This window comes from Capricornis sumatraensis, chromosome 1, assembly GCF_032405125.1.
Source record: "Capricornis sumatraensis isolate serow.1 chromosome 1, serow.2, whole genome shotgun sequence".
Taxonomy (NCBI): Eukaryota; Metazoa; Chordata; class Mammalia; order Artiodactyla; family Bovidae; genus Capricornis; species Capricornis sumatraensis.
The window spans coordinates 158,084,168-158,156,256 of record NC_091069.1 but is presented as its reverse complement, the minus strand read 5'-3'; positions in this window follow the sequence as shown (position 1 = coordinate 158,156,256).

Here is a 72,089-nt window from a genome sequence, read left to right as displayed (position 1 = left end):
AAAATGAAAGTTTGTGGCAATCCCACATTGTCAGATGATGATTATAATTTTTTTTAGCAACTAAGTATTTTTAGTAAAGGTATGCATATTGCTTTTTTTTTTTTTTAATATTTATTTGGCTGGACCAGGTCTTAGTTAAGGCACACAGGAGCTTTGATTTTCATTGTGACATACAGGATATTTAGTTGTAGCATGTGAACTATTATTGATAGTCATGGCATGTGGGATCTAGCTCAGACTTGACCCCCTGCACTGAGAGCACAGAGTCCTAGTCACTAGACCACCAGGGAAGTCCCTGTGTATTGCTTTTTAAAAGCTTAGTGCTATTGCACACTTAATAGACTATAGTGTAAGCATAACTTTTATATGCAATGATAGACCAAAAACGATTCATGTGACTCACTTTATTGCACTATTTGCTTTATTGTGCTTCTAGAACCAAACCTACAATATTTCCAAGATATTTCTATGTATACACCACTATTTCTTATTCCATTTATCTGTCAATGGACACCTAAGTTGTTTCTATATCTTGGTTACTGTAAACAGTGCTGTAATGAGCATGAGAATATAGATGTTTCTTTGGGGCATGTAGCTGAGCCAAAACTCACATAACAGCCCCTGGCACATTGGCGCTCAATGAATATTAGCCGTTACTATTAACTATTTATTCATAGAATGACCATATAATTTATCATCCATGTTGGAACATCTCTGGAGGTTGCAAGAGGGCACTATGAATAATTATGCAGGAACAACAGAAATTAACAAGGACCGTCCCATGGCAAACAGAAATGTACCCTTTTTACTGAGCCATAAGTAAAGCACCCTGGTATCATCTTGGGATTCTTAGACTATTTCTAAGTAGCGAGTTTATCCCATTTGCCTTTCTCCAAGTCTTTGACTCACTAAAAAGACAGCACTTCTCTGAGACGAATTCTGGCGCTCTTTCATTTTCCTTACTTTTTAGGATCTTGGTGTCTATTGCCATTTATAGCTTCTCTTCTGAAAATGAAAGTTGCTCAGTTGTATCCGACTCTTTGCAACCCCATTGACTATACAGTCCATGGAATTCTCCAGGCCAGAATACTGGGGTGGGTAGCCTCTCCCTTCTCTAGGGGAATTTTTCCAACCCAGGGATTGAACCTAGGTCTCCCACATTACAGGTGGGTTATTTACTAGTTGAGCCACAAGGAAGCCCTCTCTTCTATATATCTTTAATAATTGATAATGGTGTCCAGGTTTTCTTTATAATTGTTGTCCTTGAGTTGCTCAGTCATGTCCAACTTTTTTGCGACCCCATGGACTGCAGTGCACCAGGCTTCCCTGTCCTTCACCATCTTCCAGGGTATGCTCAATCATGTCCATTGAGTCAGTGATGCCATCAATCCATCTCATCCTCTGTTGCCCCCTTCTCCTCCTGCCCTCAATCTTTCCCAGCATCAAGGTCTTTTCCAATGTGTCAGCTCTTCACAGCAGGTGGCCAAAGTATTGGAACTTCAGCATCAGTCCTTCTATTTAGAGTTGATTTCCTTTAGAATTGACTGGTTTGATAGTAGTGTATATATGTCAAGCCCGATCTCCCAATTTTCCCCATATGTACAGTACTATATATAAAATTAAATTTGTCTCATATATATATACACTTGCTGTTCAGTTGCTAAGTAGTATCTGACTGTTTGTGACCCCATGGACTGTAGCATGCCAGGCTCCTCTGTCCTTTTCTATCTCCTGGAGTTTGCTCGAATTCATGTCATTTGAGTAGGTGGTGATGCTATCTAACCATCTCATCCTCTGCTGCCCTCTTCTTGTATTGCCTTACATCTTTCCCAGCATCAGGGTCTTTTCCAATGAGTTGGCTCTTTACATCAGGTGGCCGAAGTATTAGAGCGTCAGCTTAAAATAGGTAACTATTGAGAACCTACTTTATAGCATCAGGAACTCAATGATCTGTAGTGACCTAAATGGGAAGGGAATCTAAAAAGAGAGGGACTATATGTATAATTGATTCACGTTGCAGATTCACTGTATAGCAGAAACTAACACAACATTGTAAGCAGCCGTTGTTCAGTCCCTTAGTTGTGTCCAACTCTTTGTGACCACAGCACTCTAGGCTTCCCTGTCCTTCACCATCTCCTGGAGTTTGCTCAAACTCATGTCCATTGAGTCAGTGATGCCTTCCAACCATCTGATCCTCTATAATCCCCTTTTCCTCCTGCCTTCAGTATTTCCCAGCATCAAAAAGCAACCATACTCTGATAAAAAAAAATATTAAAACCAGAGAATTTAGGGGAAAAAAACCCTCACAGTCAAATCCTAAATAAGCTTATTTTTGCACATTTTTTCTTCTTCCTTCAAAAATAACTTTCAAAGATATCAGAAGGGCAAAATAATACAACTTGCATTTGTGGTGTCCCCTCCATCTGCTATGCCCAGGATAGTCCTCAGATGGCTCACCAGTGGAGGAGTGGGAGAGCATGAACTGAAGACAGCATGTGTGCACAGGCTCCGTGCAGAGCTTTCTGAATCCTGTTAGAACCTTTCCCCATTTTAAAGGTGAATCAGTGAGGAGTGTGGACTGGAATTAGACATGTCCTAATTGATCTTCAACTTTACCTCTATGATGATGTCTTTTATTATTAATAACTAATTCTGGCTTACCTGCTTATCTTCTGTATGAGTTTGAAATTTTTGGAGAAGGGGCTGAATAATCAATATCCAATCCATTATGAGGTTCTAGTATAGGCCCCTCAGCACTTTCTCCACATTGAGCAGAAGTTCCTAGTGAACTTCAGTATTAAATTTGACTGTTTGGAGCTAGAATCCACACATATTTTCTTAGAACAGCCTAGATTATAGCGTAATTAGTTAGAGATGCCTAGAGCCTGGTCTAAGATAGTGAAGAACAAGGAAGCCTGGTGTGCTGTAGTCCATAGGGTCACAAAGAGTCGGATATGACTTAGCAACTGAACAACAACAAAAGATCCTAGTCCACATGACTAGATTAATAAATACATATTGTTACACAGAAATTCTTGATTAACCTCTTGGTGGCTTTCCAGGTGGCACTAGTGGTAAGGAACCTGCTTGCCAGTGCAGGAGATTCAAGAGATATGATTTCAATCCCTGTTTCTAGAAGATTCCCTAGAGGAGGAAATGGCACCCCACTCGTTTTCTTGCCTGGACAATTCCATGGACAGAGAAGCCTGGTAGGCTACAGTCCATGGGTTTGCACAGAGAGTTGACATGACTGAGCATGCACACACTGTGGTTGGTGTATGCTTTGGTCCTCTTAAATGTTTTTTAAAGTGTTGACTAAGGATATTCTGCATTATAGTTGTCTGGGTAGATTTTTTCCTATCTTATCACAAGAGTAACCAGAGATTAGTCCTGGAATTCTCAGTCATGTCCGACTCCCACTCCAGTATTCTTGCCTGGAGAATCTCAGGGACGGGGGAGCCTGATGGGCTGCCGTCTATGGGGTCACACAGAGTCGGACCCGACTGAAGCGACTTAGCAGCAGCAGCGGCAGCAGCATGCCTGGAATTCTGCATTTTATCAAGACCCTCATGAAATTCTTATGCTAAATAGTGTTGAGAACTAACACAATAAGATGGTAATTTCCTCATACTTAAAAAATACACCAAATGACATCACTATTAATGGTAATAATAATGCTGTCTAAATTTTATTGAGTACTTGTTAGGTACTTAGTAATGGTAGTAAGATCTGTTACTATACTGTAATTTCACAGGTGTAATATTACAAGGATTAGAAATTAACAGACTTGACTGAAAGACACTACACAGCAATGAAGTACAATTTTCCCTTTATGTCCATTATATTATAGAGTGATTTAGTAGCAGAATTTAAAACTGAATCCAGGAAATTATTTTTCTTCCACCAAGGCTTAATAGAATGACTTCCGTGAATAAAGATAAAACATGATTTTTAATACCCAGCTCCCAACATTATCTCATTTTTAACTGCTTTCTCCTCGTTCTATGGGTCTTCCTCACACAGACAGCCAACTACTCCATGGATTCTCATCCTTTTGTATTTCCCATGGAGAAGAAATGTATTTGCATGGTTTAAAAAATACTCAATTCTTTGTCATCAACATACTGTCATCACTGCCACTTGCATGGCACAAAGGACTTATTCATTCATTAAAGTGTGAACCTTCTAATTCATTATTGTGTGATTCATAATGAACAATTCATGAATGTGTGAACCAACCTAGACAGCATATTAAAAAGCAGAGACATTACTTTGCTGACAAAGGTCTAGTCAAAACTATGGTTTTTCCAGTAGTCATGTATGGATGTGAGAGTTTGGCCAGAAAGAAACTGAGTACCAAAGAACTGATGCTTTTGAACTATGGTGTTAGAGAAGACTCCTGAGAGGCCCTTGCACTGCAAGGAGATCAAACCAGTCAATCCTAAAGGAAATCAGTCCTGAATATTCATTGAAAAGACTGATGCCGAAGCTGAAACTCCAATACTTTGGCCACCTGATGTGAAGAGCTGACTCATTGGAAAAGACCTGATGCTGGGAAAGATTGAAGGTGGGAGCAGAAGGGGACGACAGAGGATGAGATGGTTGGATGGCATCACCGAATCAATGAACATGAATTTGAGCAAGCTCTGGAAGTTGGTGATGGACAGAGAAGCCTGGTGCTCTGCAGTAGATGGCGTCGCAAAGTGTTGGACATACCTGAGTGACTGAACTGACTGACTGAACCTCCCAATGGTAATGAACCGACCAACTCATGATGGTGAAACTATCGAAGAGCTAGAACGTTGACAACAGATTTAATTTACTTAAATGCTCTTCCCTTTATGTATTTCCATAACTTAATTTTGTCTCTCTTATTTTTGTCAACTTTTATCCTAAATTTACATGCCTAAATAAGAAATTATTTAATTTTAACTATTTAAAAATCCAAGAAAATTATTACAGACTCATAAAATATCTTATGTAATTTATATTAATGTACTGTGTTTCATCCCTGTTCTTATGGGTGCCTTAGTTTTCTTTTCACTGCAGGATTAAACCGCATTATTGGAGTATATGAAAATTTTAATTTCATTCTTTCTGCAATTTGCATCTTTTAAATATTTATAGTTTTGCTCTATTACATACATTGTTTCCATAAATATACATGCATTTATCTCCTGTTGTGCATGTGCACCAGAGTTCCTCAGGAACAGAAGTTCTGGGTCATAGTATATACATATATTCAAATTTATCTAAAAATATCACACTACTTTCTGCCAGCAACATGTAAAAGACCTTGTTTATTTCATCTATTTTTCTTAGTAATGTCTGATTTTAATTAGAGAATCTCTAATCTCTCCCAGAATGGTACAAGAAAATTGAAAAACTTTTCCTCTAGTCATTTTCTCTATATTATATATTGTTATTATCTATATTTTAAATAATTTCCTCTTAAAGATATCTCTTGTATGGTGCTAATTCATAGTGGCAGTACAAGGTACAAATGAAGAGCATAGATTCCCTAGGTTCAAATTCTGGATCTTCTATTTGCTAGCTATGACTTGTTAGGCAAGCTGCTTATTCTACTTTGGCCTGGTTTTTCTGTCTGTTAGTGAGGATATTATACTAACTATCCCATAGATTTGTTATGAGAATTAAACTAATTAATATATGTAAAACACATTAAAGAATTTGCTGTACATAGAAATACATTAGCTGTCACTTTTTTCATATTTGATTTGCTCCTAAATTTTTATCCTCAGATTAGTAATTATTGTTAGTTTTTGAACAATTAATGCTTGATTAGATTTATTCATGCTTGTTAATTTCTTTGCCTACCACTGCTTCTTGCATCCTACAACTTCCTTTATTAACACAGATTTCTAACCTTCTCCTGAATTATGTCTTCTAATCATTTCTTTAATAAATATGCATGAGTGATAAGTTTTTAAAAATCTGAAAAAAATTTTTTCTTTACTTCTGAATTGTAGTGTAGCTAAGCATAGAATTTTAGGTTGAATATTTTAACTCAGCATTTGGAAGATTCATTGTCTTCTTCCTCTATTACTGCTAATGAGCAGTATTCTAACAGTCTGTTTTTGTTTGCCTGCAGATAACCTGTCTTTTTTCTTTGGCTGCTTAAAAAGGTGTTTTCTTTGTTTTAGTGTCTGGTTATTTCAAAATCTTATGTTTATATATATATATATATACACATATTTAAATATAAGACTCCATGTTTTCTATTAATTGTGGGTTATTTTTAGTCATTATGTCCCCCCTTTCCACAAACTAGTTTATCATATATTTCCTATAACATAACAAAGCATATAGTTGAATAGTGTTAGTATTCAACTGAGGAAACTGAAACCCAGAAATAAATGCTTTTTCTAACAGCAGAACTAATTTAAAAACATTATTATTTAACATTAATCAATAAGTGAATAACTTAGTAATCATGATAATGATAATTATTATCATCACAGAAATGAACTCATTTTTTTCGGAGCCAAAAAAAATCCATGATTTAGTTTTATGTTATAAAATGACAAGCCAAAAAGAAAAAGTATTTGAAAGTGAGATTCTCCTGAGAAAATAGATCTATTGAATGTTGTAAACAACTTTACTGTTTCTGGTGTCAGCATGCTGAAGTTATCTCGGGGAGAGATTGATTCCAGTGGCAGGTTGTGGGGAGGTTTTATAAGGTCCTAGGAGGGAAGTCCAGGCTTCCCTGGTAGCTCAGGTGGTAAAAATTCTGCCTGTAATGCAGGAGACCCCAGTTCAGTTCCTGGGTTGGGAAGATTCCCTGGAGATGGCTTGATGGCTCACACAATAAAGAATTTACCTGCATTGCGGGAGACCTGAGTTTAATCCCTGCACTGGGACGACGCCCTGGAGGAGCGCATGGCAACCCATTCCAGTATTCTTGCCTGGAGAATCCCCATGGACAGAGGAGGCGGATGGACTACAGTCCATGGGGTCACACAGTCAGATATGACTGAGAGACTAAGCATGCACTGCATGCAGGGCCAGCAGCTCTAAGGTTTGTGTCTGAAGACTCTGGCTAGAGTTTTTTTGATGTTAGCTAATGATTTGACTTTAGGCATTCCAATGATTGTCCTCTACAATAAGCTGAATGGTGGTTCCCCAAAAGACATATCCATATTCTAATCCCCAGAACCTGTCAATATTACTTATTATGGCAAAAGACATGATTAAGAATTTTGAAGGTAGGAACTAAGCCTAGATGATCCAGGTGAGCTCTAAATGCAGTCACACTAGGGATTAGTATAACTAAGAGGCAGAAGACATTTTGAGACAAGAGGGTAAGGCAGGGTGACTACAGAGTGAGGTGGTCATAAGCCAAGGAATGCCTGGATTCAACAGAAAGAAGAATGAATTTTCCCTTGGGGTCTTCAAAGGGAGAATGGCCCTGGAAGACACCTTGATTTCATAATTGTGAACTTCAGAACTGTGAGAGAATACATTTCTATCATTCTGTCATTTTAAGCCACCAAGTTTGAAGCAATGTGTATGGGAGCCATAGGAGACCAACATATCCCCTCTCTGAGACACTATGTATTAAATATTCTGGGGCTGGGGTTTGGCTATAGGTTGAATGTTTGTGTTTCTCCTCCCCACCCCATTCATATATTGTGACCCTAACCCTCAGTGTGGAGATTGAACCTTATCTTTGGGAGGTGGTTAGGTTATGAGGGTGGATTCATCCACTTATGAGATCCCAGAAAGCTCCTTTGTCTCTTCTGCCATATGGGGTTACAGAGACAAGACAGCCATGTATGAATCAAGTAGTGGCCCTCACCAGAAACTAGATCTGATAACACCATCATCTTGGACTTCCCAGCCTCTAGAACTGTAAAAAATAAAAGTTTCCTTAAGCCATCCAGCCTATGTTTTTTGTTATAGTAGCCTGCATGGAGTACTTATTTCTTCTGTATTTTCCAGTGTTTCACCATTACTCCTGGTATTACTGCTGCAGCCTGGCACTGCTGAGCTTAGAGTAGGGGGTACTATCAAATGAGGGGAATCCTCAACCAGGGAGCTTGACAGTAGGTCTGATATGAGGAGACTAGATTGTTGTATATTGAGGTGTCTCTCACCCACATTCATGCAAGGACAAAAAGGGTTATTCCATTAAGCAGCTATAAGTTGTGTTTAAAAGATCAGCAAAGATGAGCTGATTTTAGAACTAGAAAGGGTAGCATTATAGGTAAGAGGAATGGAACACAGGTCAGTAGAGACATATCTTGTTCTGTAGTTTGTACAAGGTCTTGGCTGCTTTTAATTGACTCAGTCTTGTGTTTGGAGACTGATATATCAGAGTGTACCTGCAAGGCATTTCTCAGATTCTCACAGTTATATCAGAGGAGAAAAACATGTCAGCTTCTTAAACTTGGGAGGTGGATTCATGAGTGTTATTGCATGGTTTTTGTGTCATATAAATTTTATAAATAATCATATATGTCTTTGATTACATATTTTAAAAATATTTTCTACTAGCCAAGGAGTTATAATAAAAATTGACAATATTTACTATTCCTTTAAAAAAAATAGTTCTTGCCTTTAACTAGACTGCTCTCTATGTAGCATTGTTTGCACGGTGCTTGACAGCAAGTTTAAATGAATAATGTTGAATAACAATATCCTACTTCCTACATCACTGCAGACCCCAGATGTGGATTGACACTTTCGCTTCAGTTTCTGATGTTGGAAGATCTCCCTGGCTCACCTCTGCAGTTTAATCTGACTTAAAACGAGCATCATGCAGAACTATCCACAAACCATGAGCATGACTTATCTGCCTATGCAAGATAGTTTCATGGAGAGGCTGCACTGATTTTCTCGAAGGGTAGTAATGTATCTTGATCATGACACATGCAGTGAGACACTCTGGAGTAAATGCACATGATTAAATATAACTTTAGTCATCACACAAAGTATGAAATAAAACTAACAAAAACTATAGCATATACATAACTATTCATTTTGACAACATTGTCAAAAATCTATGTTAAGGGGCTCAGAATGTTTTCAGAGTGAAAAGGATATAAACTACCAAGGCATATGCCAGGATTTTTGGCACAACCTGTTGAACACTGGCATTTTGCTCTGAGATGTGACTAAGAAGACTTATTTTTTTTTTAATGGTTAATTTTATTTTTATTAATTAATTTTTTTTAATTTAATTTTAAAATCTTTAATTCTTACATGTGTTCCCAAACATGAAACCCCCTCCCACCTCCCTCCCCATAACATCTCTGTGGGTCATCCCCATGCACCAGCCCCAAGCATGCTGTATCCTGCGAGAGATGTGACTAAGAAGACTTAGTATAGAATTACATGGATTCTGAATATCTTTCATAGGGAAATTTGTGGATTGAGGCATCATTTTGGTGAAACATATCAAACTGTTACTAGAGAAATCAGTTCATCCCATTCTTACTATTCAGATCTTTTCCAGTATCCCTGCTGAGTGATGCTCCACTCTCTCTATGCATTACCCATCTTCACAGTAGAGCTCTCAGCATTCATATTTCCATTAGTGGAGAGCTTGATGCCTCTCCTTTCAGTGAAGTAAGTCCTTTGATACATCATCTCACAGTTTTTGAGAGCTAAGGGCACATCTTAGCTATGTCCTCTGCTTGGGGACTCACAAGGCAGTAAAAGAGGTGTTGTCCAAATGATATTCCTTTCTGGAGCATGGGGTTCCTTTGCAAACTTATATGATTGTTGTCAGAATCAGTTTCTCGTGACTGTGGACGGAGGTTCTTGTTTCCTTACTGATTGCTGGCCGTGACTGTCAGTTAGAGGTCACACAATGATCCTTGCCACAGGTTTTGTCACAGGATGGCAGTTTACTTTCCCAGATATATTTTTTTAAGACAGTGCCTCTCCATCATTCTCTTGCCTTTCTTTTTTGGTAATACCTTTTAGGTGTATATTGAATTTTTAAATTTTGTTCTCCTTGTCTTTTTATTTTGTTCTATCTGTTTTTATCTCTGGTCTTCATTCTGGACAATTTTTTCTTATCTATTTCTCAGGTAACTAATTCTTCCTTAGCTATATTTAATCATTTTCTTTTTGTTAACCCATCCACCAAGTTTTTAATTTAAATGCCCATATTTTCCATTTACAAATATATTCTCCATTTGTTTTAAAAGGATCTATTTTTTATGCACCATTCTTTTTTTAATTTCCCCTAAATATTTATATATTTCTTACCTTTAAGTATGCTTGTTAGTTTCTCCTTCCATGATTATACATAATTTTAGACTTAGCTTTAAAGACAAGTAAATGTTAGTCACAAGATCATTAAATTGTTTCCTACTTTAAAGCCCCAAACTAAAACTATTAAAGTAATAAATTTATCTTAAGTTAATGATTTATTTGAAATTGTATTTTATTTTGTCTAAATAAAAGCAAACTTACTATCTTCTGTATTTTCAAAAGCTCCTCTTTTTCCTAGATTTCCTCTCTTGGTTAATGGCAATATTATGTACTCAGTAGCTCAGCTAGATATGTTTAAGTCATCCTTAACTCTTTCTCTATATTTCATGTGATGTCCTTTGTTCTCAACCTTTCCTGAATCCTTGTCTGTAAAGATAAAGGACAAGCTCTTCAGCATAGCTTAAAATGTCCTTCATAATATGATCCCAAACATCTTCCCGATTTGTTTTATTAGCACTTGCATGTCGTCTATGACCTCACATGGTAAATATTCTATGGTAAATAAATATGCTATTCTGTATATCATCATGAGCATCACTGTCTTTACACTTGCTATTCTCTTTGATTGAGATAGTTTCCTTTCTTTTCCAAGTAGTGAACTATTGTTTATCCCTTTTTTGACAATTTTTAAAAATTGAAGTATAGTTGATATACAGTATGGGTCTTCCCAGGTGGAACTAGTTGTAAAGAACCCACCTGCCAATGCAGGAGACGTAAGAGGTACGGGTTTGATCCCTGGGTCAGGAAGATCCTCTTGCCTGGAGAATCCCTTGGACAGAGCAACCTGGTGAGCTACAGTCCATGAGATTGCAAAAAATATGGACATGACTGAAACGACTTAGCATGCATGCGTGATGCACAGTGAAAGTTACAAAGGTACAATATAGTGACATAATTTTAAAAGGTTCTACTTCATTTGTAGTTATTATAGATATATTGGTCATATTCCCTGAGTTGTATGATATATCCTTGTAGTTTATTTTGTACGTAATAGTTGTACCTCTTAATCCCCGTATCTCTATATCCCTCTTCCCCTTCTGTTCATTCTCTAAGATCCAGCCTAAAAAAAATGTATCTTGTGAAGCTTTCCCTAGTGCCTATTCCGTTCTGTACTCACATAACACACATAAAGAACATTGTTTAACATTGTATATTAGTTGTTGATTGTCTATTTCTTCCATTAAACTGCAACACCACCATATCTTACTTTATTTACCTCTGTATCTCAACGTATTCATTTAGGGCTTCCCTCATGGCTCAGATGGTAAAGAATCTGCCTGCAATTCAGGAGACCCAGGTTCAATTCCTAAGTGGGGAAGATCCACTGTCAAAAGAAATGGCAATCCATCTAGTGTCCTTGCCTGGAGAATTCCAGGGACAGAGGAGCCTGGCAGGCTACAGTCCATGGGGTCGCAAAGAGTGGATGCGATTGAGTGACTTTCAGTTTCATATAGTAGATACTCTATGAGTATTTTTATTAAATGAAAAAAATGGTAACATTTAAATTAGCCTATGTTGTGTCCAACTATTGCGACCTCATGGATTATAGCCTACTCCTCTGTTTATGGGATTTCCCAGGCAAGAATACTGGATTGGGTTGCCATTTTCTTTTCTGGAGGATCTTTACAACCCAGGGATCAAACCCACGTCTCCTGCACAGGCAGATGGATTCTTTACCACTGAGCCACCAGGAATGCCAATTCTACAAAGTATAGAGTACAATTAAATAGTTAATTTTATTCTATACTCTGACACATTTCACAGAGATAAATCTCTTGAGGAAAATTGTTTGTAAATGAAATTGGAAATTGGACCATAACTCCATATTTTCCAGGTTGCTATATCTCTACTTTTGATAAATTTTCAATCATTCCTATCAGAGTTGTATCTGATCCATGACAAAATAAAAAATAATCTTAAAGCAAATATTTAATGCACTATGGGGTTTGCTATATTTAAAATGACCCTGCTATGAATCCTTTCATAAACTTCAAAATTATATGAATAATTACCTCAAATTGTAGCTTCAGAACTTTTTTAGGCTGTGGGATATAATAGCAAAATGGGCTGCGTTTACTTTTTTTTTCAATCAGGACTGACTTGAAACAATTTTCTGCAATGATTGATATATTGAGGACACTGAAACTCTATTCAGTACTTTAGAAATTTCTAACTTTATATCATAGATTCTTGACTTATTGACAATAGTTTTTTTGTTTCTCACTGTTTTTCTTCTTGAGGGCAACTTATATTAAATTGGATGATTCAAAGTTCAGGTTGAAGAGTTTTGTACTTATGAAATATCTTCTCTTGTTTCACTCTTATTTTCTTTCTTTTTTCCCCCTCTCTTTTAATTCTCTTCCAGATTCAATACCAAATATGATGCCATTAAAGGGAGATTTTTTAAAACAATTGTTAGAAAATCAAAGCAGGCAATTATGTTGGAATATTAACTTCTACTGACACTTAAAATGTGAAATACCCATGTGTCTTTGTAGTCATTTGAAGAAAAGAAATATTTGAATATCAAATGAAGGATGATTTAGTACATTTTACATCAATGCAATAAATGTTAATTAGCGGATAATACTTAAAATGACTTCAAAATATGAACACTAACGTTAGCTCTTGCAAGCAACAGTAAAAGATGACTCATAAAATTAATCTTTAGGGTAAATTTTTATGTAAGTTCTTCTATATTTGTGAAAAATAGGGAACATTGCTTCCTAGCTAAAATTTAATAAAATGATCAAAGAAAAGTCTTTTTGAGAAAGGGTAAACCCTTAGGTTGTTTAGGTTAAAAAAAAATCAAGGAAATGAACTCATTGTTACTGCTGCTTCTTGTCAAAATTTCATGGAAATGAATATAGTTCTCATATAAATAAACGAGATGAATTGCAAGGTTCACTGTTCATTTTCTTGCTGTTGGAGGTGCTGTTGTTGTTATTGTTTTGTAGCTGTAAATGATGCTAAAAGAATGCAGATTAGAATATAATGAATTTTATGCCAAGCATTCACAGAAGCAAGCAAACTTTCCTCTGTCATCCTATTTATGGAGGGATTTTTTTGAAGCTATTGATACAGAAAAGTCTATAGAATTCATAATATTTGAATCAATCTGTCAGGCAAAGTCTATGGTTTTGAGTATTACAGGCTCTAGTTTCTGTATCTGTGTTTATTTTGAGAATATTAGAAATTATAAAGAACGGGTACCTTTTAGGTGAGCTAATACTTGTACTAGATTATATTTAGGGGTATTTGCGTAAGCGCAGATCTACTGATGAAATCCCAAGTGACTTATCACTCAGTAAAAATATGCAGTAACAGCTTTTACTCTGAATGCACTGCTTCAATATGTGAAACAAATGAAACAAAACTTATCTTTTTAAATAGGGGAAGGCATTTTTATTTCCACAAAGAAAGAAACCTAAAATACTAAGCTTACTTATCTCAAAAAGGTCTCAAAGCTCCAAACAGCCTTTAGTCAAAAGTAATTGTTCAATACATAACCGTGCCTCTGTGACTGTTCTGTGAAGGGCCAGTCACTTGATCAAATATTTTGTGCACTCATCTTAGAAACAGAAACTGAAAATTGCTTCAAAGATACTAGTTTTGGATGCTTTAAACAAAGCCACAGACATGCTTTATCTGGTGGCCATAATGTGCCTGAGAGAATATCTGTTTGCATTCAGGGGTATTCTTTAAATGGATTTAAATGTGGTGTATTTGCATACGGAAAAATTGAAGAGGAATGGAAGTAGAGCTCTACACAAATGTTGGTTCAATGCACTGTATTAAGTTATAATAAAACTTTAATATCTATTGTAGGTTTGTTTGTTTTTTCAGTTAATCATATGTAGAGCATTTAGGTGTGAGGCACTACAGGGAAAGTAAAATAGGAAGAATATGGTCCTGCTTTTGAGAAGTTTGTGATCTAGCTGGGAAGAGTCCTGCAGAATTGACTACTTTGCTTGTTGTAAAACAAAGCTGGGCAGATGGTTTATAGGAATACTGGTGGGTTTTGTAATGGCCACCAATTTATCAATCTCATTTGGTTTTTAATATTTGGAAAATCATTAGTCAAAGTACACATGAGATTACTATAACAACCAGCATCTTGTAATCTTAGTTGTGTGGATCTTAACTTACTCTTTTTTAGAAAAAAATTAAGTTTAGTTGATTTATAATATTGTGTTAGTTTTAAGTATGCAGCATAGTAATTCAGCATTTTGCAGATTATGTTCCATTATAGGTTGTTAAAAGATAACGGGTATAATTCCCTGTGCTGTACAGTAAGTCCTTGTTGTTTATCTATTTTATGTAGAGCGGTTTGTATTTGTCAAACTCATACCCCTAATTTGTCTCTCCCTCTTTCCCTTTCCCCTTTGATAACCACATTTGTTTTCTGTGTCTGTGGGTCTTTGCTGTTTTGCATATACTTTCATTCAAATTATTTTTTAGATTCCACATATAAGTGATGTCATGTTTTTCTTTCTTTGTCTGACTTAGTTCACTAAGCATAATATTCTCTAAGTCCATCCACATTGCTACAAATGGCAATGAAATATTTGTCAACACTGCTGGAAGAAAGATCAATGCTATATCTATATTTTTAGATTGATTTTGGTGTAAGTAATGAGATGGCAAAATTTCAAAGAGGCATAAGTGGGTTATGTTACTAAAATGCATTAGAGCGGAGAATATTATTTCTAAAAACTCACTTTTGAATTAAGCACACTCGTTGGTATGTGTTCTTTTTTAAATTAATAGTTTGAAAACTAATATCCAGCATTTATGTGACCATATGCTACTTTTGAAAGACTGATAAAAAAGCAGAAAACAAATAAGATACAATTGCATGTGTATATATTCTGCAAATGCTTACAAAACTGATTGGATGCCTGATGTTAGTGACTCATGAGTTTGCAACAAGAAAATCTACTTTAGTGTAGCATAAAAACAGTGCAGTATTAGTAGACTAGTTGAGAAGAGTGCTGCAGAACTGACTACTTTATTGTACTGGGCAATGGTGAGGGACAGGGAAGCCTGGAGTGCTATAGTACATGAGGTTGCAAAGAGTCAGACACGACTTGGTGACTGAACAACGACAACAGTATTATGTGTACATATACTATCTAGGTTTATGTCTATGAACTAGATGTCACGTTATCTATCATAAGTGACTGGTCATTAATGAGGTTTGAATAACCCAAGAAGGTTTTAATAAACTAAAGGAATTCAGTCACCTTAACCAACATGATATCTAAATGAATAGACAAAATTTCCAGGAGTTGTGTTAATATAAAAGAAGATTCAAATCTCATAGTAATAATATTTGATAATATAGCAAAATGCTTTGAATACAATGGAAGGAGGTAGGTATCATTTATCTTCTATTCTTGCTTTGATTTTGGCTTGTTTGCAGGAATGGTTTTGGGGTTGAAGTGGATTTTATTTACATAGTTGAGGGTTTTTGAGATGAAAAATTTGGTCTGGAAAGAAAATACATGTTTGACGCCAGAACAGCAATAATAAAAAATGAAAAATACCAGTTCTAGTTCATGTTAGTCCTTTATTATTTTAAACACATGTCACTGAAATAAATTGCTTTCTTTTTCTTTAGAGATAATTATTGAATATTCCTATAGTATCTTATTTGTTGAGTTTATTTGCTCTATAACATTATTTATTATTGAAAATGTTTTGAAATCAGCTTATTATGGTCTGTAAACTTCCTGCCTTGTCATATCAGAAGCAACTATATTGGTTAAAAAATATTTTAGCATGCATATACATTTGAATGATTCATTATGAGGTAATGTGAAATTTTAATTTTATACAGTTAATATCATAATGCCTTAAAATCATCTTTGAATTATAGGATGAAAAGAAATGTTTTTATATTTTCTTACAAAGACTCTGAAGTTTAGCTTTTCACATTTAAATCATGAATTCATGCAAATTGTGTGTGGAAAACCATCACCGTAAACTGAAGGCAATCTCATTTCCCCAGTGATTGAAATGCCACCTCTCTCATTTGTTGTTTCCATTTATATATGGATCTGCTTCTGGACTCTCTAGTTCATTCCATTAAGCAATTTGGTTTTCTCTTAACTTATATCACATTGTCCTAATTCATCTAACATTATAATGAGCTTTATTTTTGCTGAGAGCAAGCCTGCCTTCCTTTTTCTTTGAGTGTTCTAGGTATATTTGGCTCTTTGCTCTTCTATGAACACTTTAGTACTGACCTCAAAATTTGCAACAAATCCTATGGTGATTTTTATTGAGATTGAATTGAATCTTTGTGTCAATTGGGAGAGAATTGATATTTTTAAAACGCCTGTGCATTCACATACTGTGTGTTTTCATCAGTTTATCATCTGTAATGTTTTCTGTACTTATATAATTTTTTCTCTGTGAGTCATGAAACAATGTTTGTTAGATATATTCTAGGAACCTTACAGTATTTGCTACTGTTGTGTTATTTTTACATTTTATAAAATGTTATGTTTACAAGCAAGGCTCTTTCTTGTTTGTTCATGGAATATAAGAATGATTTTTTAATATTAATCATAACCAACCATGTAACTCTTTTCTCATTAATTCCTACAAATTTTAGACAGTTTTTTTTTAAAGTTTTCTTGATTAAATTATCTATGACTAATGAATTTTGCCTCTTTCTTTCAAATCCTAGCTACTCATTTGTTTTCAAGCCTGATGCTGCCAGCTAGATATTCTCACTAAATGTTGAACTAAAGCAGTTGAATCTTTGTCAAATGTCTGACTTTGAAAGAGATGCCTCTTAAATTCCACTCTTAACAATAACATTTGCAATATGCTTTTGTTAGACTTAACAGGTTAAGTTCATTTTTTTGTTGTTGTTGCTAAGAGTTTTTATCCTGAATGAGTGTCTATTTTTTTTCTCAAATGCTGTTTTTCTGCATTGATATGATCATGTTTTTCCTTTTCTATTATTTTATTTATAATGTTCAATCATTCTTGAATTTGGGATAAATCTAAATTGTTCTTAGTAGATTACAGAGCTTATCCATTGTTTGATTTGGACTGTTAGTATTTTGTCCAGAATTATCATCTCTGTGTAAATTATTTTTTTAAAAGAATGTCTGACGCAGGATACAGCATGCTTGGGGCTGGTGCATGGGGATGACCCAGAGAGATGTTATGGGGAGGGAGGTGGGAGGGGGGTTCATGTTTGGGAACGCATGTAAGAATTAAAGATTTTAAAATTAAAAAAATAAAAGACTAAAAAATAAAAAAAATAAAAGAATATTTACTGAATCTCTATATCAAGGAGAAACTTCCAGACCAGTATACTGGTCTCACTAATTTGGGCAGTAAGCACCCCTCCTTTTTCCATAATATGGAAGACTTTATTTAAGATTAGATAGATTTAGAATGCATATTAGAAATATATTAGAAACCATATTAGAACTTGCATGGTAAATCACCCAGACCTGGAATTTTTTCTTTTTATTTATTAATCAATTTTTATGATAATTCTAGACTTTGTACTTCATCTTAAGCATTTTCAGTTCTTGGACATCCTTCTGATTGGTTAGTGGTGAAGTAACTGGGTGATGTTTCAGGAATCTGTCATCAACCTTCTGTTCCAACCTCTCAGATCTACATGCTCATAGTCAGCAGTTAACTTCTTCCAGCTGATGAGAATTTTAGTCTGCAAAACAACTCAAGGATATGGCTCAGGATATTATCTATAGCCTTTGAAGAGGAACTAAAGGCCCTTGATTTGTTTTATGGCTAAACTATTATTATTTTGTCTTGCTTGACTGTTTTCCTTTATTTCTATGTTTACTCATTTCTGTGATTAAATTATTTGCTCTTTATAACTTGGAAAAGGCCTAGGAAGTTAAAATTTTTCTACAAACAAGAGGCAGGGGACACAGGAGGGTTGTGTCCTTGGGAAGATCTCCACAGGGTCCTGCTCAGTTTCACTGACTCTAGTTAGAATTTATTGGATCTTTTCATTCCATCCTCCCTGTCCAGATAAACCTCATTACCTTGGAGATATTGCAGGTTCAACTCTGGACCACCACAATAAAGTAAGTCACATAATTATTTTGGTTTTCCAAAAGTAGTCTATTAAATGTATGAGAGCATTATATCTTTAAAAAGCCAATGTACATACCTTAATTAAAAATATTGTTAAAAAATGCTGACCATCATCTGAGCCTTCAACAAATTGTAATCATTTTTGCAATAGTAGTATTAAAGATCACTGACTATAGTTCACTGTGATGAATATAATGATAATGAAAAAGCTTGAAATTTTGCAAGAATTACACAACTGTGACACAGAGATATGAAGTGAACAAATGCTGTTGAAAAAATGATGCCCATAGACTCGCTTGATGCAGGGCTGTCACACAAATCTTCAATTTGTAAAAAATGCAATATCTGTGAAGCACAGTAAAGGAAAGCACATTAAAGTGGGGTATGCATGTATATATTTCATTTTTATATTTTCTGTCCCTTTCTATTTCTTTTTGTTGTGGAGAATTTTCAGATACACCTTTACTAATGTCTCTTTGGCTGTGTTTGTTCTGCTATTTAACTTGTTTATTCACCTCTCACTACTCTCACATCCAACTCAGTTTGCTCCTTCCGAGGGAGGGAAGACGGACTTCCCTGCTTCTTGTGAGTACTGCATGCATCGAGAACTATGTTATCCATTATCTAGTTTATTTGTTGTAGAAGAATCTCTCAGACAGTTTAGTCTGTCACACTGCCAGCTGGAGAATGCTCATACTCATTCTTGGAGGATGGTTGAGCTAGTGTAGAATTCCTTCAGCTCTTTGCAGCTGTCATGTCACTTACTTCCTAGCATTTAGTTTTTGCTAATGAAAGTTCTGCTAATGCGATTATTATTCTTTGGTGAATAACCATCTTTTCTTTATGGTAACTTTTAAAATTTGAATTCTGTTATGCCATTCAAATTGGTAGTCTTAAATTTTAGTTTGGTAATTAGAAGTCCTTTTGATTTGAGGTCTCTTTCCTTTCTTAATTTTGGGAAAAAACAATTAGCCATAATATCTCTAATACTGCTTCTCTTTCACCTTTTTTTGAGGGGTGGATAAATTCCTTTTCAATCTGTCTTGGAGACGCAATTATTTTCCAGGTCTAGAAAGTTTCTCTCCTCCCTTTCTTCCTCCCATTGTTTTTCTTTCTGTTTTTTAAATGTATTTTACCCTCTGCCCATGTTCATGGTGAATATCACTCTCTTCCAATTTAATAATTTATTAACTCAAAATATTATATCTGACCTATCAAGTTTTAATTTCAGTTACTATATTGTCAATTATTTAAAAATGTTGATTAGTCCATTTTTATTTCTACCTGCACATGTTTTATGACATATTTTTTAAAAAGTTTTTGTTTTGTTTTGTTTTTGGGGGTTATTTGTAGCATTAGTTACCTTCACATATTGTGGAGTTTTACTTAGCACCCTGTCTTCCATGAGATATTGTTTTCCTCTCTTTGCTCTTCTTGGCTAGTAGTTTTGTGGCTGCCACCACATGGCTCCTGGACTCTCTTCCACAAAGAGGGTCTTACTTCAGCAATTCTTTTTTTTTTTTTTTCCCTGTGAAGGCTTTTGGAAAGTTTCACAGACAGTGCACCCTGTCCAATGTGGCTTGGCTTAGGATCCAGTTTTGAAGCCATGACCTTCCTTCTTGAGTTGGTAGTTTTATGTAAGCTGTCCCCACATACACCGGAGCATGTGCTTGATGTGCAGTGAGGTCCAACAATACCGAAACGTCGGAGTTAGGAACAGAGAAATAGTTTTTTTTTTTTAGTTTATATATTTTTAATTGGGGGATAATTGCTTTACAATACTGTGTTGCTTTCTGCCATACATCAACATGAATGAGCCATAGGTATGCACATGTCTTTTCCCTCCTGAACCTCCCTCCACCTCCCGCCCTACCCCACACCTGGAACAGAGAAATGTTTCTTGCAGAGCCAAACAAGGAAAATAGGGTTGGGGGTTCATGCCCCCTAAACCCCTGAAATCCCCAAAGGGTTTCAGCAAAGCATTTTTAAAGGCCAGGTGAGGGAAGGGGGCCTTTTAGGATATGTGAGCATTTCGTGCACAGTTCTCTGATTATTTTGATCTTGAGCTAACAGGGCAGTTAACATTAATCCTTAGACTCCATTAGGTCCTGGGGGCAATGCGTTCATAATCATCAAATACTGTGGTTAATTTCTTTTCATTAATTTCATTTGGTGGTGGTCTTTAGCCTCTGAAAAAGTCAGGAAATATGCATTAGTTACTATTATCTGTGTCCTTCAGAGATGAGCTAAAGCAGAAGATATGGGGGAGGGAGTCTGTCTGGGGAAGGCCCCATAGGATCATGCCAGTTACATTTTCTGGAACAGTTTGTCTGCCTCCTTTTAGGCACCAAGAAGGCCAGTCCTGGCTCATTTCTAAGCAATAACTCTAGTTAAGTTTTCTCTTCTTCCCTTCACCATTTTTATTCCCTGGTACTTGTTCCTGCTTCTGGACTCAGAGCAAGGAGGCCAGCAGCTTGAGAACTATTTGCCACTTGATGTTCCTCTTCCATTTTCTGTTCACAGAAGTATTTTCTTAATTTCTGTGACGGTGTTTGGATTTAGTTATAGTTGATTAAAATATGTATATCCTGGGACATAGATAAACCATTTTTATGGCAATCTTTAATGCTTAATTTTATGATACTAATAAAATTATTTTGAAAGTGATGAAAATTAATTGACTGTACGTGCTGTGTTTAGCAAAAGTTTAAATTGCATACTACTTAAAAAAATATTTTCAAATGTTCTTTTTCAATGTAATTACCTCTAGAGATATCTCATTATACATCCTTGGATAACTTTATTTTGGGTATTATCTAAATACTGCAATATGATGTAGTGAAAGCAAAAATGATTTTATTGCCAGGCAGAAGTAGGTTCTCATCTCAATTTCAATAGCCGAGGGATTGAGGAAGTTTCTAAATTGTGTTTTCTTTCTGAAAACAGAACGTCACTTCAGATATGAAAGAGGAATTAGATCAACATGCAATTTAATTCTTATTCAGGATTAGTTCATAAAAAGGCAGAAACTACTGTACTTGGCATACAGTATACTTGGCATACAGATCTTCCCTTATTGATTCCTCTTGTGGTCATGGCAGGAGTCACTAGTTAAACTTTGTAGTTTCCATCTGAGCCAAGATTGACTGCGAAATTTTCAGCAAAGAGCATCTACTAGCTGATAAGAGATGACACTGCAGAAAACTGATATATGATTTCAGCTCTATCTGATCCCTTTCACCTTTATCACTTTTCCCCTAATATACTGCTTTTATTTATTGCTGATATGCATCTAGCAAATAAATGTATTCATAAGGCCAGGGAAATGTTAATATCTCATATGATTTAATTTCAGATGTGTCACTTTTCTTAAACAGACTAGGCTACAGAATAAGTCATTTTACAGAATACATTCTATTTGACTGGCAATAATTATCAACTGGTAGAAAAGATATGGATAAGAAATGGCTCCACAGAATAATAGTTTAGCATAAAAGCACTTGAGAGAGCATATTCTACAAACAGTGAATAGGTGTTGTCATAAAAAAGTTTTTCATGAGAAAATAATTTTATGATAAAAGTCTGCATTTAGTGATGTTGAGAAATATATATGTATTTCCCTGATAAGAACTCCCAAGAGGAAGGAATAATTTTTATCCAAAGCAGTTAGCCATGGAACACTTTTTCTTGGGATTTAAATATTTACATGCCCACTATGTTGTGCTTGCCAATCCTTTCCAACTCCTGGGCAATCAATCTTAATAGTTTTTGTCTGTTCCATACTAGTTGCTAAGCATTTTGTAAATCACATTATATAGAATATATTTTAGAAAATGCTATTTGAAAGATTGTGTCACTGATGAGTAAATATTATATAGGATTGGGGACATTAATTATATTTGTCTATTTTAAATAGTTAATAGTTTCAAGTTTGTTAATTTTTGCAAAATAAGTTTAACTTTGTATGTAGATTGCTATGTGACATTCTAGGCATTTTGTTTGTAAAAATGCATTTATTTGAAACACAAACAATTAATGTTCAGTAGAGAAATTTTGGTAAACACAGATAAAGAAGAATTTAAAAATTAAAATTAAAAAATCAATTTGGGATATTTTGCCCCTATTCCTTTTGATTTTTGCTGTTGTTCGGTTGCTAAGTATGTCTGACTCTTTGTGACTGCATGATCACTGTAGTTTGCCAGGCTCCTTCTGTCTATGGGATCTCTCAGACAAGAATACTGGAGTGAGTTGCTATTTCTTTCTCCAGGGGATCTTTCCAACCCAAGGATTGAACCCTTGTTTCCTACATTGACAGATAAATTCTTTACCAGTGAGTCACCAGGGAAGCCCAGTACAGCTATTAATAAAAACACTGAACATTATATATTCAACAAACATAAGAAAACTTTGAAACATAGAAGGAAGAAAGCAGACTACCCAGGAATTTTGAGACCCAAGAAACGATATAGTGATGAATTTCTTGGGTTTCTTCTTTCCTTTTATATCCCAGACTTGGAGCTGAAGAAGCAAGCCATCTGAAACTTCAAGGGCAGAGACCTAATTGAAGATCCAAAAAAAAAAAAAAAAAACAAAACCAAAAAACCTTTTACTCTTTTAAATCACTCAAAACACTGCAATCTCACAACTTTTCCGCTGAAGAATACCCTTCTTTCAAAAGCCATCAATGAATTCTATATTGCAAAGTTCGCCACATAGTGCATTAGTTTCCCACTCATGTTGTAACAAATTACCGCAAAATTAGTAGCTTATAACAATGTAAATTTATTATTTTATAGTCTTAGAGGCCATAAGTATGAAATGAATCTGCAGGACCACATTCCCTTTCTCTGGGGGAGAATCCATTTCCTGGTGTCTTCCAGCTCCTGCAGGTCCTTAGTAATCCTTGGCTCATCTCTCTTTATCACCTCTCCCTCTTCACATTTCCTTCTCTGACTCTGATGCTTCTGCTTCCGTTTTATAAGGACCCTTGTGATTGGGTTTGCCAAGATAATAATCCAATAAAATTTCCCATCTCAGGATCCTTAATCACAGTTATAAAATTCCTTTTGCCCTTTGTGAAGCTATCATACTTCACAGTTTCTGAGAATTAATACCTGAATATTTTGGGGGGCCATCATTTTGCCTATCAAATATTGCTTTCCTTGAATCCCATGACTCTATACTGCCTTAATTTATATTTCTTAAATAACTGGTCATTTCTTCTCAGTTTTCTTTCCAGGATTTTATTCCCTATTCTTTCCTTATTGGGTCTTTTCAGGTTCTCTTCTTTTCAGGTTCTGCTCTATCTTCTCCTGGGCAATTTAGATCATCGTCTGTGTGAATCCTAAATATGTCTATATTTCTGATTCTGACATTGAAATTTCACACAAATGACACATCTCAAATATAGCCTGTCTCAAACTGGAATCATTTTTGTATCATCAAGTTTTGTTGTTGTCCAGTCCCTAAGTCAGCTCTGACTGATTTGCAACCCCATGAACGGTAGGCCACCAGGCTCCTCTGTCCTTGGAATTTTCCAGGCAAGAATACTGGAGTGGGTTTCCACTTCCTTCTCTAGGGGATCTTCCTGACCCTGGTATTGAATCCATGTCTCCTGCATTGGCAGGTGGATTCTTTACCTCTGAGCCACCAGGGAAGACCCTATCCAAGTCTGTTTCCTTCTAATTTGTTCTCCACATTATAGCCTAGGACATTCCTATTTAAAACCCTCCAGTGACCTCTCAATGATGTAGGATAGAGATGAAACCACGTGCTCAAACTTGATGTGAAAACTATATATTTAGTTCACTGGCTTTCTCTCTAGCCTCATCTCTCACTGTATTATTTCATTACAGGTGCTAATATCTCTCTCATTGTGCCACCATCTATCTTTCCTCCTGAGGCTTATATATGCAGTTTATGCTATTTCTTCTGTCTAAAAGATATTTTTCTCACCTGACACCTAACTAACTGTTATTTTCTTTTCAATTTTCCAACTCTTCCAGGAAGCATTTTCGGCTCTGACTTCAGGTCACATGTATTTTCTTAAAGGCTCCTGTAGCGCTAGTATGCCTTGTACATTGGTACCCTCAGGCCCTTTCATAACTGCCCATCAGCAGCAGTAGACTGTAAACACTGTGAGGGCCGACTTATAGAGTTTGTAATAAGTATGCATTAATTATCTGATGAAAGAAGAAACAAATTATAGTATTTTATGAGGTACTAATTGTGTACGAAGGATTGTAAATCTTATATACTGTGAAAAATAGAAACACTCTTAAGTGGAAAGTCTCATGTTTTCTTAAAAAGAGAGGCAGAGAGGAAAACAACCAGGACGATCTTTAATATTACTTGAGATAAAGTATTTATTAATGCAAATGTATCATTGGTTGGTTGATATTTTTAACCTTGAGAAACTTAACCATTTATGGTCTTTATCAAGGAACTTTAATACAACAAAGTATAAATAAAATTCCATGTTGTTTTTAGAGCTGACAAACCTCATTTTGAATTGCCAGCTATGTAATTATGACTACCTGTAAAATGGGGATGAAATGCTTGCTGAATTTAATTGTAGAGGGCTGAAAATAAGAAACTAGCTTATCCTAAGGATTGTAATTTGGGGGGGAAAAGCATTGTCCTAGAAAGAGAAATAAGTCAGGGGCTTATAAAGACAAAAAGCCGCAAGGTTGTTAAAGTTGTATGCTTAGTTGCTCAGTTGTGTCCTGCTCTTTGTGACAAGAATACTAGAGTGGGTAGCCATTCCCTTCTCCAAGGGCTCTTCCCGCCCCAGGGGATCCAATCCAGGTCTCCCACACTGCAAGCAGGTTCTTTATAGTCTGAGCCACCAGGGAAGTCCAAGAATAGTCTATCCTTTCTCCAGGGGATCTTCCCAACCCAGGATGCCTGGTGATAATTGTGATTGACTCTGACAAAAGTCAGGAAATATTTGTCCTTAGTAATAATCATGAGTTATTTTGGACTAAGGGCCCTGATAAGTATCTTGAGTTCCTGGCAGATATTCTGGATGCCTTTGTTAGGACAATAGTACTCAAAAGGTTTGATTCCATTCAGGCACAAAAATCTTTTATGAGTCACACTTCCTCAGGGGCCTCCTGGTTCCATTTTAGAGAACTCTCTTGGCAATACTCCATTTTGATTTTCCTTTCATAAGACAAGATTCCATTGATTCTTATAATGATTAGAAAAAAAGTTAAGGTTCAGTATTTGCATCTTCTTTTCAGTAGTATCCTTTTCTGTAAGTCTTAAAGTGAAGTGAAGTCGCTCAGTCGTGTCTGACTCTGCGACCCCATGGACTGTAGCCTACCAGGCTCCCCAGTCCATGGAATTTTCCAGGCAAGAGTACTGGAGTGGGTGGCTATTTCCTTCTCCAGGGCATCTTCCCCACCCAGGGATTGAACCCGGGTCTCCCGCACTGCAGGCAGACGCTTTACTGTCTGAACCACCAGGGGAGGCCAAACACATCTTAAACTGAACTTTTGAGTTTCGTGAGCTTGACAGAGTTCTAAATTGTATGCAAATATTCTGCATGTTAAAACTGCTAAGCTCTGAACATCTGTCTTCTTTGGTGCCCTATTTCCTTTGATTTGAAGTTCAGAATGAGAGATATTAAGTTCCAAACGTAAAACAAAAAGCTGCAAAAATATGCTGCAGTATAAAAGCTGTTCAAAAAGTGTAATCATTCTTGAAACTCTGTAACTGTTTTGCAGATGATTTATTCACTTCCTTTCTCTAATCAGAGAATCTTCTATACAGTTACAGAGTGAGATTGTTTCCTTGAGGCAAGAAAGAAATACAGAGGTCCTGACAAATAAGATGTTGCCTTGGGGAAGGGAACTACAGTAAACACTTAGAAGTTCTTGCCTTAAGAAGAAAACCTTTAAAAGTAAATGTAAAATGGCAAAAAGTAGTGTGGGTTACTAGATTTTAACCACCTGACTTAACATTTAATCTTTTATTATCTGGTCATTAAAAAAAAATGTTTCATATATGGTAAAATATGTGGACAAAGAATATTGCCTGCCATATCAGCAAACAAAGAATGTTGCTGCCCCCAAGTCATCGGCCACTGCAGCCACCCCTCATGGTGAATGGTGAGTGGACTCAGGATAGGAAACAGCCGGATACTGGGCCTAGAGAGTAAAGGTGCATATCAACAAGTCCAGTCTCTTGCATCTTCCCATTTATGGAAAAGTGCTAAATTTATTAACTTACAAAGTCTATGTTCTTTGATTAACAGTAATCATAAAAAAAGTCATCTTTTGATGTTCCAACTCTCTGGTTTTTGTTACAAAACTCCTATTATCCAGGCACCTCCCCTACTTCTGTGAAGCAGTTCTTTAGAGCTATCTGAGAGGCTGTCTTCCTGGCCCAAGTCCTCAGAAAATCCATTGAATGAAACATAATTCTCAGTTTTTAGGTTGCACATTTTTTTTCCAGTTGACAAGTAATCATTCCTAACAATACTACTCCATTGTAGTAGAGCAGTTCAGTAGTTCAAAGATTGTTCATTCTTAAAATTTTATTCATAAATACACAAGCAAGAGTTAACTGAGTTTTGAGAAAATCACTGTAAGTAAATGTAGGAAAGAGCTATATTTAGAAAGGAATCCAGGATACTAAGGGGCCTTTGAAGTGAAAGAAATAATAAAGGCTATATAGAGGAAAAGACATTTTATTTTTAATCAAATCTTCATTACCAATGTTGGGCAAGTAATTTCTGTATTTAAAAGTCAGTTTACTTATCTGTAAAAGAGGCTTCTTCCTGGGAAAGCAGGAAGGATGCCTGTTTCAACTGGTGCAGTAATCCCTTGTTGTCCACGGGGGTTGTTTCTAGGACCCTCATAACCCTCTCAAGTATTCTTGCCTGGAGAATAACCATGGACAGATGAACCTGGTAGGCTGCAGTCCTTGGGGTCGCAGAGTCAAACACAACTGAGCGACTAAGCACAGCACACAGATACCAACATCTGAGGATGCTCAAGTTCCTTATATAAAATGGTATAGTATTTTCATATAAGCTACACATATTCTCCTGTATACTTTAAATCATCTCTAATTACTTATAATTCCTGATACATTGTAAATGCTATGTAAATACTTGTAAATACAATGCAAATACTATGTAAATAATTGCTGCTGCTGCTGCTAAATTGCTTCAGTCGTGTCCGACTCTGTGTGACCCCATAGAAGGCAGCCCACCAGGCTCCACTGTCCCTGGGATTCTCTAGGCAAGAACACTGGAGTGGGTTGCCGTTTCCTTCTCCAATGCATGAAAGTGAAAAGTGAAAGTGAAGTTGCTCAGTCATATCTGACTCTTCGCGACGTGCAGCAAATCCAAGTTTTTCTTTTTGGAATGTCCTAAAAATTTTTTTTGAATATTTTCCATCTATAGTTTGTTGAATCCCTGGATGTGGAAACTGTGGATACAGAAGACTGACTGTATTCCATTTTCTTGTTGTAGTCAAAATATCAAGGGGACAAGTAGTGGGAGTGGGGTTTCTCTGTGAGAGGCAGTAAACATTTGCTAGAGTCCAGTGGTAATAATCAAAGACATCAGTTCTAACATGTGTTTTTAACAGTTGTGAGAAAGCAACAAAGTTAGTGATAGCTGATATTAGCAAATGTGTATAGACTCAAGTCTGTCTTCAGCCCATCTTCAAAATCTGAAATAATTAGACCTGTGAGTATTGTGCGTGTGAACAGGTGTTGGAAGGGGAAAAAAATTACTAGTCTGAGGGATAGTAAATAGAAAATAAATGCTTAGAGATATCTGAGATGTTTAAAAAATAAAACTTAGATCAGGTTCCATTTGATGATATTTTAGTTAAATATCAAAGCTTTTTCATAGTTCGAAATTTCTCAGGACAAATCTCTTTAAAATGTCGTGGATGACAGGTTTGTAAAACTGTGTGAACACATCATCCTCTTGAAATGCTAAACACTGATGGTTCTAAAGAAAGTAAATGCAATTCTCTTGAATTTAATAGAAAAAAATTTTTTTTTCGTTTTAAGCTCAATACAGCATCACATGGAGATTGAAAATTCTTAAAGGGAAAGGAAATATAGAATTATGCCAACGTATCTCAAAGACGATTAACTGGTATATGAAGAAAGATGTAAAAAATGGATGAATGAAGAATTAGATGCTTAAATGTGATCAGAAATATTGTGAAAAAGAACTGAGTATTGAACCAAGAGTGAATAGCTGTAGATATTGAGTTTTTCAGACTGTGAATCCCTATCATAAAACATGAATGTTTGTGTGATCACTTATTTGACAGCTTTGAAAGCAATACATTCTTTAACCTAACATCATAGAAAAAGAATTTCCTAATTTTATCATAATCAGCCCACTCTAATTCCAAATTTCTCTGGGGTTTTTCTTTGTGCTGGATGGTACCTTTAATTTTGGACTTAAACACTGAAAATTTTCACATCTTTTTTCTCTTACTGTTGTCTTCAAGAATAGTCTTAGAGATGTTTGTAAACTATGTAAATCAAAGACCTTGAACAAAATTTGTCTCACACCTTCTTTTTGATCCTGTTTCCTATGCCCTCAGATGTGTCTGTCCATTTCAGAAAGAAAATGGTATTTCAACTTTGTTTTCCAATATGACTTTCAAAGACATTAAGATAATCCTTTCCATTTTGCTAAAAGTTATTTTTGTCCTATTTTTTCCTCCATTCTCAGTTATTATTATAAATATTCTGAATCTTTAAAGTGTTTGCGTGTAATCTTACTTTGGAATTTAGCCTTACTTGTGAAAATGGTGAAAATCCTAAACTTTTCAGGAAATAAGGAATGAAGATTCCAGCCTTGAAGGGCATTGGGGTTTTCAGCATCATAACAGTTTCTAACTTCTTAATATACAGTAGTTAATTAAATCATCAGCTAGACATATCCTGTTTATTGCTCTTTTAGATTAAAATAAATTAAAGCAGAAAAGAAACACAATTTAATTGGCCTGAGATAAGTTGTTATACTGTTAGTACAACAGTTCTCTTGGAATTTAGTAATCATAATTATGCAAATCTTAATTAGGTAATTATTGTTGTGCAGTTTTTCTCAACTTTAGGGGGAAAATTCATTGGAACAATCAACCATATCATGCTGTGTCAGAAACTTTAAATCAGAAAAAATTTTAGAGTAAGTTGTAGAGTGCTTTATTATTTATAGAGTATAATGTAATTCCCTAATCAACAAACAGGAAAAGTCTGAAGCTACTCCTTGCTTCGATATTTGTTCTTTTTTGTAGTTGCCAAAGTGTTGCTCTGATTTGTCACTATAAGACCGATGGAAGGAAGACAAGTCATCATGCATGGGTGATTTTTCATTAAAGTAGACACCTGATAAAAGAGGCTCATGAAGTCTTTGTTCTTTCACGAATAAACTGAATATAATTTGAGTAAATTTTTATGTTAGCCGATCAGAAATTGAGTTCAGTCATTTTGTTTCTACTTTTGATATACACAAATCCAAGAAGGAGAAGGAATTGAGTGTTTATACCGTATCATTATATGCATTCTTAGAAATTTAGATATTTTGCAAAATAGAAGAATGTACAATTTTGAAAAAAGTTGAGTTAGTTAAAATTAAAATTTCTGACCAAAATAGTAGCAAAAGCAGTGAGAGGTATTTCAGGAGATAACCTGAATAAGCTAGAAAGGCAGTTCAGCATGGAGAGAGACTACTTCAGTAGACAGGGTAAAATGGCTTGTGACATTAAGACAGTAGATAGCAGTGGATGTCTGAGCCAGTACAGCATTCATTGAGATGGTCAAAGAGGAAGAAAAACCTGCTTAGAGATTGGGTCTGGCAAAGCTATAATAATGCCTTTTAGGAGATCTGTGTTTAGACGCCACTGAAATTTTTTTTTCATATAGAATGAATGAATTTGCTTTATAGCCTCTTGGCTTCTTCATCAATGAGTTAAACATATTTCCTCGCTTATTCTAATTCATGTTTCTAAATTTTGAAAATCGTGCTTTGATTTTTTTGGAGATTGTACTAAAGATTTCCAAGTAAATATACATTGCAGAGCCCTTTTAAACTGCCTGGTAGCTCAGATGCTAAAGAATCTGCCTGCAATGCAGAGACCTGGGTTTGATCCCTGCCTTGGGAAGATCCTCTGGAGAAGGTAATGGAAACCCACTCCAGTATTCATGCCTGGAGAATTCCATGGACAGAGGAGCCTGGTGGGCTACAGTCCATGCAGTTGTAAAGAGTCAGATATAACTGAGTTACTAACACTCAGCCTGAAAATAAACATATTTTTTTGGCTCCTGAGGCAGATCCCAAGGAGCAAGAGGATTTTACCTTCATTGACTCTTTGTTTCTTCTTGCACCCCTGATTCTGTGCCTTTGTATTGTTTCTGTTTCTGGTTTCTTACAACCTGGAAGTTATTCTTAATTTGCCATTAATGTATGTGAATTTGGTTTTGTGGGTCTATTTGTTGGTCTTTGATAGACAGAAACCTGTTGGGTGAGAGATGACAGAAAATTCTGTTTGTTTTATTCAAGAATACATCAGCCTTCCACTGAAAAGATACAGAGCATTCTGAGATCCACATTTGTGAACACTTTTGTTTGCCATGTTTATTTTAAGTGATGACTAAGGGTGTAGAACTAAAGCCACAAGCTGTGTGTCTATGTGTCTGTAATTGCAAAAAGATTCTATCCTTTATTTTGTCTTAGAAATATTCTTCTTGAAAAATAAATAAACTAGCTTTAAAGATTTAATAAATTAAGGAGTTCTATATTGATTGGTTTGTAGAAGCTAATAGTTCAGTTCAGTTCAGTCACTCAGTCGTGTCCGACTCTTTGCAACCCCATGAATTACAGCAGTCCAGGCCTCCCTGTCCATCACCAACTCCCGGAATTTACCCAAACTCATGTCCATCGAGTCGGTGATGCCATCCAGCCATCTCATCCTCTGTCGTCCCCTTCTCCTCCTGCCCCCAATCCCTCCCAGCATCAGAGTCTTTTCCAATGAGTCAACTCTTCGCATGAGGTGGCCAAAGTACTGGAGTTTCAGCTTTAGCATCAGTCCTCCCAAAGAACACCCAGGACTGATCTTCTTTAGGATGGACTGGTTGGATCTCCTTGCAGTCCAAGGGACTCTCAAGAGTCTTCTCCAACACCCCAGTTCATAAGCATCAATTCTTCGGTGCTCAGCTTTCTTCACAGTCCAACTCTCCAATCCTTACATGATCACTGGAAAAATCATAGCCATGACTAGACGGACCTTTGTTGGCAAAGTAATGGCTCTGCTTTTTAATATGCTGTCTAGGTTGGTCATAACTTTTCTTCCAAGGAACAAACAGCTTTTAATTTCATGGCTGCAGTCACCATCTGCAGTGATTTTGGAGCCCAAGAAAACAGTCTGTCACTGTTTCCACTGTTTCCCCATCTATTTGCCATGAAGTGATGGAACTGGATGCCATGATCTTAGTTTTCTGAATGTTGAGTTTTAAGCCAACTTTTTCACGCTTCTCTTTCATTTTCATCAAGAGGCTCTTTAGTTCTTCCTCGCTTTCTGCCATAAGGGTGGTGTCATCTGTATATCTGAGATTATTGATATTTCTCCCGGTAATCTTGAAATTAAAAGACGTTTGCTCCTCGGAAGATAAGCTATCACAAAACGATATAACATATTAAAGAGCAAAGACATCACTTTGCTGACAAAGTCCATATGGTCAAAGCTATGGTTTTTTCAGTAGTCATGCATATGGATATGAGAGTTGGACTATAAAGAAGTCTGAATGCAGAAGAACTGATGCTTTCAAATTGGGGTGCTGGAGAAGACTCTTGAAAATCCCCTGGACTGCAAGGAGATCAAACCAATCAATCCTAAAGGAAGTCAGCTCTGAATATTCATTGGAAGGACTGATGCTGAAGCTGAAGATCCAATATTTGGTCGCCTGATATGAAGAGCCAACCTATTGGAAAAGACCCTGGTGCTGGGAAAGATTGAGGGCAGGAGAAGAAGGGGATGGCAGAGGATGGAATGGTTGGATGGCATCACTGATTTAATGGACATGAATTTGAACAAACTCTGGGAAGTAGTAAAGGACAGGGAAGCCTGGTGTGCTACAATCCATGGGGTTGAAAAGAATCAGATGCGACTTAGTGACTGAACAACAACACACTATCAATGAAATATCAGAAAACAAAAGTAAAAAAAAAATCCCATTTGAAATTGTATCAAAAAAGATAAAATAGTTAGGGAAAAAGCCTTACAAATGAGGTGAAAGACCTTTATGCTAAGAACCATAAAATAGTGATAAAGGAAATTGAAGATGATTCCAAAAAATGGACAGATATCCCTTGCTCTTGGATTGGGAGAATTAATATTTTTAAAATGGCCATACCACTCAAAGAAATCAATAGAATTGATGTTATCCCTATCAAATTACCCATGACATTTTCATAGAACTTAACAAATAATTCTAAAATTTATACAAAACCCTGTAAGACCCAGAATTGCCAAAACAATTCTGAGGAAAAAGAGCAATGCTGGAAACCTAGCTCTCTACATGTAGGTCAATGAAACAAAATAGAAATTCTGGAAATGAACCCGCACACCTACAGTCAATCTTTGACAAAGGGGATAAGAATCTACAGTCAAGGAAACACAGATTCAGCAAGTGGTATTGTGAAAGCTGAAAAGCCACATCTAAGTCAATGAGGTTAGAACACTGCCTCACTTCATACCCAAAAATAAACTAAAATGGCTTAAATAGTTAAATATGAGATGATACCATAAAACTACTAGATGAGAACATAGGCAAAACATTCTCTGATGTAAATTGTAGCAATGCTTTCTTAGGTGAGTCTCCCAAGGCAAGGAAAAATAAAAGCAAGATTGAACAGTTAAGACCTAATCAAACTTAAAACCTTTTGTATAGCAAAGGAAACCATAAACAAACTGAAAAGACAACCTATGTACTGGAAGAAAATATTTGCAAACAATGTGACTGACAAGGGCTTAATGTCTACAAAATACAAACAGCTCATATAATTTAACAACAAATAACCTATTCAAAAAATGGGCAGAAGACATCTCTTCAAAGAAGACATAGAGATGACAAATAGACACATGAAAAGATGATCAACATTGTAATTACTAGAGAAATGCAAATCAAAAATGCAATGGGATACCACGTCACATCAGTCAGAAGGCCATCATCAAAGAAATTACAATAAATTCTGGAGATGGTGTAGGAAAAAGGGAACACTCCTACAGTGTTGGAACCTGCCATTATGGAAAACATTATGGAGTTTTCTTAAAAAAGTAAAAGCAAAGTTGTTAGATGATCCATCAATCTCATTTCTGGCCCTGTCTCTGGAGAAAACTCTAATTTAAAAAAAATACAATTTTCCTTAAAAAGTCAATAAAAAAAAGACACAATTTTCATAGCAGCATTATTTACAAAAACCATGGCATGGAAGGAGCCTAAATGTCCATCAACAGATAAATGGATAAAGAAGATGTATAGATATAGATATAAGATATACTATCTCTTATATACTGTATCTAATAGTATATGCTGCTGCTGCTAAGTCACTTCAGTCGTGTCTGACTCTGTGTGACCCCCATAGACGGCAGCCCACCAGGCTCCGCCATCCCTGAGATTCTCCAGGGAAGAACACTGGAGTGGGTTGCCATTTCCTTCTTCAGTGCATGAAAGTGAAAAGTCAAAGTGAAGTCACTCAGTCGTGTCCGACTCTTAGCGACCCCATGGACTGCAGGCTACCAGGCTGCTCCTTCCATGGGATTTTCCAGGCAAGAGTACTGGAGTGGGGTGTCATTGCCTTCTCAGTATTAGAATACTACTCAGCCATAAAAGAAGAATGAAATAATACCATTTGCAGCAACCTAGAGATTATAATATTAAGTGAAGTCAGACAAAGACAAATATCATTTTCATTTGTGAAATCTAAAATATGATACAAATGGGCTTCTAAAACAAAAACAAACTCACAGGTTTAGAAAATGAATTTACATGTATCAAAGGGAAAAAAGAGATGGGGAGGGATAAATAAGAAATTTGGAATTATATATTATAGGCTTATATATATATATATAATAAACAACAAGTTATTACTGTATAATAAAGGGAACCCTATTCAATATCCTGTGATAAAGCATATGGGCTTCCCTGGTGACTCAGTGGTGAAGAATCTACCTGCCAATGCAAGAGACATAAGTCAGTCCCTGATCCGGGAGGATCCCACATGCCGTGGAGCAACTAAACCCATATGTTGCAACTACTGAAGTCCGTGCTCCCTAGAGATGGTGCTCTCAACAAGAGAAGCCACCGTTATGAGAAGCCCATGCACCACAACTAAAGAGTAGTCCCCACTTGCTATAATTAGAGAAAAGCCTGTGCAGCATCCGCTGGAGCCCTAGCATAGCCAAAGATAAATAAATAAAAATAAATTAAATGATTTTTAAAAAAGCATCATAGAAAAGAATATGAGAAAAATATATATTTACATATGTATAACTGATCTCTTTGCTGTATACCAGAAACTAACACAACATTGTAAATCTACTATATTTCATTAAAAAATTAAAAAGAAATTTAGAAAAACATGTTCTATATTAAAAACTAATTATTTTTATGTCAATAGTAATTACCTTCTATATACAACAGCTGAAACATAATTTTTCAGGATTTTTAATTTTAAAATATCAGATTTATATTGTTTTGTTAGTAGTTGATAGCCTTTGGGCTTGAATAAGCAACTTCTAAGCAGTATTCTAAAATACTTAAACATTCATCATCATGCATGGTTTTAGTGTATACACACGGTTTAAATATACATATAATTATATATGCATATATATTTAATATGTTATTTATATATATAGTATAATTCTATGCTTCTTAGTTTTATATGTCACAGAGTTGCTATATTGTTTGTGTGAGAATACTGTGATATGCCATTCAGATCTTCCTTTAGGAATAAAATGCTCATCTAGGAACAGAGAGTGCTACCAAAAAAAGGCTTACATGCAACTGCCCCTCCCCCTTCCCACTGGTAATCACTAGGCTTGAGGATATACTGTACAACATGAGTGTATCTGTCACTTGATATGTCTGATAATGTGACCCCATGGACTGTAGCTACCTCCAGGCCCCTCTGTCCATGGAATTCTCCAGGAAAGAATATTGGAGTGGGTTGCCATGCCCCTCTCCAGGGGAATCTCTCCAACCCAGGGCTTGAACCTGCATCTCCTGCATTGCAGGCAGATTTTTTACCGTCTGAGCCACCAGCAAAGCCCCTACAATATGGGGAATATAGCCAATATTTTGTAGTAACTATAAATGGAAAGTAACCTTTAAAACTGTGTGTGTGTGTGTGTGTGTGTATAAACTTAGCCCACTTGGAGAAGTGTCTCAGTTAAAGACACCTGACTTGTCCTTGGTCATACCTTCCAGAGGCAGCTTATATTCAATGACTGATCAGACATGAGTGTCAATCTAGGAGGTCCCTCAATGACTATCCTAGTCTTGAGATGCGTGATCGCCTGCAGCCCTCAGTATACCAGCATCCCAGCACTACTTCTCCTGTTGCTCAGTACTGCTCTTTCCCTCTACTTCCACAGGTCTTGATTCTAACAGCACTCCTTGATAATTGTTCTTCACGCTCATCTCTGAATCAGGATCTGTTTCCTGAGGAATCCAGACTAGGGTATTTTGGGTCTATTGATATACCTCCCCGCTTATCTTTAACTTCATTATCTATTAATCTAGCTATGCAACTATCCACTCTAAGAAAGTGTAAAAAGGATATGTGCATTTATAACTTTTGACACGCCAAGTGTTTGTATGTGAAAACACTCAATTACCTGTTGTCTGGTTCGCCTAAATAAAAACCAGTTACTTCATTAAATGTTGTAATGTACATGAGTTGATTACAGCTCTGTGAGCAATAGTGCCAAAATTTTTTGACTGTATATGTTGGGTTATGAGATGTGTTTTTGTTTATCAAGAGAAAGTAGAAGCTAATTTGTCTTATAGAAACATGTGTTGATGTAGAACAGTTTGTACCCAGTGGATCTTGAGAACATAAAAGAAAATTTTACTGAGGAAATTGCAGTCAGTAATGTAAAGACAATACTTGGCAGAAACTTCTAAAGACAAGAGTGGAGATAGAAGTCTTTGGCACCTTAGCAGCAGTTTATGAAGGAGGACCAATGTTAATTACAGCTGAACAGAACTTTCTTATTTCCCAGTCTCTGTCAAAGGAGGGCCATCGAGCAGTATTTATTTTTCAAAAGACAGAAAATAGATCCAGTTGGCTGAGGCTCCAACTCTGATTTATTTCTTCAGTTCAGTTTAGTCGCTCAGTTGTGTCCGACTCTTCGCGACCCCATGAACTGCAGCACTCCAGGGCTCCCTGTCCATCACCAACTCCCGGAGTTCACCCAAACTCATGTGCATCGAGTCGGTGATGCCATCCAACCATCTCATCATCTGGCGTCCCCTTCTCCTCCTGCTCTCAATCTTTCCCAGCATCAGGGTCTTTTCCAATGAGTCAGCTCTTCACATTTATTTCTTACTGTTTTGCGTATATCACACAAATCCAGATCTTATGACTTTGACCATTTTTATTGGGATCAATAATGATAGTTTCATCATTTATTTTAACCCAAGTTTCTTCATGGCCTGCTCTCTGTCACCTTGCTCTATCTCTTGCACTCTTCTTTATGTCACACCCTGCCATGCATACTGCACACCACCTGTGTCACTTCTGATAGTGAAGTCCTCTGTGCTTTCACTCCAGTACGGTCGAGTGGTTAAGAGGGTAGACCCTGCTTTCAGTCCAGCCCTACATTCACTCTTCCACTTCTAGTAGTTATTTTCCCAGCTGTGCCTCAGTTTCCTCAACTGAGAATAATGTTAGAACCTCACTTGAATGTGGAAAAATTAAGTGCAGAGTGCTTGGTTCAGAGTAGCTTACATACTATTTGGTGCTGTGTTACTTGATAGAAATTACATATACTTGTTTAAGGTCTGTTCTGTTCCGTTTTGCTCTTCAAACCTATTACTGTGATTGGGGGTATAGTAAATGTGTGTGCTTAAACATTTCAAGTTCTATTTTATGAATATGTATGACAAAAGGAATTCATCTTGACAGAGTACTTGTACATGTAGATTAGTACATAACTGTTGAGAAATTAATGAAAATTTGATTAAAAATGTTCCTGTTGCCTAGAAACAACATAGAGGCTTGAACACATCTCTACAAATTTTGCATTGAAGGATGGAGGTTTACGTGTGGACTTGTTTCTTCCAATTAAAAAAAACAATTAAATGTGTGGAAGGTCCCAAGACACGTTTCTTTCTTCTTACCTTGACCGGTCCGCTACAGGGAGATTTTGGAATTATCTGGTCATCAGGTCTGAGCATGATTCATGAAGAGGGACTGACCTGTGTGAGGAGGCCGAAATGCTGGGTCACATGCAGTTCCTCACTCTGGCTGCTGTTGCCACTAATGCAGTCACTGTGTGTCCGGCCCAGGTGTTATGTCCATGTCTCACACACTGCTGAAAGGCTACAGGACACCTTTAAAAAGCAGGTATTGGTTTTTCCAGGGGTTAGTGGCACCCTTCTTTGTCTAAGTAATGGATCTTACATTGTGTATTTTAAACTTATTGAGCATTATTAAATCCTATAATACATACCAACAATGTGATTAAAGCTAATTTCCATTAGATCGTTTGTCAGATTAATTGGTTAGCCTCCCCAGGTGCAGATTTCCTCTTCTAAGCACTAAAAATAACATCATTACAGAATCTTCAAAAATGCAGTATGTAAACCAGCTGCCACATCCAAAAATGGAATTATTTATTCAAGTATTTCATTTGCAACTGAATGTTTGACAGTTGTGACAAATAGCAACATAAAAATATGAAGAAATGTTTTGGAAATAATTTTTCCTCCTTTGGCCTTTAATTTGCTGTCATACATTGACTTCAAAGCCCTCAGTGAAATATACAGAATCCTCAAACATTCCTTTCATTTGTTTGTTTTCCGATCCCATGTTAGCTTTTCCTGACTTCTTACAGACACTGTATTCGATTTACATTTCTTCACATCAAATTTTTATTTTCCTAATTCCTGTGGGGAAAAGTGAACATGCAACATAGCATGCATAAGTTAACTAAAATACCACTCAAATGTAAAAATATGTACTTATATAAATATATAAACCCGAAGACTCATCACTTGTTTTTTTCTGCTTACTCAGCAAATCAGTCCCCATATTGATTATTTTCTTTTCATTCTCTCTCTACTGTCTTGGTCTGGGCCACCTCATTCCCTGCCCACAGTATTGCAATCGCTTCTTAATAGGTTTCTCTATCTCTAGTTCATTCTCTCTCTTGCCTCTTCTATTTAGTATGGTCAGTATTCTCCACTCTCATCTTTGTCATTTTTTCCCCTTAAAAGCTGACAATGCCTATTATTTATTTGTCAAAGTGAAACTTATCTGCCTTTCTAGCTTAAATTCAAATACTGAGCTCTGGCCAGCAGAGTGTGGGCAGAGGTGATGTTCCCATCTCCATGCCTGGACCACAAGACCTCCTACACCACTGGCTTCATGCTTTCTCTCTTCCATCATCTCCTGACACTGTCAGGGAAACAGTGGAGAACTTTGAAATGATAGAGAATGAAAGAACCAGTAGATTAAAAAGAGTAGGGTCTTTGAATAATTTTATGGTGCAAAGCTCCTTGTCCCTAAATCCCACTCCTGTAAGCAAGAAAGAGAATTCCATTGTTTCTTTTTTGGGGGGGAGGGGTGCGGTATTTGTTGAAGCAGTTAGTCAGTTATCCTAATGTGTTTCAGTTTTGCAGTAACAGTATTATTGGTACAAGTCAAGATTAATTAATTTGCTGGGGGATTATTAATTGGATTTGGGACCTTTTGTGCAGTTTTTTCATTAGTTTCTTTCATATGGCTTTTGAATGTGATTGTCATTTTGTTGACAAAAACAATTATCTTGTGGGGTACTTGCATCTATTTTGTGCTGGGTACAAAGAGGAAGCAAAGAGAAGGTTATTTCTTCAATATACTTCTAAAAAGCTTATGGGTTACATTATAGTCTTACCTTGAGCCCATTTTCTACTAAATTTTTACACTCAGCATAGAACCTCAACAACATTATCACTCCTGTCAGCATCCCAAGTGATTAGAGTCATTTTCAGGTCTTATTTGAGACACTCAGAATTATTCTGTTGCCTGATTGTTCCTAGGGTGTGATGCTAATGGAAGAGCTTTTGTTTATTTTTCCTTATTGCTTCTAAAGAAAATTCGTTTACTGAATTCCCACGGTTGTACAAAATCAATGTAAGCTTTATTTTGCAAGCACCCATTACTTTAGGCAGTCCTTTTCATAGCTTGAGCACTTTGATGGCAATACCTTGGTAAAGAAAGCACCTCCCATCATTCCTAGAAGTTGTTTTTGTTGGGTAACTAGGCCTACGGACAGAAGAAGGAAATCACATCTTGTGATGTGGTCCAGCACTGGAGTGTATCATTTGTGGCCAATTCTCATTCAACCATCCTTCTCTCTGCCATCTGAAAAAGTCTATCTCTTATCTGAGGACTAGAAAATGACATTTACTAGATCACCACTTAGGAATTCATATTTTGGATAAATACAGGGTGTCAAGAGGGTCTTGACACTTTATTTCAAAATCTTGTTTTTCTTCCTAATAGCATCAGTTGTTCATTCTTCACATTTTCTGCTATAGGAAAACATATCTGCAAGAGCTTTGTTTACTCCTAGGTTATTTAACATAAAATGCCAAATTAACAGGTGACTTTGGCCAATGCCACTCTCAGATATGTGTAACAATCCCTGATAATATATTTTAAAAACTTTCTGGGTGAGTAGGGATTGAGGCATGTCAGAAGGTCAAAAGAGGGGAGAAGAGGATAAAAAGAAACCTGGTATTTGGTTTCTAAGCCTGTCCCTGAAACCAGACTTGAAAGCTTTAGGGACCAGCAATCACAGAGACCACACTGCTAACCTTGTTTGTTTTTACTGTACATTGTGTTGTCATTGCCTATTTATGTTTGTCTTCCATGAATGAAGGGAAGGATCAATCGTGTGTTACTTACCTTTGAATCTGGAAACAAACACATTCAATAATAGTTTTGGTAACTAAGAGAGTGAATAAAGTGACCTCTACATTTGACTATCATTGTAGTATCACAGGATATTATAATCGAGCTATAGTCCTAATCACATATGAACCCTGATTTACCATTTAGGCTTTTTACAAGACAAAAGTAGTAAAGAAAGAAATTAGTAAGTACTGAGAAAGAGGAATGAAGGTCAGGATCATGTAGATGAGGAAGAATGGGTAAAGGTTAATTGTTAGAAAACAGAAGAGATTTAAAGGTAAGAGGTGATAGGATTTATAGATGGGGATAGAGAAAGAGTTATGAAAGAGATGAACATGGTGGAATCAGCAGGTGAGCATCCAGGATCACAGTCAAGTAGTTCTCTGACTCACTGAATAGGGAGTTGTGAAGATGTAGTACAGTAAACCGCAGAGTTTCTTAGAGAGAAGCTGTTCCATAGATAAGAAAGTCTTTTTATTCCGTATTATTATTTTCCTTTCATGTTGGGAGGATGTACCAGTGACAGTTGGTCTCCTTTCAGCCAAATAGCTCCCGTATGCTACATAATGCTGCTGCTGATTAAAATCCTATGGAAGAGTCAGCCTGTGTCTGGAACAATAGCAGCCTGAATTCAATTTATCAGTCTTCTGGGGAAGCAGAGATAATCAAATTCCCCCCTTCAGCAACTTTGGGAACACACCATTTGACAAGATACAATGGATGTGAGTCACACACTTTCTGTTTGTACACCTGCTGCCTGTTAATCACAAGTTTCTGGCATTTTGTGAGTTTTTCTCTTCCCTATTCACATCTTATAGTCTCTGTCATTTAAAGGCAGGGGCACTTCTGTGAAAACTGTTACTGCAACATGTATGAAAATTCAGGGAGATCAGTAGGGAGACAAAGTTGTGGGTGATATGAGGAAAGAACAATCTTTAGAGAAATTTGGGTTTCAATATGCTTTTCACCTTTTTAGTATGTAACCTGGAAAAGTAATTTAAGTCCTCTGAACTTTGATTCCCTTATCTGTAAAATGAGGATAATGATATATACAACAGAGGAGTGTTTTGTGGATTAAATTACATAATTTATGTTTGGCTATGCATTCTGGAAAAATCTAGGTGATGAGAACTACAAGGAACACTCAAACGCTCCATTTAAAACCCTGCCTCAAAGACTTGTCCAAACTTTAATGTGGCTTCTAGAAGCCTAAGGCCTCGTATCCCTGGGACAACCAGCCCTTTTTGGAGTTCTCATTTGGAAAAACTCAGGGATGTTAGAAGAATTTACTGTTTGCTCTGCTGCTGCTGCTAAGTCGCTTCAGTCGTGTCCGACTCTGTGTGGCCCCATAGACGGCAGCCCACCAGGCTCCCCCGTCCCTGGGATTCTCCAGGCAAGAACACTGGAGTGGGTTGCCATTTCCTTCTCCAATGCATGAAAGTGAAAAGTGAAAGTGAAGTCGCTCAGTCATGTCTGACTCTTTAGTGACCCCATGGACTGCAGCCCACCAGGCTCCTCCGTCAATGGGATTTTCCAGGCAAGAGTACTGGAGTGGGGTGCCATCACCTTCTCTGACTGTTTGCTCTAGCCAACACCAAATCTCTTTTTAGAGGATTTACTAAGAAAGGCTTGCAATTGTGAATCCTCTCTCTGAACCTTTAAAATATAGATATATTTCCTATAACTTGGATGTATCTTTCTCAAGGACATGAAAACCATTCCTTTGAAATGTAATAAACAGTAAGTCCAGGGTTTCTGTCTCCTAGACTTGGAAGCATAGAAGCCTAACTTTAATAATTGTCAGGTAGCAGAGTCAGCTGGCTGCACTAATCATGTTTGGTAATTTTGCATTCCTGCCCACTTCCCTTTTCTACACCCTCATTTTGCCTTTAAAGCCCCCAGTCACACAGCTCTTTCTCCTACTATCTATTAGTATTTACTGAATAAAATCCTTTTCTTCATGGCTTTGTTTTTCTTTGTTTACGAAGACTGTCTTTCAAACCTCTGCCCCTAGATCTTTTAATGGTGTGTGTGTGTTTTCTCCAAAGAAGAGGATGAGGTTCAGTCTTGTCAGGAAAGGTCATGGGAAGAAATTGGGAAAATGTAAGAAGGTTGTTGTATGGTTCCTGACTGTCTCTGGGGAATAGGCCCGAGCGTTAATTTCTGCTCATAAATTTTTCAAAGGTCAGAAATACAACTTAAATAAGCTTTCACTGCTGCTGCTAAGTCGCTTCAGTCGTGTCCGACTCTGTGTGACCCCATAGAGGGCAGCCCACCAGGCTCCCCTGTCCCTGGGATTCTCCAGGCAAGAACAATGGAGTGGGTTGCCATTTCCTTCTCCAATGCATGAAAGTGAAAAGTGAAAGTGAAGTCGCTCAGTCGTGTCCGACTTTTAGCGAATCCATGAACTGCAGCCTACCAGGCTCCTCCTCCCATGGGATTTTCCAGGCAAGAGTACTGGAGTGGGAAATAAGCTTTCACTAGTTTAGCTTAAACCAAAATGGAATTTAAGGATGCAGATTAATTAAAGGATGGAATGCAGATATTTAAAGAATGCTTCAGCCACCTGAAATGTGGCTAATAGCAACTGAGGAAATGAATGTCTTAACTTAATTTTAATGAATTCAATATAAAAAGCCACACATGGCTGATGGTTACTCTGTTACAGAGCACAGCTCTAAATCATGCTATGTTGTCTCTCCTTGGCTTTATTCTTAGACTGTCTCCATGTGGTGTCAATGGCTCCTGGAAGCTGCAGAATTAGATCTTTCTCAAATAATATAATCTCACAGAAAGAGAGAAAACCATCTCTTCATCAGCCCTGTCTACTCTTGAAAAGGACTCAAGCTGGCCTCGATGAGGTAAGTCCTGAAGTACATGAGGTTGGACACTGATGGTCTACACTGAGTCACATCCTGTTTTGGGCCATTTAGTTCATTGCCTTTCAGAATTGCTTTGAGTTTTGGAGCAATAATTATCAAATAGTGGTTAAAGCAGACGTTGACAAACTTTTTGAGAAGGGTAAAAGTAATGATACCTTGTAGCCTTGATGAGAGCGTGCTGCACAGGGTGAAGGAGTGGTACATTTCTTCTTTATCACAGAGAGGATTTGGCACCTTAAAGTCCTAGTCAAGCAGAAGCGGAAACCATACAACTTAAAAAGCAGTGTCCTCAAAACAGTAGCAGCAGCATCCACGACACATTCAAGAAATCTTATGTTTCAGTTCAGTTCAGTTGCTCAGTCGTGTCCAACTCTTTGCGACCCCATGAATCGCAGCACGCCAGGCCTCCCTGTCCATCACCAGCTCCCGGAGTTCACTTAGACTCGCGTCCATCGAGTCAGTGATGCCATCCAGCCATCTCATCCTCTGTCGTCCCCTTCTCCTCCTGCCCCCAATCCCTCCCAGCCTCAAAGTCTTTTCCAATGAGTCAATTCTTCGCATGAGGTGGCCAAAGTACTGGATTTTCAGCTTTAGCATCATTTCTTCCAAAGAAATCCCAGGGTTGATCTCCTTTAGAATGGACTGGTTGGATCTCCATGCAGTCCAAGGGACTCTCAAGAGTCTTCTCCAACACCACAGTTCAAAAGCATCAATTCTTCGGCACTCAGCTTTCTTTATAGTCCAACTCTCACATCCATACATGACTACTGGAAAAACCATAGCCTTGACTAGATGGACCTTTGTTGGCAAAGTAATGTCGCTGCTTTTCAATATGCTGTCTAGGTTGGTCATAACTTTCCTTCCAAGGAGTAAATGTCTTTTAATTTCATGGCTGCAGTCACCATCTTCAGTGATTTTGGAGCCCCCCCAAATAAACACTGTCACTGTTTCCACTCTTTCCCCATCTATTTGCCATGAAGTGATGGGACCACATGCCATGATCTTTGTTTTCTGAATGTTGAGCTTTAAGCCAACTTTTTCACTTTCCACTTTCACTTTCATCAAGAGGCTTTTTAGTTCCTCTTCACTTTCTGCCATAAGGGTGGTGTCATCTGCATAGCTGAGGTTATTGATATTTCTTCCGGCAATCTTGATTCCAGCTTGTACTTCTTCCAGCCCAGTGTTTCTCATGCATAGAAGTTAAATAAGCGGGGTGACAATATACAGCCTTGACACACTCTGTATAGAGAACAATAAAAAGGTAGGAGAGTAGGGACAGTAAGAGTGTGGCTGGTGTCCCATGGCTCCATAATGGGCATTTTGGCAAACACTCTCTTGGAACTCTGAGAATACTAAAGATGATCTGATAGGGAGTTGGAATACCTAAAAGTAAAGGTGGAAGTTAAATATAGGAAATAAGGCTTTACTATTAATGTTATAATAGCTGTGCCCAAGGACTGGTAAAGCTGAGGTATTCATATTTAAGCACTCAGAACTATTAGATGCTCAGATTTTACCTGCCACTACCAGTGTATGTGCCCCCACACACAGCCCACATTCATTCCTCCTTGAGCAAGTACATAGTTTTTCTGTGCTTTATTGATACTGGTGGTATGAAGAGTGATGCTAGAGTTCAGGATTTAGCATATCTGATAGAACTGTGAAGGTTCATTTTCTGAAACCCAAAGTATTAGAAAAATATGCTATTGAGAATGTTGGAAGCAAATTTATAGATAAGGACTGACATTCAGCATTGAACAACATATAGCCATATCATTTGTTAAATTATTAATTATAAAATGATTTTGGATCAGATTTATATAGCAACTTGCCTCAAGTTTTTTCCCTATCCCTATTGCTTTGGCCATTTCAGCATCTTGCCACAATTGAAGGGTTGATTACATAGACAGGGGTCTCCAGGACCAAGACACTCTAAAACCAAGTTATGTTCAGATTGGTCAGTGTTGTTGCCAGTCATTTTTTTTCTAAAATCTCAATTGCTATGCACCACGTTTGGCCTCCCAGGAAAACCCGACTATTACCTGTTCATGTTCTACCAGCATTTTGCTTATGTCTATTCACTCACCTGTGTTAATGATTTGTGTTTTTTTTTCTCTTTTTAAAACATTTTTGTTTTTGTTTATTAATTTTTAGTTGCACTGGGTCTTTGTTGCTGTGCGTGGGCTTCCTCTAGCTGGGGAGCACAGGGGCTGCTCTCTCGTTTTTGGGCACAGGTCTCACTGTGGTGGCTTCCCGTAATACAGAGCACAGGCTCCAGTTGCGGGCCCCAGTAGCTGCAGCACTGAAGTGCTGTGGCTCACAAGCTGCAGAGTGTGGGCTGGTAGTTATGATGCATAGGCTTAGTTGTTCCTCAGCATGTAGAATGGAACCTAACAGGCTGCTTCTTATCCACTGTAACATGAGAGAAGTCCTCTGATTTGTTGATTACATAGCTTTTACATCCTCTTGTGATCAAACAGGAACAGAATTTTTGATATGTTGCCTTGTTTTATGGAAGCTATGAAGCCTTTGCTTTACATCAGATGAATGGAATGAGAGAAAGGTGTTGAAATTTGATTTTGTAATGATGTAACCTACAGTGAGACTATGAAAAATATGTTGCAAGTATGTCAGGAAACCAAGTCTTTTCTGAAGAGAATTTGCCATTGGTAGCTATAATTTCAGTTCAGTTCAGTCGCTCAGTCGTGTCCGACTTTTTGCAACCCCATGAATCACAGGACGCCAGGCCTCCCTGTTCATCACCATCTCCCAGAGTTCACTTAGACTCGCGTCCATCGAGTCAGTGATGCCATCCAGCCATCTTATCCTCTGTTGTCCCCTTCTCCTCCTGCCCCCAATCCCTCCCAGCATCAGAGTCTTTTCCAATGAGTCAACTCTTCGCATGAGGTGGCCAAAGTACTGGAGTTTCAGCTTTAGCATCCTTCCTTCCAAAGAAATCCCAGGGCTGATCTCCTTCAGAATGGACTGGTTGGATCTCCTTGCAGTCCAAGGGACTCTCAAGAGTCTTCTCCAACACTACAGTTCAAAAGCATCAGTTCTTTGGCCCTCAGCTTTCTTTATAGTCCAACTCTCACATCTATACATGACCACAGGACAAACCATAGCCTTAACTAGATGGACCTTTGTTGACAAAGTAATGTCTCTGCTTTTGAATATACAATCAAGGTTGGTCATAACTTTTCTTCCAGTGAGTAAGCATCTTTTAATTTCATGGCTGCAATCACCATCTGAAGTGATTTTGGAGCCCAAAAAAGTAAAGTCTGACACTGTTTCCACTGTTTCCCCATCTATTTGCCATGAAGTGATGGGACCGGATGCCATGATCTTCATTTTCTGAATGTTGAGCTTTAAGCCAACTTTTTCACTCCCCTCTTTCATTTTCATCAAGAGGCTTTTGAGTTCCTCTTCACTTTCTGCCATAAGGGTGGTGTCATCTGCATATCTGAGGTTATTGATATTTCTCCCGGCTATCTTGATTCCAGCTTGTGCTTCTTCCAGTCCAGCGTTTCTCATGATGTACTCTGCATAGAAGTTAAATAAGCAGGGTGACAATATATAGATACTCCTTTTCCTATTTGGAACCAATCTGTTATTCCATGTCCAATTCTAACTGTTGCTTCCTGACCTGCATACTGATTTATCAAGAGGCAGATTAGGTGGTCTGGTATTCCCATCTCTTTCAGAATTTTCCACAGTTGATTGTGATCCACACAGTCAAAGGCTTTGGCATAGTCAATAAAACAGAAATAGATGTTTTTCTGGAACTCTCTTGCTTTTTCCATGATCCAGCGGATGTTGGCAATTTGATCTCTCGTTCCTCTGCCTTTTCTAAAACCAGCTTGAACATCAGGGAGTTAACGGTTCATGTATTGCTGAAGCCTGGCTTGGAGAATTTTGAGCATTACTTTACTAGCATGTGAGATGAGTGCAATTGTGCGGTAGTTTGAGCATTCTTTGGCATTGCCTTTCTTTGGGGTTGGAATGAAAACTGACCTTTTCCAGTCCTGTGGCCACTGCTGAGTTTTCCAAATTTGCTGGCATATTGAGTGCAGCACTTTCACAGCATCATCTTTCAGGATTTGAAACAGCTCCACTGGAATTCCATCACCTCCACTAGCTTTGTTCGTAGTGATGCTTTCTAAGGCCCACTTGACTTCACTTTCCAAGATGGCTGGCTCTAGATTAGTGATCACATCATCATGATTATCTGGGTCCTGAAGATCTTTTTTGTACCATTCTTCTGTGTATTCTTGCCACCTCTTCTTAATATCTTCTGCTTCTGTTAGGTCCATACCATTTCTGTCCTTTATCAAGCCCATCTTTGCATGAAATGTTCCCTTGGTATCTCTAATTTTCTTGAATAGATCTCTAGTCTTTCCCATTCTGTTGTTTTCCTCTATTTCTTTGCAATGATCGCTGAAGAAGGCTTTCTTATCTCTTCTTATTATTCTTTGGAACTCTGCATTCACATGCTTATATCTTTCCTTTTCTCCTTTGCTTTTCACCTCTCTTCTTTTCACAGCTATTTGTAAGGCCTTCCCAGACAGCCATTTTGCTTTTTTGCATTTCTTTTTCTTGGGGATGGTCTTGATCCCTGTCTCCTGTACAATGTCACGAACCTCATTCCATAGTTCATCAGGCACTCTATCTATCAGATCTAGGCCCTTAAATCTATTTCTCACTTCCACTGTATAATCATAAGGGATTTGATTTAGGTCATACCTGAATGATCTAGCGGTTTTCCCTACTTTCTTCAATTTAAGTCTGAATTTGGCAATAAGGAGTTCATGATCTGAGCCACAGTCAGCTCCTGGTCTTGTTTTTGTTGACTGTATAGAGCTTCTCCATCTTTGGCTGCAAAGAATATAATCAATCTGATTTTGGTGTTGACCATCTGGTGATGTCCATGTGTAGAGTCTTCTCTTGTGTTGTTGGAAGAGGGTGTTTGCTATGACCAGTGCATTTTCTTGGCAAAACTCTATTAGTCTTTGCCATGCTTCATTCCACATTCCAAGGCCAAATTTGCCTGTTACTCCAGGTGTTTCTTGACTTCCTACTTTTGCATTCCAGTCCCCTGTAATGAAAAGGATATCTTTTTTGGGTGTTAGTTTTAAAAGGTCTTGTAGGTCTTCATAAAACCGTTCAACTTCAGCTTCTTCAGCATTACTGGTTGGGGCATAGACTTGGATAACTGATATTGAATGGTTTGCCTTGGAGACGAACAGAGATCATTCTGTCGTTTTTGAAATTGCATCCAAGTACTCCATTTCAGACTCTTTTGTTTTCCATGATGGCTACTCCATTTCTCCTGAGGGATTCCTGCCCACAGTAGTAGATATAGTGGTCATCTGAGTTAGATTCACCCATTCCAGTCCATTTTAGTTCACTGATTCCTAGAATGTCGATGTTCACCCTTGCCATTTCTTGTTTGACCACTTCCAATTTGCCTTGATTCATGGACCTGACATTCCAGGTTCCTATGCAATATTGCTCTTTACAGCATCAGACCTTGCTTCCATCACCAGTCCCATCCACAGCTGGGTATTGTTTTTGCTTTGGCTCCATCCCTTCATTCTTTCTGGAGTTATTTCTCCGCTGATCTCCAGTAGCATATTGGGCACCTAATGACCTGGGGCGGAGAAGGCAATGACACCCCACTCCAGTACTCTTGCCTGGAAAATCCCATGGATGGAGGAGCCTGGTAGGCTGCAGCCCATGGGGTCGCACAGAGTCAGACACGACTGAAGCGACTTAGCAGCAGCAGCAATGACCTGGGGAGTTCCTCTTTTGGTATCCTATCATTTTGCCTTTTCATACTGTTCATGGGGTTCTCAAGGCAAGAATACTGAAGTGGGTTGCTATTCCCTTTTCCAGTGGACTAGGCTCTGTCAGACCTCTCCACCATGACCCGCCTGTCTTGGGTTGCCCCGAGGCACAGCTTGGTTTCATTGAGTTAGACAAGGCTATGGTCCTAGTGTGATTAGATTGACTAGTTTTCTGTGAGTATGGTTTCAGTGTGTCTGCCCTCTGATGCCCTCTTGCAACACCTACCATCTTACTTGGGTTTCTCTTAACTTGGGCATGGGGTATCTCTTCACAGTTGCTCCAGCAAAGCACAGCTGCTGCTCCTTACTTTGGACGAAGGGTATCCCCTTACTGCCGCCGTTCCTGACCTTCAACGTGGGATACCTCCTCTAGGCCCTCCTGCACCTGCGCAGCCGCCACTATAAGTTAGTCAAGATTTAAAACTTACGGCTGTATAGGGCTTCCCTGATAGGTCAGTTGGTAAAGAATCCGCCTGAAGTGCAGGAGACCCTGGTTCCATTCCTGGGTCCAGAAGGTCTGCTGGAGAAGGGATAGGCTACCCATTGCAGTTTTCTTGAGTTTCCCTGGTGGCTCAGCTGGTAAAGAATCTGCCTGCAATGAGGGAAACCTGGGTTTGATCCCTGAGCTGGGAAGATACCCTGGAGAATGGAAAGGCTACCCACTCCAGTTATTCTGGCCTAGAGAATTCTCTAGACTGTATAGTCCATGGGGTCAAAAGGAGTCAGATACACTGCGTGACTTTCACTTTAAGAATCTGCCTGCAATGCAGGAGACCTGGCTTCATTACCCAGGTCAGGAAGCTCGCCTGGAGAAGGAAATGGCAACCCACTCCAGTATTCTTGCCTGGAAAATTCCATTGACAGAGGAGCCTGGTCAGGCTACTGTCCATGGGGTCGCAAGAGTCGGACACGACTTAGCAACTAAACCACCACCACCATAGTGGGTACAAGCGACTGGGACAAAAGCTGTAATCAATAGCCTCAAACATTTGCAATATAATCACGTTAAGTCTTTGCCTACAGCTGAACATGTGGATCACAGGTAGAGAAATTTGTGTTAGACCGGCCTAGGATACTCATCTTCTCTGTCAAGAACTTATATGTCACTTGTTTAAGCTTTCCTTCAGAAAATAAATGTTCTCCTTCTTTACCACAAAACCAATTTATGTCTGTGGTTTTATTTTTATGATATATAGACCAGTGTCTCACCAAATACACACACACATACACAAATTCCATTAGAGTTATTGGCATATATAGGTCGGTTTTGCTAAGTTATGCTAAAATTATCTATGGAGATTTCTGTGGAGGCTAAGCAATTGAAAAGTTTGGGAAAATTTGTGGCCTTAATTCAAGGCAGATTGAATCAATAATTCTGAAGGAAAAACTATAGCTATTAATAAACCTAAAACCTTGAGAGAAACAGAATTTTTCAACTTTAGGCCACAAAGAATAAGAATATATTGTTTGGCTGTATTTTTATGGTTTAAATTTTAGAGAGCTTCTGCAGTGTAAGTTAAATTTCAGCTCTTATTGGGTGATAAACTCATCATGCTAGAGATGAAGCAGTCAGTTCAAATAGGTTTTTGACTTCTTTAAGCTATTGTCCCATTTGGCTCAGATATGGAACAAAACCTAGAAAAATGACTCTTGATTCCTCTGCCTCATTACCCTAAAACTGTGAAGAAAATTTTAATTTTGTAAATTCCATATGTGAATATCACAGAGGTCAAGTCTAACTCAAAATCACGTCATAGGACAATAATACATAAGCGAGCAACTCATGAGATTAGTAAAATTTCTTTATTTAGATTTGTTTACTGAGGAAATTTTGGCATCTGTGATGACTTCTGAAAGTCCAACCTCAGCATTTGAGAGCATTTAGTGTTTAGCCAAGCAGCAGAGCAGCAAACTCATTTTGAGTAAGATATTTAAAGAAGGGAGAAATGTCATATGTCATCAGCTGGCATAATTTAACTTGCAAATCAGATGTTGGCAAGAGCTAGTTGGCAGCAGATGGCTGAACTCTTCTGTGTTTCAAACCCTGAACCTATCCTTTCCCATTTCTGTGTTGGAAATCTAATTAAAAGCCTTTTTATCACCATCAGATTAATTATAAACATGCCTTTTTATCTGGTAGGAAATTGACCTGGGCTTATCAAATTTCCCCCAAATCCTCTATTTTCCAAGATTTTCAAGAAAAAATTTTTCTAAGCCAACTTATTCCGACTGCACCTAATATTTATAGGGTAAATCCCACTAGCTACTATTTAGACAAAATATGAAACACAACTGAATGAGTCACTTACTTACTATTTAGGACATAAACTGGTATTAACTTAAGAGTACTTGCTAATTTATTATTATTTTTTTTACTTATAGTTAAATTGATGAAATTCATCTAAAGACAACTTTTTTCCAGATAAATAATTTTCCATGGCAAATAGGATCTTATAAAGCTTAATTTTAAAGTATTTTATCATATGGTGATACAATTAATATCAGGGAAAAAGGACATGTGTTTCATTAACTTGTCTGTCTCTCCATGAGTTTATGATGTGAGAACTGACACTTCTGTGCCATCTGTTTACATATGTCCGTAATAGAAGCCATACATACCAGCAGACTGAAGTATTTTGATAGAGCCCCCAGGTATGGGCTCAACATTTCAATTAATGTTAGGTTATTTCCCACAAATAAATTTGTCATTATTAGACTATTTCTTATAGTAATACATTAATTTCAAGAAAAGCTAATGCTATAAAAAGTGGCAGGAATTAGTATATTTCCTCAATATACCAAGGAACTTTGTATTTTTGTGGTTCAAAAAGAGAAGTGATCATCTGGCTTTTGCTTAGGATGGAGAAAGATGGAAACTCCATCACTCCTACCCTTACAATAAGAAAAAGAGACTATCTTTGCACACTTGTCCTTGAATTTATCAGAGAGCTGAGGTTGTAGAGTAATCAACTATCCAAAATCTGAAGAAAGCTATTTTCCTGGAAGGAGAAACAAGATATGAGCAATTTTCCCCCCCTGGGGTAAATGTTGAACCCCATACAAACTATTCATGAGAATTCAAACAAAATTTCTGACAAATTACTTAAGACTGACTTTGGACTAGCAGGAGTTTATAGAATACCTGGAGGTTGTAGTTGCAAGGAGAAATTGCACATATGTGCATGATCTTCATAGACCTCACCATGCACTTATAAGGGAGACCAGGGGCTGGGTGGGAGGCCTGAGAAGGCCTCTGTATTGGTGAAAGTATAGGAGAGGAGAACAACTGCTCTTGTGGGAAAGAGGTAAAGCCTGACCTAGAATCTTCTCTCTTATCTTCTGTATGGGGTAAAAGCTTAAGTTGCTATGGGAAGGGCACAAACACTGTCACCTTCCAGCCAGAAGTGAATATTCATTGCAATTAGGTGGAGGAAAAAATGAAATAACCTCTGCCATTGGCAGAGAAACAGGCAAACACCCTGAGTCTAGACCACTTAGAGCTGTACATTTGGGGAAGGAGTATGACTACAGAAAAGATCAAGGAATCACCGTGCCTTTCTCAGAATGAAGTTAAATCAGAATAGAGAATGACTCCTTGTTCCCCTTTGTCCATCCTTCTTTAACAGTTAACAGCTTTAAAATACCAGCAGAAGGATAAAGGGAAAAGAGAGATCATTTCCGAGCATAAAGGAAAAATCTAAAATTGAGAGGTGAGTAGATCTTGAGGAAAAAAATCTGAAAAAGTCTTCCTCATTCTAAGTATTATACAACTTTAAACCAGAAAATCTGAAGCTTGTGGTGCCCCAATGGTAACCATAGAAACCAAAATAATAACAAACAGACTCAGCTCAGTTCTTGACTAACCTGATGCAAAGTCTTATAATCTGAAGAGAAAAGGCACACATAGTTCCAGGTATAAACATCATTTACAGTCATCTCTACTCTTCTACATGAGATATTCAACTTTCAGCTAAAATGCAGGGTAAACAAAGAAGCAGGGGGAAAAAGCCAACTATATGCTATGAAGAGATAATGCAATCAATGTAACCAGATCAAATGACTCATTTTTTTGGATTTAAAATTACTCTGAATAACGTGACTAAGATTTTGGAGTAAAAAGTGGACAATGTGCATGAATAAATATGAAATTTCAGATGAGAGATGAAAACTATGATAACCAAATAGAAATGAAATAAGGTAAAGACATGATTATAGAAGGGAGGAATGCCTCTGATGAATTCATCAGTATACTCAACACAGTAAAAACAAAACAACACAACAACAAAACCAGTAAATTTGGAGATAGGTTAAAGGACATTTTCCAAATTGACAAGCATGAAACAAACAAACAAAAAAGCATAATTTTTCTAAGACCTAAGGTGCAATAGTAAATAGTATAAAATAAATGTAATTGGAATCATAGAAACAGAAGGAAGACAGCAGAAGAAATTTTTAAATAGATATAATGACCAAGAATTTTTCTGAGTCAGTAAATTATAAAATATACAAATTTATGAAACTGAGAGAATGCTAAACAATAAATACTTCCAAACACACCAAGAAATATAACTATTCAAACTAAGACAAAGAGAAAAAATAATGTCAGCCCAGATTTCATACTCAAAGAAAATATTTTATAGAATTGAAGGAAAAAGAAAGACTTTTGCAAGAAAAGCAAGAACTGAGAGAATGTCTTACCAGCAGGCCTATTATTTACTTCTTAAAGGACATTCTTCAAAAATAAGGACTAAGATACTTATCACTAAGATGTCTTAACAACATAATAGCATTAACTAGGATCTATACAAAGAAGAGTGCTGGGAATGGCATTCATGAAGAGAAATATAAAGTTCATTTTTCTTATTTTGAATTTCTATAAGGAATAACTATGAAAGGCAAGCACTGTATCAAAGTATTGCATATTATGGTATGTATAAAGTAATCTGCATGACAACAGTAGCACAAAAGACAGGAAAGGAGCTTAAGTTCTATTGTTATAAGTTCCTTATAGTGAATGATTAATTAAAAGTGGATATTGTAAGCTCTAGGGCAGTCATTGGGATGTGTAAAACTTTTAAATAATAACACCAAATTGCAGATAAGTTAGTAGGTTTAAAACCGATCATTTAAATAATTACATTAAATTTAAGCTGTGAAAACATACCAAATAAAAATTAGAGAAATTTTCAGATTGGATAAAAGTAATACCTAATTATATCCCGAGAAGATTTACTTTAAATATAATGAAATAGATTAAAATAAAAATAGAAAAATGAGTGTGTATTAGTCACTCAGTCATGTCTGACTCTTTGTGACCCCATGAATTATAGCCCACCAGCCTCCTCTGTCCATGGAATTCTCTAGGCAAGAATACTGGAGTGGATTGCATTTCCCCTGGGTTTCTCCAGGGGATCTTCCTGACCAAGGGATATGAAAATATGAAAATATAATGTAAACCCCTAACCAAAAGACAGCTAGAGTGTCTATATTAATATCAGACAAAGTAGACTTCAGAATAAGGAATATTATTGGGGAGAGTATTCATTTGTAGCTGTTGTTCAGTCAATAAGTCATGTCCGACTCTTTGTGACCCCATGAACTGCAGCATGCCAGGCTTCCCTGTCCTTTGCTATCTCCCAGACTTTGCTCAAATTCATGTCCATTGAGTCAGTGATGCAATCTAACCATCTTATCCTCTACCACCCTCTTCTCCTTTTGCCTTCAATCTTTCCCAGCATAGCGAGGATAATTCAATGAAAGGATTGTAATCTTAAATACGTGTGCATCTAACAATAGAGTTTAAAGTATATGGAATAAAACTGATAGAACTGCTAAGAAAAATAAATCCACTAGCTGAGTTAGAGACTTGGTAAAGAAATAGATTGTTTCTTTATATAAAATTGGTAAATATATAAAGTTGATAAAGAAACAGATTTTAACATTATTTACTTAATGAATCTGTTAGATACACACAAAACACTTTAAATCAAAGTAGTATAATACACATTTTTTCTCAAGAGCATATAGGACTTTTACCAAAAAAGATATTATTCAATAGACCAATAAAAATTCAAAATCATTTAAGGTATGTTTTCAATTCAAATGGATTTAAACTAGAAACCATTAGCAGAAAGATATCTTAAACATTTCCAAATATTTGAAAATAAACACTTCTAAGTAGCCCATGGTTCAAAGAGAATATCACAGGGGAAATTCAAACATATTTTGAATCAAGTGAAAATAAAACTCAACATGTCAAAATTTGTGGGATGTAGCTAAAAAACAGTTTATAGTTAAATTTATAACTTTTAATGCTTTTCATTTGAAAAGCAAAATTTAAAGTCAACAATTTAAGATGCTACTTTAAGAGACTAGAAATAAAGGAGGAAATTAAAGTCAAAGCAAATATCAAGGAGGAAATAATAACAGCAAGAATGAGTAGAATTAAAAACAGAAATGTATGAGAGAAAATAACTGTAAGCAAAAGTCAGTTTCTTAAAAATGCCAAAAGAATTGGTGAAACTTTATTCAGGTTAACAAAGTAAAAGGAGAGAAGACAGTAACTGTAAATATTGGCATGAAAAGGGGTACATGGTACATCACCACAGACCTTTATATACATTAAAAGAATAAGCAGAGACTACTTAAATAATTCATTCCACGTGAGTTCAACAACTTATATCAAATGGACAAATTTCTTGAATAATAAAAATTTCCAATTATCACTCAAGAAAAATAAACAATTTGAATAGGTCTATAGATCTCTGTGGATTCATGTCTATATATAGAATACATCTACATCTTTTAAACAGCCTGCCCTTTGCTTCAGAGACAGATACTGTCTCTTTCCTCCATTATAAAAATATTCTTGGAAGATAGGATGAAACAGACAGTGGATTCCTCTACTTAGAAGATACGAATGAATACAAGAAAACCATGAAGAACTGTCTCCTCAAAGGACTGAGAAGACTTAGGAATGGTTGAAATTCTGTAGACTCTGGCTCTCTTTTTACCTTATATGTAGCTCTCCAGAAATTCCAATGAGAGCCTGGGAATTTTCTAGGTCTCTTGTTTTTTTGGCTGGTTTTGACAACAATTTCTGTCTCTTTAGCAGTGGAAGATTACAGAAAAATGAATTCTGCATTTCAACTGTTTTGTATCTAGCTTAATTTCTTGCTTCATGTTGCTTCATTAAGTGTATCAAAGTGAAACCTGCAGCATGTGGCTCAATTTTCTGGATCTCCTTTCTCTCCAGGATCTGGGATCCTTAACTCCTAGATACATTGACAGCCATGCTTTTGGTGTCTGTTATACCATGAGATTTTTCAAAGCTCTGTTGACTTCTCTGCCTCTTAACAGAAGTCATGAAACTTCTGGATCAGAGTCAAGGACAGATTCTTTTTATTTTATTTCATTTTATTTTTTTTTATTTTAAAATCTTTAATTCTTACATGCGTTCCCAAACATGAACCCCCCTCCCACCTCCCTCCCCATAACATCTCTCTGGGTCATCCCCATGCACCAGCCCCAAGCATGCTGTATCTTGCGTCAGACATAGACTGGCGATTCAATTCTTACATGATAGTATACATGATAGAATGCCATTCTCCAAAATCATCCCACCCTCTCCCTCTCCTCTGAGTCCAAAAGTCCGTTATACACAGCTGTGTCTTTTTTCCTGTCTTGCATACAGGGTCGTCATTGCCATCTTTCTAAATTCCATATATATGTGTTAGTATACTGTATTGGTGTTTTTCTTTCTGGCTTATTTCACTTTGTATAATCAGCTGCAGTTTCATCCATCTCATAACTGATTTAAATGAATTCTTTTTAACGGCTGAGTAATACTCCATTGTGTATATGTACCCCAGCTTTCTTATCCATTCATCTGCTGATGGACATCTAGGTTGTTTCCATGTCCTGGCTATTATAAACAGTGCTGCGATGAACATTGGGGTACATGTGTCTCTTTCAATTCTGGTTTCCTCGGTGTGTATGCCCAGCAGTGGGATTGCTGGGTCATAAGGCAGTTCTATTTGCAATTTTTTAAGGAATCTCCACACTGTTCTCCATAGTGGCTGTACTAGTTTGCATTCCCACCAACAGTGTAGGAGGGTTCCCTTTTCTCCACACCCTCTCCAGCATTTATTGCTTTCAGATTTTTGGATCGCAGCCATTCTGACTGGTGTGAAGTGGTACCTCATTGTGGTTTTGATTTGCATTTCTCTGATAATGAGTGATGTTGAGCATCTTTTCATGTATTTGTTAGCCATCCGTATGTCTTCTTTGGAGAAATGTCTACTTAGTTCTTTGGCCCATTTTTTGATTGGGTCGTTTATTTTTCTGGAATTGAGCTGCATAAGTTGCTTGTATATTTTTGAGATTAGTTGTTTGTCAGTTGCTTCGACCTATATATAGAAAACTATAAAATACTGATGAAAGAAATCAAAGAGGACACTAATAGATGGAGAAATATACCATGTTCATGGATTGGAAGAATCAATATAGTGAAAATGAGTATACTACCCAAAGCAATTTACAAATTCAATGCAATCCCTATCAAGCTACCAGCCATATTTTTCACAGAACTAGAACAAATAATTTCAAGATTTGTATGGATATACAAAAAACTTCGAATTGCCAAAGCAATCTTGAGAAAGAAGAATGGAACTGGAGGAATCAACTTGCCTGACTTCAGGCTCTACTACAAAGCCACAGTCATCAAAACAGTATGGTACTGGCACAAAGACAGACATAGATCAATGGAACAAAATAGAAAGCCCAGAGATAAATCCACACACATATGGACACCTTATCTTTGACAAAGGAGGCAAGAATATACAATGGAGTAAAGACAATCTCTTTAACGAGTGGTGCTGGGAAAACTGGTCAACCACTTGTAAAAGAATGAAATTAGATCACTTTCTAACACCGCACACAAAAATAAACTCAAAATGGATTAAAGATCTAAATGTAAGAGCAGAAACTATAAAACTCCTAGAGGAGAACATAGGCAAAACACTCTCAGACATAAATCACAGCAGGATCCTCTATGATCTACCTCCCAGAATTCTGGAAATAAAAGCAAAAATAAGCAAATGGGATCTAATTAAAATTAAAAGCTTCTGCACAACAAAGGAAAATATAAGCAAGGTGAAAAGACAGCCTTCTGAATGGGAGATTCTTTTTATAATAGCAATGAGCACTGTGTCATAGCACAGTTTTCCAGACTTAGTTCTCCAGCCCCTGTCACTCAGAGGTGGACTCAAAGAAGGCCAGTTGACACCTGTACACACAAATGGGTGTGTAGTCCCCTGACTTAATTCTTGGCATTTAGTCTCACTCCAAGAATTGCCTGAGAGAAGAAATGACCAACAGGATATCTGCACACCTCTCTGTGGTTCCAATGTCTGTGATTTTGGCTCCTCAAGCTTCTAATGCCTTAAATCAAAAGCTTCTTTATTTTTTTTTTATTATTTGGGTCTACCTTTCCCTAGAAGACTGTCAGTTTCTGCAAGTAATTCCACCTGAGCTGCTTGCAAGACTTCTTCAATGTTGTCATACTTTGAATTCTGTTACATATTAGTTTCTTGTTTATTTTCCATCCTCTTTAGGAATATAAGCTCTGTGAAATTCTTCAATGAATCCCCAGTGCCTTGAAGAGGACGTGGCAGCTGGTAAGCATTCAATAATATTAAATAAGTAGACAGCTGGACTCATTAAGGTGAAAAATAATAAAATCATAATTTAAAAATGTCTAGCTGATGTTAGTATGTTAGTAGACTAACATACCTAGTAATTTTTCCTTCTACCTATATCTCTATTAGTATATATTTTCTCAGTAAAAACAGCTTGTATTTTAGCATATAAATTTATTAATGCACAAATATGTCTTTAGCGGGGCTTCCCTGATAGCTCGGTTGGTAAGGAATCCACCTGCAGTGCAGGAGACCCCAGTTTGATTCCTGGGTTGATAAGATCCGCTGAAGAAGGGATGGGCTACCCACTCCAGTGTTCTTGGGCTTCCCTTGTGGCTCAGCTGGTAAAGAATCCACCTGCAATGCAGGAGACCTGGATTGGGAGACCCTGGTTCACTGCTTGGGTTGGGAAAATCCCCTGGAGAAGGGAAAGGCTACCCACTCCAGTATTCTGGCCTGGAGAATTCCATGGACTGTATAGTCCATGGGTCACAAAGAGTTGGACACGACTGTACTAATTCGGGCAAGATGCATAAATATTCTGTAAGTTTAAGAATAGTTACTTCCTTCTCTATGACCTAAAAGAAGGTGTAAATAGAGATTATTTTGCGCATGCATTCTGTTTCTTCTACTTGCATCATTTCAACTCTCGGCAGCTTCATGCTTGCTGTCTGTTTCCTCTGATCAAAATTGTACTCATTTTGGATCCATTTAAAAAGTCACCTTTTATAAGAGGTCTTCTGAGACTTTTTAACAGTGACTCAAACATTCTCATTTTCATGCTCCCACAGCTCTGAATACGTTCTTCTGTTACAGCCTTTATTACACTGTCTTTTAGTTAATTGCTTACATGGGCTAGGATCCTATACTGAGCTCCTTTCATAAATATCTTCATATCCATAACACCTCAAACATGGTCAGGCAGAGAGAAGTATTTTAGAAAATGTTGGTTGGATGCTTTATTAAACTTAAAATTTTATCTTTCTTAGGGGTATGCACATTTAAAAAATACAACAAAATGAAACTAATTTTGGAATTTTGTCAAGCAATCAACTATGTATGAAAGTCAGTTAAGGAAAGAGGAGGCCTTCCTGGAGCCCTTTGACTCAATTATTCTGTTCATTCATGAACCTGCACATGTTAAATCCTTTTCCCACAACTAATATTCTTGGAATCAGGTTTGATTTTTGGGGAAGAGTGGCAATAGGGTGTCATCTATATGGTATAATTTTAAGAGAACCAGCAAAATTTTCCTCTTTATAACTATTTGTGTTTAGAATTCTTCATGTAGTAAACCACTGCCTTGTTTTTTTAGTTTTGCAATCATGCCATAGACTCATCTTTAAAAATCCTTTTATGTAGGGAAAGATATCAATTTATGAAATAGATAATTTCTCTTTGTGATAGAAGAAATCTGGTCAGGTGAGACCATGCATATCTGGAGAGTGGTACAGGCAGCAGAAAGGGTAGAACAGGGTTAGCAGGGATGACAAATGGGGAAACCAAAGACCAATGATGAGTAATTGGCACTTTTGTAAAAATTTAATCTTTTCTTGATGTGCTATTTTTATATTATATTTTCCTAATCTGCCAAAATAAGAAACAAATAGTGCTCTAAATATCTCCTTAAGTGTTTATTCAGTAGACTATTATGTAGCTCAGATTTTGAAAAAGGGCTTTGAAAAGCATATGAAGGCCATTAAATATGAGAACAAATTTACAGAGACATGAAAATATCCCAATATTTTCTGTTTCTTACTTAACTATTCAAACCACAAATGAAAAAGGTATTTTTTTTTCTGATTTTTACTCTTATTACCACCAAATGTTAAGGATTTAACATTTAAGGATAATAGCTTTAATGCAAATAATCTATTTTGGTTTGCTTTTTATAGGTTGATGGCAGTTTAAGTATCTTGGACCATAGGTATTTCCATTTGGCATGATGCTGCTCTATACTTATAAAAGAATTTGCTTTTGTAAATAGACTGCTATGTCTCTCACCAGCAATATTTAGAGGCTATAAATATAGCTAAAAGGATGGTGATGCTGAAAAGTGAAAAGTGAAAGTTGCTCAGTTGTGTCCTACTCTTTGCGATCCCAAGGACTGTAGTCCATGGGATTCTTCAGGCCAGAATACTGGAGTGGATAGCCTTTCCCTTCTCCTGGGGATCTTCCCAACCCAAGGACTAAACCCAGGTCTCCTGCATTGCAGGCAGATTCTTTACTACTTGCACCACAAGTGAAGCTACAACAAAAATTAATACTTATGAACTTTTTCCTTTACCTGTGCTTGTAATATGGAATCATGGTGGGCTACAATCCATGGGGTCACAAAGAATCAGACACAACAAAACACACAGCATGTGTTCCATACATATGGTATGATTAAATAATCCTTGACTTCTATGAAAAATACATCTATATATTTGCACTGAAGAGTTTATCAACATAATGAGCTATCACATGACACCTGCTAGGATGGCTATTACAATAACAAAAAAGATAATACGTGTTGGTGAGGTTGTTTAGAAATTGGAACCTTTGTGCACTACTAGTTCAGTTCAGTTCAGTTGCTCAGTCATGTCAGATTCTTTGCGACCCCATGAATCACAGCACGCCAGCCCTCCCTGTCCATCACCAACTCCCAGAGTTCACTCAGACTCACGTCCATCGAGTCAGTGATGCCATCCAGCCATCTCATCCTCTGTCATCCCCTTCTCCTCCTGCCCCCAATCCCTCCCAGCATCAAAGTCTTTTCCAATGAGTCAGCTCTTCGCATGAGGTGGCCAAAGTACTGGAGTTTCAGCTTTAGTATCATTCCTTCCAAAGAAATCTCAGGGTTGATCTCCTTCAGAATGGACTGGTTGGATCTCCTTGCAGTCCAAGGGACTCTCAAGAGTCTTCTCCAACACCACAGTTCAAAAGCATCAATACTTTGGCACTCAGCCTTCTTCACAGTCCAACTCTCACATCCATACATGACCACAGGAAAAACCATAGCCTTGACTAGATGGACCTTTGTTGGCAAAGTAATGTCTCTGCTTTTCAACATGCTATCTAGATTGGTCATAACTTTCCTTCCAAGGAGTAAGCATCTTTTAATTAACAGGAATATAAAATGAGGCAGCCACTATGGAAAATAGTATGGAGGGTTCTCAAAAAAATCACAAGTAGCTTACCATATGATCCAGCAATTCTTCTTCTGGGTATATAGCCAAAATCATGGAAATTGGAATCTGGAAGTGATATTTACACTGCCATGTTTGTTGCAACATTATTCACAATCAATAGCCAAGACATGGAAGCAACATAAGTGCCCAGATGGATAAAGAAAATGTAGTAAGCAAACTTAAAATGTTTTAAAAGGGAAAATCTCATATTAAATGTTCTTACAAAGCACACATACATACACAAACAAAAAGGCAGAAGGACAAAAGAAAACTTTTGGAGGTGATGGATATGGTTATCACCTTAATTGTGATGGTGTCAAAAGTGTTTGCCTATGTTCAGACTCATCGAATCATATACATTAAATATATGCAGTTTTTTGTACATTAATTATGCCTCAATAACATGTGGGGAAAAGAAGAAGATGCTTATATAAAAGAGTTTATCTAACAGTGAAACAGTGGGACTAACTATCTGGGTGGAGGATGGAGATTACAACTAAGCCAAGAGATTTTGTTAGTTCCCCTGCCCTCTGATACTACATGAGACTTGAGCTCACTTTCTTACCAGTTTCTTTACTTTCTCTTTTCTCCTTGGAGTTCAGAGGAGTGCACAGCCCTCACCTGCAGAAGGCAGAAGGCATTAGAGGTTGAAGCACAAACTCCAGACTTTGGCGCTTCATAACTATGTAACACTGGGGAGGAAACCAATCCTAAGATTCTGTGTACTTCTCTGTGAAAGTGGGGTTTAAAAACAACACCTGTCTATAAGATAGAATGTGTGTATGCCAGTGCTCAATCGTGTGTGTCTGGACTGTAGCTCTCCAGGCTCCTCTGTCCCTGGAATATCCCAGGCAAGAATCCTAGAGTGGGTTGCCATTTCCTACTCCATAAGGTTGTGATGAGGGTTTAATCAGATAATACACAAAGCATCATGCTGGTAGACAACAAATGTGTAATAAAATAATAGTTGCCATTATTATTATAGTTAACAATAATATTTCCCCCTCATATTTCCCCAAAGGATAGAAAATTAAAAATTCACTGTTCTAGAGGAAAAGTCATGGTGGGTTTAGGCGAAGAGCCTCTGTCTTTTTTCTGTTCACTGCTACCTGTAGATGAAAGCCTAGATAACTTTATGTTAGGAACATTTAATTCCTAGTGTGTCCAGCCAAACTCCTTACCTTTTAGAGCCTGTTTGTCCACAGGTTATAAAATTCTGGTATTTTCTCTACCATGTCTGCCTCTGGATTGCTGTTGTCCAGCTGTGCCAATGTTTAATATAAGATGAAGTCTAAGCAATATCATTTAACTGCAGATCTTGAGCCACACTGTGCAATCAGATTTATCAGTACTAAGTGTGGTGATTTTATGTCCACCTGTCTGACTTTCCTCTTTCTGTTTTGAAGTTGAACACAGAAAGTGAAAGAGTTATTTAGTTGCCCCTTAGCCGTAGCCCCCCTCCTCAAAGCTTTCACTCTCTAAATTGTTGCTGTGTCTTCAGTGCCATTCACTGCAGTTATCATTGTGGAATTTCTTTACATTTTGAGCCATAGGCATTGTTTCTCCATCTGCTGGCTGCCCTCTTGCCAGGCAATAGCTATTGCCCCTGTTGGACGGCTTTCACAAATGCTTTTGGCCCTGGTCCCATCACAGCTGCAGGCTGTTGTGGGGGACGGTGCTGCCTTAGACACTTTCTCAGTGTCTGCTGCTGCCCCTTCCACTATTGCCATCACAGAGATTTGCGTCCGGCCAGCCTCAGGAAGGCACATTCCATACATTTTAAGAAGCAGTATCTCTTAGTCTCAGGCACCATGAATTGGCCTTGGGAGTTCTCTTGTGCAAACAAAGTAAGGCACTTCTCCAAATATTTGGGATACTATATAGCTAATCTACCCAGACCATGAGAACGGTTGTTTCTCCACATCCATGAAGATTTCCTCCTGATTGAATATACAGAGTTCCTCCTTGGAAGCACTCCCATTATTGTGTATCAACTCTTAATCCTTCTCTTTTAGGGTTGTTTTCCTCTATAGTGAGAGAAGCTGTCTTCTCAAGGTTTGGTCAACAGCTGCTGAAATGAATGCCCAGTCAGAGATTGTGTGGCTGGAAGCAAAAACATATTGTCAGTCATGCAGGAATTTCTTGGCCTATGTTTTAGACAAACAGCTGCTGCATTTTCAGTTTTGAACTTGGCAGACCTTATTTTAAATATGCATCGCCAAAAATTATGGCTCATTTACTGTATTTTCCTTCTCCCAATTGGAAAACAAAAAAGGGGCAAATAGAGATCTAAAATGGGGTCAATATGAAATTGAACCTCTAACAAATAATTCTATTTACTTATCAGTATCAGCTGTTTTGGGGGTATTCATGTGGCTCATTCCATTTGTGTGTGTGTGTGTGTGTGTGTGTGTGTGTGTGTGTGTGTGTGTTCAGTCGAGTCCTACTTTTGTGACCCCATGGACTATAGCCTGCCAGGTTCCTCTGTCCATGGAATTCTCCAGGCAAGAATACTGTAGTGGGTAGCCATTTCCTTCTCCAGGGAATCTTCCCAATCCAGGGACTGGATCTGAGTCTCCTGCATTGCAGGTGGATTCTTTACTGTCAGAGCCACTAGGGAAGATATACAAATGTTTGTGTATGTATATTTATGTAGCACATCAGTCATAGGTTTTTACAGAGTAGACAACCACTAAACTAATGTTTTATGATGGTTTACTAATGCTTAGCAAGATTTGTGGTCTAGTAAAGCATATGATCTCTTACAAGCTTGGAATAGTATTTATCTCCTTTACTAAATTTCTTATATCAGGTATTACTGTTACAATTATTACCCACTAATTGATTTGCATGTCTTATTTAAAAATAGGGATTCCCTGGTAGCTCAGATGGTAGAGTCTGCCTGCAATGAGGGAGACCTAAGTTCGAACCCTAGGTTGGGAAGATCCCCTGGAGAAGGAAATGGCAACCCACTCCAGTATTCTTGCCTGGAAAATCCCATGAATGGAGGAGCCTGGCAGGCTACATTCCATAGGATCACAGAGTCGGACACAACAGAGTGACTTCACTTTTTAAAAATAAGAGAGATAATTTTTGGTATTTGGGACTCACAAATCCTCATCATTTTTATTGTCTTTCATTTTTGATAACTGTAGCTGATATGGATGTGGTTCTGATGGCTCACATTACTGAACCTCTTTCTATACCTCAGCCTCTCCCTTCCAGTGCATTTTCCATATTACCATTGGTGATACAGATCAAAGTGTAAATCTGACTATATCATACTCTCCTGTATTCAAACTCTTGCTGGTTCCCTATTTCCTACGGAATAAATCTCCTACTCTTTATCTTAACACAAAGGGAGCATCATTCACTATCCAATGTGAAACTAGCCTTTTACCCTAGAGCTCTTCTTGCTAGCTTCTTCCCTGCTTCTTCCTCATCCATTCCTTCCCTGGTAACTCCAGTTCAAATTAAATACTCTTTTGGAACATGCCATATACTTCCGTGCCTCTGAGAATTTCTTCTTGATATTCAATTAAGATCTTAACTTCTAGATTCCTCTGTCTCCCTTGTCTGCCTGGAAAAATTCATACCTGTCCTTCAGGGCTTCCCTGGTGGCTCAGCTGGTAAAGAATCTGCCTGAAATGCAGGGGATCCAGGTTCCATTTCTGGGTCGGGAAGATCCTTAGAAGAAAGAAGTGGCTACTCACTCCAATATTCTTGCCTGAATAATTCCATGGACAGAGGAGCCTGGCAGGTTACAGTCCATGGAGTCACACAGAGTATGACTGAGTGTCACAAAGGACACGAATGAGTGACTAACACTCACTTTTTCCCCTTCACTTTAGGACTGAACAAAAGCAATACCTTTTATGAAAGCTCAGGTTAATTGTACAATATTTCTTCATTTCATCTTTGTCTAAATAACTAATTATGAGGTCTATAAGTATGGGGATAATACTTTATTCATTAAGTTTTTTTCCCAAGATTTATGCCCACTGTATTGAAGCTAGAGGAAGGAAAGAAAAACATATGTCTATCTCCTTATAGAACTGCCTAATCAGTGGCCACAGTACTGGAAAAGGTCAGTTTTCATTCCAATCCCAAAGAAAGGCAATGCCAAAGAATGCTCAAATTACCACACAATTGCACTCATCTTACATGCTAGTATAGTAATGTTCAAAATTTTCTAAGCCACGCTTCAATACTATGTGAACCGTGAACTTCCAGATGTTCAAGCTGGATTTAGAAAAGGCAGAGGAACCAGAGATCAAATTGCCAACATCTGTTGGATCATCGAAAAAGCAAGAGTTCCAGAAAAATTGTCTATTTCTGCCTTATTGAATATGCCAGAGCCTTTGACTATGTGGATCACCACAAACTGTGGAAAATTCTTAAGAAGATGGGAATACCAGACCACCTGAACTGCCTCCTGAGAAATATGTATGCGGGTCAGGAAGCAAGAGTTAGAACTGGACATGGAACAACAGACTGGTTCCAAATCAGGAAAGGAATATGTCAAGGCTGTATATTGTTACCCTGCTTCTTTAACTTATATGCAGAGTACATCATGTGAAACGCTGGACTGGATGAAGCACAAGCTGGAATCAAGATTGCCAGGAGAAATATCAATAACCTCAGATATGTAGATGATACCACCTTTGTGGCAGAAAGCGAAGAAAAAGTAAAGAGCCTCTTGATGAAAGTGAAAGAGGAGAGTGAAAACGTTGGCTTAAAGTTCAACATTCAGAAAACTAAGATCATGGCATCTGGTCTCATTACTCCATGGCAAATAGATGGGGAAACAGTGGAAACAGTGACAGATTTTATTTTGGGGGGGCTCCAAAATCACTGCAGATGGTGACTGCAGCCATGAAATTAAAACTTGTTTGTTCCTTGGAAGAAAAGTTATGACCAACCTAGACAGCATATCAAAAAACAGAGACATTACTTTACCAACAAAAGTCCATCTAATCAGATCTATGGTTTTTCCAGTAGTCATGTATGGATATGAGAGTTGTACTATAAAGAAAGTTGGGCCCTGAAGAACTGATGCTTTTGAAGTGTGGTGTTGGAGAAGACTCTTGAGAGTCCCATGGACTGCAAGGAGATCCAACCAGTCCATCCTAAAGCAAATCAGTACCGAATATTCGTTGGAAGTATTGATGCTGAAGCTGAAACTCCAATACTTTGGCCACCTGATGTGAAGAACTGACTCATTTGAAGAGACCCTGATGTTGGGAACGATTGAAGGCAGGAGGGGCAGGGGATGACAGAGGATGAGATGGTTGGATGGCATCACCAACTCAATGGATTTGAATTTGAGTAAACTCCAGGAGTTGGTGATGGACAGGGAGCCCTGGCATGCTGCAGTCCAGTTCGGTTCAGTTCAATTCAGTCGATCAGTCGTGTCTAACTCTTTGAGATCCCATGAACCACAGCATGCCAGGCCTCCCTGTCCATCACCAGCTCCCAGAGTTCACTCAGATTCACGTCCATCGAGTCAGTGATGCCATCCAGCCATCTCATCTTCTGTCATCCCCTTCTCCTCCTGCCCCCAATCCCTCCCAGCATCAGTCTTTTCCAGTGAGTCAACTCATCACATGAGGTGGCCAAAGTACTGGAGTTTCAGCTTTAGCATCATTCCCTCCAAAGAAATCCCAGGGCTGATCTCCTTCAGAATGGACTGGTTGGATCTCCTTGCAGTCCAAGGGACTCTCAAGAGTCTTCTCCAACACCACAGTTCAAAAGCATCAATTCTTCGGTGCTCAGGTTTCTTCACAGTCCAACTTTCACATCCGTACATGACCACTGGAAAAACCATAGCCTTGACTAGATGGACCTTTGTTGGCAAAGTAATGTCTCTGCTTTTCAATATGCTGTCTAGGTTGGTCATAACTTTTCTTCCAAAGATCTGCAGTCCATGGGGTTGCAAAGAGTTGGACACAACCGAGCGACTTAACTGAACTGAGAAGACATTGTTTCCTCCTTCTCTTTGTCATCATAACAGGTCTAAATTATTGCCTAAGGGCCTAGCCTGTGTGGTGTTGGTGACCTCAACAGGCCCTGCTGCTGAGGTACTGAGACCTAAGCGGCTTCCTCAGATATTGTTAGCCTTTGAGAGATGCTATGTCGTCTTCTGACTGATGATGTCCTGCTCATGCTCTCTCCTCTGAGGCTAAGCTCTGTCCTGCTTAAACTGGTCTGTGATTAGCCTGGAGGTTCCAACCTCATCTTGTCTATTGGGTCTTAACCATGTGGACTGAAGGCATTGTCTGTCTTTACTTAAGAGCTGGAACTCCATGCAGCTTCCTCACTTCCTTTCACATTGACTGATTTCCTAGATCCTTTCTCCTCAGTACAGATAAATTCAATCTACTCTCCTAACAATCCTATACAGTATGTACTATTATTAACCCATTTTTACAGAAGACGAAACCATGGAAAAGTGACAAAGTCAAAACACCCAGGTAGATGCCAGATTTGTGGTACCAGATGCCATGCTCCTAACTAGTATATATTTCAGTCTTTTATATTAAACTAAGTGCTTAAACTAAACCTCGATTATTCACAGAGATCTGCTGTCAAGCTTACTGTGTATGTTGTTAGCGCTGCAGGTATGAATGTTTATCTTTTGGGGTCTGTTGTCATAACTAGCTTTTGCCTTTTAAATAAACCATCAAATTAACACATTAAAGCAACATCTTTGATTCTCATTGAACATTTGAATTATGTACAGCAATATGTGTTTTAACCACTTATTTTAGTCATGTCCTCACCCTGCAGATTAAAATGAAAGTAAGTGAAATAAAAAAGTGTAGCCCCCCCCCCCACCAAAAAAAAGGAGCATGAAATCACTCTACTTGTTTTAGATAGATTATGGTTGTTAGCACCTAAATGGAGAGATGTTTCTGTAAAATTTTATTTATCTGTTCGTTTTGTGAAGCCTGTTCCTATAAATTTTTTTTTCCTATTTAAAGTTTGTTAGGTTACAGCATCAGTTGGCACTAGAATATTTCTTTTTTTTTTTTTTCATTTATGTCTGGATACTGATTTTTCAGACTAATTGGCTTTCCTGGGAACTGTGCCTCTGGCTACCACATGAAGACTGAACACTTTCCTTTCTCTATTTCTGGAGGAGATTTTAGTGCACTCATGGAGACAGAGCCAAGGACCAGGCTTTTGACCTAACTGGCTTTGATCCTGTGAATGAATGTTTTCTTAGCATTGGAAAGCTGGTGGCAAGATGCTAGAACCACAGATGAGCTGTGGGGAAATGCATTCAGTGAAGAAAACAGAATCTCTAAGAAGCCCCAACACATGACAGATAATCTTAGCTTCTGTTGTGACTTATAAACCCAAATATGGCACTTCTTTGGATTCTCTGGCATCTTTGCAACTGATGACTTTGCTTGAATGAATATGTGGCAGTGGATTCATTGACTATATAAAAACAAACTGTTTATTCCTTATCTCAGTGCTGAAAGGTCATCTGGCTTGTATGTCAGTTGAGACCACAGGGATGTCAGCCAGTATCCTGTGGTGCATCCAGTCCAGTCACTGTACCCTGTCAGTGAGTCATGCAGTTCCATTCAACAGAGGTAGAAGTTATTTTCATTTTCATTTTTGTATTTTTCAAACTTTCAAGGATGCAGCCAAATTGTATTGGCTTGTAAGAAACACATCTGGTATGCCTTGGGATGGACACCAGATATTTCTACTCTTAAGTTTTTATATAATTGTGTAAGTTTCAGCATTTTAGAATAACTGTGCACTGGATAACAGTGACTTCTCAAGAGTATTAGGGAGCCTCTTTTGTTTAGATGCTATCCAGTACTACAGGTGACATAATGACTATAAGAAAAGTTAAAGTTTTGATTCATGGTTACACAGCTAATCTCTGGTAGATTTCTGATAGTATTTTGGCCTTCTGTGATAGTGTTTTTGATATCCTTTGACCTTTTGTCAGGTACTCTTTCCTTTATACTACACTTTTAAAGGACGTTTATTGCATTTTAAAATTAAATTATATTGGATATAAGATAGGCTACAAGGACGTATTTGAATCTTCTTTAATCAGTGGCAATTAACTGTTCTTAGCAAATCTGGAAAAATCAGCAGTGGCCACAGGACTAGAAAAGGTCAGTTTTCATTCCAATCCCAAAGAAAGGCAATGTCAAAGAATGCTCAAAGTATGGAACAAATGCACTCATCTTACATACTAGTAAAGTAATGCTCAAAATTCTCCAAGCCAGTCTTCAACGGTACGTGAACCATGAACTTCCAGATGTTCAAGCTGGATTTAGAAAAGGCAGAGGAACCAGAGATCAAATTGCCAACATCTGTTGGAACATCGAAAAAGCAAGAGAGTTCCAGAAAAATATCTATTTCTGCTTTATTTTGGCTGTGCCAAAGCCTTTGACTGTGTGGATCACTATAAACTGTGAAAAATTCTGAAAGAGATGGGAATACCAGACCACCCGACCTGCCTCCTAAGAAATCTGTATGCAGGTCAAGAAGCAGTTAGAACTGAACATGGAACAACAGACTGGTTCCAAATTGGGAAAGGATTACATCAAGGCTGTATATTGTCACCCTGCTTATTTAACTTATATGCAAAGTACATCATGAGAAATGCTGGACTGGATGAAGCACAAGCTGGAATCAAGATTGTCAGGAGAAATATTGATAACCTCAGATGTGCAGATGATACCACCCTTATGGCAGAAAGTGAAGGAGAACTAAAGAGCCTCTTGTTGAAAATGAAAGAGGAGAGTGAAATAGTTGGCTAAAACTCAACATTCAGAAAACTAAGATCATGGCATCTGGTCCCATCACTTCATGGCAAATAGATGGAAATAGTGGAAACAGTGGCTGACTTTATTTTTTGGGCTCCAACATCACTGCAGATGGTGACTGCAGCCGTGAAATTCAAAACCATGAATTCAAAACTTGCTCCTTGGAAGAGAAGTTATGGCCAACCTAGATAGCATATTCAAAAGCAGAGACATTACTTTGCCAACAAAGGTCCATCTAGTCAAAGATATGGCTTTTCCAGTAGTCATGTATGGATGTGAGAGTTGGACTATAAAGAAAGCTGAGCCCCGAAGAACTGATGCTTTTGAACTGTGGTGTTGGAGAAGACTTGAGAGTCCCTTGGACTGCAAGGAGATCCAACCAGTCCTTCCTAAAGGAGATCAGTCCTGGGTGTTCATTGGAAGGACTGATGTTGAAGCTGAAACTCCAATACTTTGGCCACCTCATGTGAAGAGTTGACTCATTGGAAAAGACCCTAGTGCTGGGAGGGACTGGGGGCAGGAGGAGAAGGGGACGACAGAGGATGAGATGGCTGGATGGTATCACTGACTTGATGGACATGGGTTTGGGTGGACTCCGGGAGTTGGTGATGGACAGAGAGGCCTTGCGTGCTGTGGTTCATGGGGTCTCAAAGATTCGGACATGACTGAGTTGACTGAACTGAACTGAACTGGACTGAACTGAAAAATGCAGATTTATTCTATAAATGATCAAAAATTGGCCAAAAATAGAATGAAAATCTATGTTTAATCATTTTATTGTTGGGGATAAAAAAAATTATGTTGAAATCAAATATTCCAATAACTATTATGATAAGCAACATCATTAAGAGGTGAATTTCTGAATAGATAGAAATTTATGTTAAGTCCTTCAGTAGTGATTCAGTATAACTATTTGACAGTTCACAGTGGTTTAAAAATTAAAAATCTAATAAAACTGAGATCTGAGCATTGTCATGAACCTTTAGAACTATTAAACAAAGCATAATAGATTGCAAAAATAATAGGGATGATTAAAATGTTTTGATTTGGGAGGAAAACTAAAGTAGAATAACTATAACTAATTAACTATTAGAGGAAAATGTCTTTCACTCAGATATATGGATTTATATGAATATGATAGAATAAATTTTTTCAGGCAACCATGTAAGTGAGTTTTAAAAT